This window comes from Melanerpes formicivorus, unplaced genomic scaffold (genome assembly GCF_026170545.1).
Source record: "Melanerpes formicivorus ecotype bairdi unplaced genomic scaffold, bMelFor1.0.p_v2 SCAF_135, whole genome shotgun sequence".
NCBI lineage: Eukaryota > Metazoa > Chordata > Aves > Piciformes > Picidae > Melanerpes > Melanerpes formicivorus.
In genome coordinates, this window is record NW_027142487.1 from 656,691 (window position 1) to 709,512 (window position 52,822).

Sequence of the window (52,822 nt, forward strand, 5' to 3'; positions counted from 1 at the left end):
CATGAGCGAGTATAGCACAACGCGTGAGAAGCTCGGGGAGTGCGGGAAAAGGCATCCCCCCCCTGCCCCCCGCCCCGGCTGAGGGGCCCGGTCCGGGCTGGGACCCAGGCAGGGGCTGCCCGTGGGTGCCGGGGCAGGCGGGTGTGGGGGTGCCCTGTTCTCCCAGGGGTATCCCACCGGTGCTTTCCCCCTCCACCCCCCCAAATTCTCCACCCCCTCCCCATCGGGGCGTTGCCGGGGGGTGTGGAGCGGGAGGGGGCGGTGCGGACGGGACCGGGTGGGCTCGGGGAGGGGTCGGGGCGGCGGAAGGGAGCGGAGAGGAGTCGGGGGCTGGGTTGAGGGTGGGTTTTTTGGGTGGGTGGGGGGTGGGTGGTGTTGCAGGGATGCTGTGCCCGGCGGGGCCGGGAGCGGCCCCCGATGGGATGTAGCGGGCGGCTGGTGGGACCCGTCGGGGGCCGCCGCGCCTCGTTGCTCCTCACCATGATCTTCTTCTTCACCTACTTCTTCTACTGCCTGCCGGGACCTTGCGAGCCGCTGCCCCCCACCCTGCTGCTGCCGCCTCCCACCGCTCTCCCCGACGGCTCCGAAATGGGGCTGGGTGTCCCCGGGGGGGACCCGGGGGTGTCAGGAGGAAGCAGAAGATTCCCCCAAGCTATCATCGTAGGGGTGAAGAAAGGTGGGACCCGAGCGCTGCTGGAGTTCCTGCGGGCGCACCCCGGGGTGCGGGCGGTGGGTGCTGAGCCCCACTTTTTCGATAGGTGCTATGAGAAGGGACTGCGATGGTACAGGTAAGGATGGGATGGTCTGGGGGGTGGCTCCGGTCGTTCAGCCCCAAGTTGTGTCAATTGCCTCCCGCGGTCGTGATCAGGTTGTTCTGCAACGCGCAGGTCCCTGGAGGGGATAAATGGGGGTTTAGTGGGGGGGCTAAGGGGATGGAGGAGGATGAGTGAGGGGCAGGGGTTCGATGGGAGCAGAGCTGGAGGTGCAGAGAGCTCGGGCGGGAGCAGCTCCGGGCCCGTGCCCGCTCAGGGTCTGGTGGCCGGTTTGGAGAGGCAGCTGCTGAAGTTGGGAGAGGTAGGAGCTGGTCCCTGCATCGCTCTGGTCCTGTGTGTCGTCCCCCGCCCCTGTCTCTGTGTCCTCCCTGTCGCTGTGTCCCCCGGCCTCCTCCCTACCCCTTTGTGTCCCCCGTGTCCCCCTTCTTCTGCATGAACCCCATGTCCTCCCTCGTCCATCCTCTCCTCTGTGTCCCCTCTGCTCCTTGTGCTTCCATGTCCTTGTTCCTCCGTCCTGCTGTCCTCTCGTTGCTCGTGTCCCCTTGTCCTCCGGGTCTCCATACCCACCCGTGTCTCTGCATGTCCCGGTGTTCCCCTTTTCCCACCGCCTTCCCCTTTTCCCCTCCATCTCTCCTGTCCCCATGTCCCTCACGTCTCCCCTGTCCCCAGATCCCCATCTCCCTTTTCCCCCTTGTGTGTTCCCCTGTCCCCAGGTCCCAGCCCGCTGAGGACAGGTGGCCCGCAGCAGAATTTCCCCCTCCCTCCCCCCATTATTTGTAGTTTTAACCTTTAATGCTCTTTTCCCGCTGCTTCCCCTTCTGCCTGGGCTCCTCGAGGAATTATTTAATTTGAGAGACTTACAGAAATGAAAGGAGCTTGGCTGGTGGGGACGGCTCCTGACTCGCACCGGTGAGGGGAAGGGTGGGACGATAGCTCTGGGTCCCTCCGGTGGGTTTGTGGCAAAGGGCAGAGCTGTATTGATTGGGGGGGGGGGGGGGGGGGGGGGGAGTTGTTCAGTTCTGAGGGTTTCAGTGGGATTGAACTCTTCAGGCCATAAAGCATTCGGAAGAGCAGCTACCGTGCATGTGGTGTCTATTAAACCCCCATCTCCCGGCCAGCCCCGGCAGGGCTGGGCCAAACCGAGCCGGGAACGTCAGGAGCGCCGAGTCCCTCGGAGGCAAGGGAAGGAATCTGCTCGGGGAGTTTGAAGAGAATCCAAATGTGTGGATTTCTCAAAGCTCTGCGGTGTTCTTGGGGAAACATCTGAAAATAATAAAGGGAGCAGCTCTCCCTGTCCTTCCCTGCTCCCCGAGCCCCGCGGGAATACTGAGTTTCTGCCGCGCTCCTCCTGCTTCCTGACGGCCGGGGCGGCGGCGGCGGTAACGTTGAGATCGCGTCTGCCGCGGCCGAAAGGAGCACCGGGGAGCCCGGTGCCTTCCCTGGGAAGGGTCATTCTTAGCGGTAATCGAACCCCGGAGTTGCAGCTCGGAGAGCCTACATCTGGCCGCTCCACTTATTTTCTTAAGGCACCTTCCAAGGCAGTAAGTCACACTTCTGGCTGCACGCATCCCACCACGATTTATTGGCTCATCTCTCAGCTCCCTTTGTAGCCCTCTAGAACCACAGAATCGTTTCGATTGGAGCAGACCTCTTCAGGTCATCTCTCAGCTCCCTCTGTAGCTGCCCTGCTCTAAACCCAGGGACTCAGGGAACTGTTTCAGCCTCTAAGGTCACCGAGTCCAACCATCAACAATAACCGCGAGAGCTAATCTTTGTTTTTTCCTTGGGATGTGGATTCCAGGCTGGATCTCCCTTGGCCAAATGGGAGTTTAATGACTGTGAGCAGATAATTAAAGCCTGGAAAGATTGAAGGTTTTCATCTCGCTGGCCCGAGCCCGGCGAGACGCTGGCAGGCTCGGACCACAGCGAGAGCAGGGGAAATCAATCTCGGGGTTGGATTGCTGTGTTGGGAGTTTTCAGTGCTCTGTAAGAGCTCGTGGGGAGCCTGGCCTGGGACCAGGGAGATGTTCTAAGGTGGTTCTGCAGCTGGTTCTGGTGAATTTGGAGGCAAGGGGCGGGGAAGGGGTTCGGCAGAGCAGGCTGCAGCCTTCCCTGCGCTGAGAAGTTGCTTCCTCTTTGGGGGGGGGGGGTGTGGAAATCAGTAGATGCTTTGCCTCAGCTGTGTGTGAAGTGTGTTTCCAATCACACACACAACTCTCCTCCTTAGTTTCCTCTTCTCCTTGCCTCTTGTTTTGTCTTCTTACCAAGCCCTCACTACACCAAGGGATCTTTATCGCGGGAAAGCCAGACGGAGCTAAATGCTCGAAGCTGGGGGGTGCTGGAGTGGAGGAAAGGAAAGGAAAGGAAAAAGAAGCTGGACCAAACCCCAGCTTTTCCCAATGAATATCTCAGAGTGGTATAAACATTTTTAAGATAGTTGAACTTGCTGGGAAACCAAAATGACACCGAGTGGGTCTCACGCCAAGATATTCGGCCTGAAGGCACCTGTGGGTCGCAGCTTGTCTTGAGTAAACCTGGAGAAAGAAAACTCCAACTCCCTTGGCAATGTCATCAGAGAACTCTTTTGGTGCTCGTAGCTCAGTCCTGTTGTGACTCTGCTGCTGGAGGAGGAGTTGCTGCTGGTGTGGCTGATGCTGTGGAGTACCTGCTGGGTAGTTCACGCTGTAATGTGAGTCACTGACCAGGAGCATTTATTGCTGGCTGTTGTATTCAGGGCTTGGACTTGGGCTTCAAGACCTTTCCCAGCCCAAAGGATTCTTTGATTCTGTTTAAATCTGAAATGGCCTAAAGACTTCCTCCCCCCCTTCCTCCCCCCACCACCTTTTTGAGCAGTTCCTTTTGCGTGTGAAACAAAAAACCTTCTGCCAAAGCAGCAACAAACTCAGGTAGAATTCTTTGAGTCACTACAGGTTTAGCTAATTATAAGAAGATTAAACAGCTTTTGTAGGCTGCAGCATAAATTACCTGCTGGAGGATCCCAGCCCCAGGTGACATTTTTATCCCCAAGGAAAACACTGCTTTGGTTTTGTGTTTGCTTTTGGCACTTGCTGCTGCTTGAAAGCCACAATCTCAAGCGACAGCAGGGGGATGCTGGAGTGCCTGCTCTGCTCCTGCCATGCAGTGTCCTGTCTGTGGGTCTGTCTGTGGGTCACCAGAGAATGGCCTAAGTTTAAGGAAGGGACCTTAAAGCTCATCCAGCTGCAACACCCTGCCATAGGCAGGGACACCTCCCACCAGCCCAGGCTGCTCAAGGCCTCATCCAGCCTGGCCTTCAACACCTCCAGGGAGGAGGTGTCTGTCTGTCTGCTTTATGGGATGTAGGTGAAGGCACAGAGGAAGAAATTAATGGAATCTGAGATGTTTGCTGTTGATCTTTAGAGCTTCATCACCAAGGTGTGCAGAGATGCTCTCAGGATGGCAGCACAGGGCCAGCTCACAGAGCCACAGAGCCCTGCCCTCTGTGTGAGCTGAGAGAGACTGAGCCTGTGGGGTGCGAGGTGTAGCCCCACTGTGGCTGCAGAGCAGCACCTGCCTGCAGGCCAGGTGCAGAGCTGGGGGGCTCAAGAGGTTTGCATATGCCCAGGGAGGTGGTGGAGTCACCAGCCCTGGAGGTATTCAATGGTTGTGTGGTGTGACACTCGAGCACAGGGTTTAGTGGCCGTGGTGGTGGTGCTGTGATGGTTGGGCTGGATGATCCCAGAGGTCTGCTCCAACCAAACCAATGCCATAGTCCTCTGCCCTACAGTGCCTGTGCAGGTGGGGCTGATGCTGCTCTGTGGGTGATGCTTCAGGGCTGTAGCTGAGATCTGTGCAGGAGTTGCTCCCCTTTTGGTTGCCAGAGCTGGATTCCCACCCAGCCACCTGATGTTCCTCAGAGCTTCAAACCACTCCATCTGCCTGGTACTCTGATTCAGTGCAGACTCAGCAGTGCTGGTGAGAAAAGGGATGGAGACATTTGGAATAGTGGTGGCTTTGGAGCAGGAGGGTGGTGCAGGGAAGGGTCTCTGCCTTGCATGAGGGAGAGTTTGGGAGAGCAGAGCTCTACAAGTTTCCTTCTCCCCATCCCCTGACGGAGTGACACCAGCTCAGTGTGTCGCTTTCCCTCTCTCTTCTCTTTCCTCCTGTGATCCATGAGCTGAGTCCCTCTTTCCCATCTCCTCTTCCTGCTTCTCTGCAGCAGAGTTGCCCAGGAATGGGGCTGGGCCAAGGCTTCCAAGCACTCTCACATCCCTGAGCGGCTGTGAGAAGGCAGCTGCTGGGGTTGTGCTCTGTGAACCATGCCCTGGGTGATGGTGCACAGGGGAGTTTGGGGGAACTGTGCAGAATTCCTTCTTTCCTCACAGCCTGGGATAGAAAGAGTGAAAAAGACAATGGTTTGGGGTGGTTCCTTGGGCAAAGCTTCTGGGGGAGAGGCTGGGCTGGAGCCCTGCACAGCATCACCACCGAGCAGCCTCCAGCACTGCAGAGCTGAACCAGGGCTCCGAACTCTCCCAGAGGCTGAGTTTAGCTTTTGATTGTAGCTCCCCTTTTTTTGCCTGCGGGGGGAGGAACTTTTCCTGTGGCTCCTCATGCATTACACTGCTCTTGGGTGCATGAATGAAATGATACTGGGGTGGGAAGGGGGGTGGGGGTCCCAGCTTGGGAGCATCTGTGGGTGCCCAGGGAAGGGGGGGAATGGTTAGCAGTGAGTTGCTACATGCCATGTATTTGGAGTGCCTTCCCCCCCTCTTTCCCTCCCTCCAACCCATTCATGGGAGCTAATAATGTTCTTGAAAGGCATCCAGGATTTCTTGAGCCAGACTTTGTTATCTCCCAACCTCGCAGCCCCAAAGCCTTTGAGCGGCAGGGAAAGGACGCGGCTTTGGCGCTGCTCTTTTGACTTTTGCTGGGAGGGTTATTGGCAGCTGAAAAGTAGAGCTGAGTGATGCCTTGAGGGGCTTTGGGGTTTTTTTTGGTGGGTTTTTTTCGTGTGTGTTGTGATTGAACAGCCAGATCAAGACACTCTATAGCCCAAAGCCGCTGAATACAACCCGAGGCTTTCAGCTACCTCAGGCTGCATTTTGGCACCCAGCTCCTCTCCCTTTCCAGGGAGAGCTTTTCACAGCCTCCTCTAACCAAACACATAGGTGGGAAAAAAACACAAAAGGCTCTTTGCCAGGAGTCAGATGGCGATGCACCCGGACCTGCTCCGGGACGTTATCTTTATTCATTGACAGCAGCTAATCTCCCGCCGATGGCCTCGCGTTTCAGCTCCGCGCCTCAGAGCAGCCCTTGTTCGGCTTGGTGCCTCTGCAGGAACTCGGCTCCTGCAGCCTGCTTCTTGGGTTCGCTGCCTCACAATCTCCTCCTGTTTGACTTTCTTAACTTCCACTACAACAAAATAGAGCCTTCCTGTATCGCTTTTCCTGCTTTCACCCCCAACTTGTTTGGAAAAGAAATCCTAACATGCACAAGAGGAAAATAAAAGGGGGAAAGGGGGGGGCAGGCAACCTGATTCTGTAACTGGGAAGAAGGTATTTTGAGGCTTTAATGCTTACTGCTTTGGGCTTGCTGTCGAGACAGCAAAGATGTCTCCATGCCTAGAGGGGCTCCATCTTTACCACTGCCTGTTTATGCAAGGTTTTAGTCCCAGCCTCACACTTAGGACGGGGTCTAGGTGCGGTGTGTGTCCCCAGAGCAGCCAGCCAGGTCTCCCCACGAGGATGTGCCCCCACTGCCCTGCTCCCCACCCACAGCAGCACCCATCCCGAGCAAGCAGTCTGCAGGACGTGTGGAGTTTGGTCTGCTGCAAACTGCTTTCACGTGGGATTAAAAATAGCTTTTACTGCCACGCCGAGGAATTAACATTTGAAACCGTTTAAAGGGCTCCTGGGGAGATGTGACGGAGGGCAGAGAGAGAGCCTCTGCCTGCCTGATTTTTGGGGGGAAGTACTGAGTCTGCAGTGGGGCAAAGAGCACGACTTGGCCCTCCTGCCCCCAAATCCCTGCTGGTGCTTTCTCCTCCCTCCCATGTGGCAGCTCCGGAGTTTTGTTCTCCACCCGAAGCCCTCCTGAAAGGCTTCTTGCTGATCCAAGCAGGTTTGGGAGGGTAAACTTTAAGCCCAGCTCAGCTGCAAGGCAAAGCCGAGCCGGGTTTCTCTGTGTGGTGTTCTGTAGATAGCATCAGGCTGCTAAGTGATTAAAGCTGCCTGTTGGTGCTGGCTGTGAGGGCTTGGGATGCAGAGCTGTGATTTGTGGAGTGGAACGAGCCAAGGGCTTCCAGGCTGGGGAAGGATTTCTGTGCTGCTGCCTCTTCCATAAATGCTGGCTCTGTGCACAGGCTGTGCACCGGGGTGTGCAGGAGTAACCTGAGTCCCTGAAGGGTTTCCAGCAAGCCCACATCAGAATGGTTTGGGTTGGAAAGGACCTCAAAGATCACCCAGTTCCACGCCCTGTGCCAGGGACACCTCCCACTAGAGCAGAGTGCTCCCATGATGGAGCACCAGGTTGGGAGGGACCTCAAGGACCATCTGGTCCAATCTGTATAGGTAAGAAGATAAATCCATAAAGCTGGGCATGTAGAAATCATGGAGCTGGCTTAAAAGTGATCAATATGATGTGCATCAATACCTTTGGAAAACACTTTGGCCTTTCAGTTGTGCTCCTCAGAAATGAAACCCCAGGGAGAGGCTTCTGCCTCTTCCACAGAACTGAAACCATAACTCCATCGAATTGTTGGGGCTGGAAAAGGCCTCTGGGATCATCACCCCCACACCCCCATGGCCACCAAACCCTGGCCCCAGGGACCATGGCCACACCTTCCTTGAACACCTCCAGGGATGGGGACTCCACCACCCCCCTGGGCAGCCTCTGCCAGTCCCTGACCACTCTGGCAGCAAGGAAGTTGTTCTTAATCTCTATCCTGAACCTCCCCTGGCACAGTTTCAGTCCATTCCCTCTCCTTTTATCACCTGGGACTAAGGAGAAGAAACCAACCCCCCCCCTGGCTGCAGCCTCCTCTCAGGGAGCTGCAGAGAGCAGTGAGGTCTCCCTCAGCCTCCTCTGCTCCAGGCTGAACCCCCCCAGCTCCCTCAGCTGCTCCCCCCCAGCCCTGCTGGGGACCCTTCCCCAGCTCTGTTGCCCTTCTCTGGACCTGCTCCATCCCTCCAATGTCTCCTTGGAGCTCGGGGCCCAGAAATGATGTCAGATATCATGAGGAGGTTACAAATAGCAGCAAAAGCTGCAGGGTTCCTGTTAGCTGAATCCTTGAGGACCTGGGGGGGACAATCAATCCCAGACTAAAAGAGAGTTTGGGAGTTTGCTCTTGGTGGCTGGGATGCTTGGGTAGAGGTTTGGGTTGGGTTTTTTTTTTTCCCCCTTCCTCAGCTTATTTTTAGCTGCAGACAGTGAGAGAAGGTGGAAAAGGCTGGTGGATTTAGAGGGGGCTTTTATGCAGGGAGAGACTATTCCTGAAAGGAGTTCAAAGCTTGTTTATAAAACAGTAATTGCCCTCCCCTGAGCGGGAAGTGGGCAGCGCAGGTCGGGGCGGGGCGGGGGAGCCGGCAGTTAATTGGCAAATATGCTTAAAAGCTTCTTCCTGACCTTTGAAAGAAACTTTCTGCTGGAACAGGCCGGGGCAGAGATTGCAAAGCTGAGTAATGAAAGGCCAGGTTTAATACCAGGACTTAGCTCTAAATGGCTTTTCAAAGGGCTGTGGAAATCCTCCTGCTTAGGGAGCCGGCTGCTGTCGGAGGGCTGTGCCCATCCCCTGCAGGAGCCTGCTCTGCCCTGCAGCAAGAGCTGCGGGAGCTGGGGCAGCCCCAGCCCGCTGGCCCCTGCCACACATCCCAGGGTCTGGCATCGCCAAGGGGGCTTGGCCAGGCTGGCATCAGCTGCTCACCAGCTGGAGCACCTCAAGGTGGTTTGCTTCCCCCACAGCTGGATCCCTGCACAGACAGCAGGATCAGGGCTGGGACTCTCTCCTCGTCCTGAGCACTGCTGAGGCTGCACCTCGAATCCTGGGGTCAGTTTTGGGCCCTTTGCTCCAAGAAGGACATTCTGGGGCTGGAGCAGGGCCAGAGAAGGGCAATGAAGCTGGAGAAGGGTCTGGAGAGCAGGGCTGGGGAGGAGCAGCTGAGGGAGCTGGGGGTGTTCAGCCTGGAGAGGAGGCTGAGGGAGAGCTCCTTGCTCCCTGAAGGAAGGCTGGAGCCAGGTGGGAGTTGGTCTCTTCTCCCTGGTCTCAGGTGATAGAAGGAGAGGAACTGGCCTGGAATTGTGCCAGGGGAGGCTTAGGCTGGAGATAAGGAAGAATTTCTTTGCTGCAGGAGTGGTCAGGGCCTGGCACAGGCTGCCCAGGGAGGTGGTGGAGTCCCCATGCCTGGAGGTGTTCCAGAAGCTGTGGCCATGGCACCTGGGGCCAGGGTTTGGTGGCCATGGGGGGGTTGGGCTGGGGGTTGGACCTCTCTTAGAGGTCTTTTCCAACCAGGACAATTCTGTGGTTCTCTGACCTCAGCTTAGTTCCTGCCCTTGCTCTCAGGCTGTATTTCAGCCTTTCAGGGAGGACCAAGGGGGAGACCAGGATGCTCCAGACCCCCCGCCCCAGCACTAAGCAAATGAAGCAGGCCTGGCTGCCCCCACCTCTGAGCCCTGCCTGTGGCACAGAGCCATGCCAGGCTCTTCTGCTCTCCTTGGGCACCTCCTCTACCTGAGGATGGGTGTTGGAGCAGCCAGCAGAGCTCTTGGCTTCTCCCTCTGCACCTCCCACCACACCTCCCTGGTGGTGTGTTAGGAATGCAGCAGAGTGAGGGGCAGGGGGATGTGCTGGGGGCATTTCTCCAGGTCTTTGAAAAGCACTTGGTGGAAAGCCTGGGAGGTGTGGGGTGCAGGCTGGATGGCCAGGCCCTGGTTTGAGATGAGGCTGTAGGAGGCTTGATTTGGAGACACTGATGGGGGCCTGTGGGGCTCTGGGGGATGTGGTGCATTGCTCTCACAAGTCAGGGCTGGCAGGAGCCAGCTGGCATCTCCCCAGCAGGTTGTCTCACCCTGAGCTTGTCCATGCTAGTGCCCAGGCACGAGGTGGGGTGGGCAGCTCTGCTCTGTGCCAGGGAAATGGCTGATGCTCAGTGCTGGCTCACCAGAAGCACAACACAGCCTTCTGCAGCTGCCTTGAGAGGCCAGAGAAGTGCAGGTCTGGTCCTCACCACCCCAGTGAGGTGCTGAGGCTCTGCCATCGTCTGGCACTGCATGTCCTGGGCTGGGGGAGGGAAAACTCATCTGGGCTGGGCTGGAGCTCACCCCCTTAGCAGAGTCTGAGGTCCTCCTGTTGGTGCTCAGGGCATGAGGCTTTGCATGCTCCCCTCTGCTGGGGATGGTCCCAGGAGGGAAATCCACAGCAGCTCCTTTGCGTTCACCTTCTCCCCTCTGCCCTGAGACAGCTCCCAGCAGTCTTCAGAACTCTTCATGCAGCTCCTGAGAGAGCCACTGGGGCTGCAGAGGTGTTTGGAATGCAAATGGGGAGTACTGCAGTGGGGCAGGGCACTGGGGTGGCAACCAGGGCACTGGGGTGGCAACCAGGGCACAGAGGCAGCGTGCCTGGAGGACTGAGTGTGACCCAGCCAGTGATCCCCACAGCCAGGGCTGGAAAATGCCCAACCTTGGCATTTATGGATGGCTCTGCCTGCAGAGATCCCAGGCTTTGCCACAGCCAAGGTGCTCCAGAGCCAGGGACACAATGCACTGCTTGCCTTGGGGCTGCTGGGTGGCACTGGTGCCCTGGAGCATGCAAAGTGCTGGCACCAGCACCACCTCTGCTCCTGTGGCCGTGGCACCTGGGGACATGGTTCAGTGGCCAGGGTGGTGTTGGGCTGGGGGGTCTTGGGGGTCTTTCCCAACCCCAACAATTCCTTGAGGCTATGACTGCAGAAATCTGGGGTGATTATAACTATGGGGTTGAGAAGCAGGAGGTGAAATGCCTGGAATCAGCTTCTAGAGGCAGCTGCAGCAGCCCTGCCCTGCCTGAGCCACGGAAACCCCAGCACAGGAACGGTTGTGGTGCCCAAGGTGGGAGGAGCAGCACTTGGGCAATGTGCTGCTGGGCTCCTCCTGGGAGGCATTTGGTAGAAGCAGCCCTGCTCTGCTGAAGAAAGCCTCCAGCCCAGCAGGAACACAGCAGGAGAGGTCTCCTCCCTCCCTCCCTCCCTCCCTCCCAGCCCGGGCAGCAGCCCCACAGCACTGGGGTGAGGCAGGCGGCTCAGCTCGCTGTGCATTTTAACACAGAGCATTGATCAGGGGCAGGAGAGGATCCCATTAACAGAGTCACTTGTCACAGGCCTCCTTCAGCCATCTCCACTCATTAGTCTGGGCAGAATCAGGATGTGACCTCCGACTCCCTTGCCAGGGGGAAGGCTCACTGCCCGCAGGGTGTCTGCCTGGGCACCTCCAGAGTGCCTGTGGGCACAGGTGGCTGTGCAGGAGGTGCTCCTCAAGCTGGGATGAAGAATGGAGGAGCCTGAGCAGAGACCTTAAAGCTTTCTGTAACTCCCTGAGAGGAGGTTTGGAGTGAGGCTGGGGTTGGTCTCTCCCCCAAGGAACAAGTGACAGGATGAGAGGAAAGGGCCTCAGGTTGCACCAGGGCAGGGTTAGCTTGGCCACGAGGAACAATTCACTGCCAGAGTGGTCAGGGACTGGCACAGGCTGCCCAGGGAGGTGGTGGAGTCCCCATGCCTGGAGGTGTGCAAGAGCTGGGTGGCCATGGCCCAGTGGGACAAGGTTTGGTGGCCCTGGTGGTGCTGGGTTGGACCTGATGCTCTCAGAGGCTCTCTTCAGCTGGAACAATTCTGTGGTTCTTTGCCTGCCAGGTCTCATCCTCTGGGCTGCTGAGCTGGCTGCTGCCCTCCTGAGCTCTGCATTGTGGTTGGTGCCTGTGATTGATAGGAAGGGACAAGAAAAGTGACAGGTCCCATCCCTGGAGCCCACATCATGCTTCCTCCTGCCTGCTGCTGTGTGGTGCTGCTCAAAGGGGGCTGGAGCAGCTCCTCCTGCAACCCCCCCCAGCTCCCCCCAATCTCCCAGCTGCTCCAGAGCCCTCAGCATCCCAAATCAGACTCCTGGGGATGTGGGCAGGGCTGGCTGACTGCCCCATGCTGCTCCCCACCCCAGCACCCAGCCGAGGGCAGGATGGATCCTCCACAAGCAGTCTCTGCTTGCTGTGGGTGAAATCAAGCCCCCAGAGCAACCCCCAGCTGATACCAATCCCCTGAGCAAACCCTGGCACAGTGAGGGTGGGCTCTGGGAGCTGAGCCCTGGCTCTCTGCTGTCTCAAGAGCTCTCTGCTGTCTCAAGAGCTCTCTGCTGTCTCAAGAGCTCTCTGCCACCTCTGCAGCCCCAACTCAGATTATTTCAGTTTATTTTCCCCATTCTTGAGCTTGGCTGCTGGTGTCCCAGAGCTCCCCCCTGCCTCCACCTCCCTCACACCCTGTGCCTGCTCCTGTGCCACCCAGCACCCCCCAGAAATTCCGAGAGACAGCTCAGCCCCAGGGGTGCCCTGCCAGGGAGGAAAGGTCAACAAGAGTGGAAGGGAAAGAAATCCTCCAATTACCAGGAGCAGGGAGGGGGCTCCAGCAGTGCCATTGATCAGCAGCTTGTCACTGCAGGCCCTCATCAGTGCCACTTGTCAATAGGGGCAGGGGGCAGGACTGGGAACTGCCTGAAAGCAGCTCTGCAGGGAAGGAGCTGGGGGACAGCAGGTTGCCCATGAGCCAGCAAGGTGCCCTCCTGGCCAAGAAGGCCAAAGGTGTGCTGGGGGTATGGAGAGCAGCATGGGCAGCAGGCTGAGGGAGGCTCTCCTGCTCCTCTGCTCTGCCCCAGGGTGGTCACATCTGGAGTACTGCATCCAGTTCAAGTGAGGCAGGGAACTGCTGGAGAGAGTCCAGGGGAGGCTACAGAGATGCTGAGGGGCCTGGAGCAGCTCTAGGAGCAGCAAAGGCTGAGAGAGAGAGCCCTGGTGCTGAGAGCCTGCAGAAGAGCAGCCCCAGAGGGGAGCTGAGCAATGCTCAGCAAGAGCTAAAGGCTGGGGGGCAAGAGGCTGGGGCCAGGCTCTGCTCAGTGGTGCCCAGGGACAGCACAAGGGGCAGGGGGCACAAACTGGCACCCAGGAGGTTCCATCTGAGCAGGAGGAGAAACTTCTTTGTTGTGAGGCTGCTGGAGGCCTGGAGCAGGCTGCCCAGAGAGGTTGTGGAGTCTTCTCTGGAGAGCTTCCAACCCCCCCTGGGCACTGTGCCCCTGGGCAAGCTGCTGGGGGTGCCCTGCTGGAGCAGGGCTTGGACTGGGTGAGCTCCAAGGTGCTTGGCAACCAACACCATGCTGGATTGTGGGGATTCAGTGTGAGGGCACCGCTGGACCCCAGCTAGCACAGCCCTGGTGTGGTGGTCGCTCGCTGGGGCGCGCTGGGTGGGTGGTGGCTGGGCAGAACCTTCCCCAGTCACTCAGACCTGGCTGTCTGGGACCTGCCAGCTCCATTGCTGCGAGCAGCAGCCCGGCAGGACGCGGAGCCGGGGCGGGGGCAGGGATTATTCTCCCGCTAGAGCCATCGGGCGCTGCCTCCGCAGGGCTGCTTTTATGTCTCCTCAAATGATGCTCCTCAGCCGCGCAGCCATGAGAAGAATGTCAGGGGGCTGCTGCCAAGTACTTTGGGCTGAGCATTTCGGTTTTGTCGAGGGAAGAGATCGTTTGTCTCCGTGAAAAGCCGGGGCCGGGGGGAGGGAGGGAGCCCCTGCGGCGTCAGAGACCCAAGCGTGACAACCTGCATCCGCTCCGCTGCCCCCCGAGCGGTGCGCGGCTGTCACCGCCGGCCCCGCACAAAGGAGCTGTCGGGCAGGGGCCGGGCGCCGCCGGAAGGAGAGGAGAGCAAACTGTCCCCGGCCCCGCGGGGGGCTGAGCAGCTGCTGGAGCAGGGCACGGGCTGGAGGTGAGGGTCTCACCGCGGTGCTGGGGGTGCTGGTGGCAGCATCCTGCTGTCCTGCTCCAGGCAAGCAGCCAGGTGAGGGTGGGCAGCAGCCTGCCCTCCCCCAGCAGGATCTCCTGGGGTTCTGCCTCTGCAGCCATGCTTGGGAAGGGTCTGGAGCACAGGTCTGGGGAGGAGCAGCTGAGGGAAACTGGAGCAAAGGAGCCCGAGGGGAGACCTCCTTGCTCTCTACAGCTCCATGAGAGGAGGCTGGAGCCAGGTGGGGTTGGTCTCTTCTGCCTAGGAAGAAGCAAAGGGACAAGAAACAGCCTCAGGCTGCACCAGGGCAGGTTCAGGTTGGACATGAGGAACAATTTCTTCCCCAAAAAGGTTTTCCAGGCCTGGCCCAGGGCAGTGGTGCAGTCTCCATCCCTGGAGGGGTTTCAGAGCTGTGGAGATGTGGTGCTGAGGGCCACGGTGTGGTGGTGCCCTGGCAGTGCTGGGTAGGGTTGGACTCAGTGCCCATGAAAGTCTCTCCCAGGCAGAGCAGGCTGGGGGGGCTGTCACTTGTCACTTATGCTGAGCTGGTGAGGAGGAGGAGGTTTGCTGAAGGATGGCAGCGCTCTGCATCAGCCCTTGGACCTCCTCTCAGTCTCAAAACAAAGGCAAATTAAGGCTCAAATCCTGCCAGGGTTTAGTGACCTCCCAGCTCCAGCTGTGTGCAGCTGTGGGAGCCTCCTGTCAGCACCTGTATCAGGGCTCAGGGAGTTGCCTGGAGGTGTCACCTTGTCACCAGGGGGTTTCTGGCTGCATGACATCATGGGCCAGTGAGGCACACAGCTGATGTCCCCAGGCTCCATCCCTCTGCTGGGCTGGAGTTGGAGCCATGTGGAGAGGAAGGGTGAGCAGTGCCCTCTGGAAAGAAATCTGTCTGTGGAACCTCCCCAGGCTCAGCTGGGTGCCCTTGGAGAGAGACCTTGCCCCTCACTTGGCAGCTGAACACAAACCTGGGCAGGGAGCAGGGGTGGGAACTCTTCTGACCATGTTGTGAATCCCAAGAGACTTGAGGGGGGGTTGAGCCATGAGACAGGAAGAGTTTCAGGTCTAGCTTGGAGCAAGCAGCTCCTGAAGACAAGAGACCCCCAGCTTTGGGGCACGTGTGTGGGGAAAGCCCCCCAAAGTGAGCTGTGATCAGCTGCAGGTAGTTACACAAAACCTCTCCCTGGAGAGTGCTGACACCACCTGGAGCCTCTTCCCAAGCGCCTGCCGGCGGCACGGTGAGGGATGGTGACTCCAGCAGGGGCTGAAGGCCACAGGGGATCAGCTGGAAAGCAGTTAGTGGCAGTTCAGTTCGGGGTTGTGGTGTGGGGTCCTGAAGAGACCAAACTGCTGCAGAAACCTCCTTCCCTTCGGGGTCTGGAGGCAAACCTTTAAAGCAGAAGGTGGCAGGGTGCTGGGCAGGGTGCTGGGGCAGGGGCAGGGTGCTGGGCAGGGTGCTGGGGCAGGGGCAGGGTGCTGGGGTAGAGGCAGGGTGCTGGGGCAGGGTGCTGGGGTAGGGGTAGGGTGCTGGGGTAGGGGCAGGGTGCTGGGGCAGTGGTAGGGTGCTGGGCAGGGTGCCAGGGCAGGGGCAGGGTGCCAGGGCAGGGGCAGGGTGGCAGACTTTCCAAGGCCATCTCTCCAACCCCCTGTAGTGAGCAGGGACATCCCCAGCTAGATCAGGCTGCTCAGGGCCTCATCAGCTTTGAGCCTGAATGTCTCCAGGGATGGGGTCTCAGAATTCCAGCACAGTAGGGGCTGGAAGGGACCTCTGGAGATCAAGTCCAACCCCTGCCAGGGCAGGGGCACCCAGGGCAGGGCACCCAGGGACACATCCAGGTGGGTTTGGAATGCCTGCAGAGATGGAGACTCAGCACCTCTCTGCCCAGGGCTCTGCCACCCTTCAGTTACAGAGGTTCCTCCTCATCTTTGGATGGAACTCCTGATGCTGCACTTTGTGCTCCTTGCCCCTTGCCCTGTCACTGGGCACCACTGAGCAAAGCCTGGTCCCATCCTGCTGACACCCACCCTGTAAGTATTGATCAGCACTGATCAGATCCCCCTCAGGCTCTCTCCTCCAGCCTAAACAGCCCCAGGGCTCTCAGCCTTTCCTCGCCAGGGAGCTGCTGCAGTGCCCTCAGCATCCTTGCAGCCCTTTGCTGCAGCCTCTGCAGCAAGGCCCTGTCCTTGCACTGGCTGCTGGACACAGAACAAGTTCCACTGTGGCCACTTCCACAGCAGCCTGGGGACTGCTGCCAGGGCTGCAGCAGACTGATGCTCCTTTATTCTCCCCTTAATGAATTCCTTTGCCTCCAGTGAGTTTCCATCTTTTTTCTGCTGCAATCAAAGGGTTCACATTGGGAACAGACCCTCCCAGACCTTCTTTTCATCTCCTTGCCTCAGCTCCTTGCCTTGTCCTCATGCTGCCACGGTGCAGCTGAAGCACAGATGCCAGGAGCCGGCTGCTGGAAGGGGAGCTGGGACACACAAGGGCCCAGAGATTGCTCTCAGCAGGTTCTCCTCTGCTGGCAAGCAAGGAGGAAGAGTCCAGAGCAGCTTGCTGAGATACACAAATGGGCAATTATGTGGTCACCTGAGAAGTGCCTGATGATTTATGGCATGATTAAAAGGTTGATGGTAAGAGCAGGAAAGATTTGGAACATCTGCCTCCAGAGCCCTGTCTCTGACCCTCACACCACAGATAGCAACAGAGGAAATATCCAGGCAGGCACTGGGGCTTTGACACAGATCCCACCACATCTGGGAGCATTTGGGCTGAAACTTAAGAGCCTGGACAATGAGTAATTAAACATAATTCACTCCTTGCTCTGCTGTAATCTCCAAGAGGCTGTTCCTGCTTGAAGGGTGGACTTTGGAGGAGCCTCGTGGAAGAGGAACACTCAGCCAAGGTCAGTGTGCCCCACAGAACCTTAGAATGGCTTCAGTTGGAAGGGAGCTCAAAGCTCCTCCAGCTCCAGCCCCCTGCCATGGGCAGGGACACCTCCCACCAGCCCAGGCTGCCCAAGAGCTCATCCAGCCTGGAGGGGAGAAGGCTCCAGGCAGAGCTCACAGCAGCCTGCCAGGACCTGAAGGGCTGCAGGAAGGCTGCAGAGGGACTGCTCCCAAAGGGCTGCAGGGCCAGGAGCAGAGGCAATGGTTTGAAATGAGAGCAGAGCAGATTGGGATTGGAGGTGAGGAACAAGTTGTGCCCCAGGAGGCTGCTGGAGCACTGCAGCAGGTTGCCCAGGGAGGTGGTTGAGGCTCCCTGCCTGGAGCTGTTCAAGGTGAGGCTGGAGAGGGCTCTGAGCAGCCTGCTCTGGGCTGGTGTGCTGCTTCCAGAGCTGCTGTGGAACACCCAGAGCCCAGCACCACATTTCCTTCTGGGTGTTCTTTATTGAAACCCAACCAGCCCCAAGTGCCTGCCTGGTGCCTTGGGCTGGCACAGGCATGGCAGGAGCACAGGCTGCAGGTAGGCTGAGCTGGAAGTGCTAAGGTGACCCCAGAGCAGGGCAAGGGGCAGGCCTTAGAAGCTGCCTTGGTTGGTTGTTTGCTTTCATTGCACAGTGGAAAGGAGGTGGAACAAAAGGGTTTGGAGGGGAATGGATTGGCAACAAGAAACCCAAAGTGGGTTAATTCTCTTCTCTTTCCTAGCACAGCTCCATTCAGCCCTGGGAGAGTGGAGGGATGTGGGGCCTGGGGGTGGTGTCAGTGTGTGCTGGTAGCAAGGACAAACTCTGTCAGCTTTTAAGGCTCCAGGAGCTGTTTCTGGTCAGGATCTTTCCTTTTGACAACTCTTTTTCTTTTCCCCTTCTTCTTTTCAGGAGGGTTAAAAAGGTGGTGGTGGGGAAAGGGCTTTCTGTAACACAGTCAGGCTGGAGCTGGAGCTGGAGGTGGTGGAAATCTGCTAGAAATATGCAAGGACCTGAAAGAAACTCTTGAGTGAATCATTAAGTTTAACTGACCTTAAACCATCCAATTGCCAGCAGGGACCTGGGAGCAAAGCTTCCCAGGGGTTTCTGCTGAGCTCTCAGGGCTGGGAGGAGCTGAATGTTTTACCCAACAGGGTTTCTCATCTAAACTTTTCCCAATAAGGAGGGAAAATAACTTCATTTGGGAGGGCAGGGGAGGCACTGGTGTGCCCCTGGCAGCCCTGCCCTCCCCCTGCACCCCCAGCACAGCACCCCCCGCGGCTGGGCATGTGCCAGCCCCTGCTGCCTGGGGGAGCTGCCCCAGGCTGTGCTGCTTCTCAGCTGCTCCAACCCCAGCAGCAGGGCTGGGGGCTGCACAAAGCACAGGAGGGAGAGGCTGCTCCTGGGAACCTGAGCTTGGCTTTGCTGCAGCTGAGGGCTGTGGGTGGGACTGTGCCTGTCCCTCTTGCCCTGTCACTGGGGGAGCTCTGGAGGACTTCCAGACTGGTCTGGGTTGGAAAGGACCTTTCAAGCTCATCCAGTCCACCTCCTGCAGCCAGCAGGGACAGCCCCAACCAGAGCAGGTTGCTCAGAGTTCCATCCAGCCTGACCCTGGGTGTTGTACACACAAGGAGTTCTCTTTCCTTGGCCACCCAAAGACCCTGGTGCTGAGCAGGACCTGGAGAGCTTGAAGCCCACCAGAGCAATCTCCTTGGGGCTTGGATGCATGGAGCTGGGGTGGAGAGTGCTGCTGGGGTCTGGGCTGTGCTGGGGTTGCCTTGCCCTGAGCTGAGGACAGTGGTTTGGGTCCCAGCCACTGCCTGGCCACAGCTTTTCACTGGAATGTGAAAACTTCCTACCTCTGATCCTTGTCCTCCACTGAATCTGCCTAGAAAGGGCTGTGGGCTGAGAGGGGCTGGGGGGAGGTGGGCAGACAGCTGGGGGGGCAGGCAGACAGACAGACAGACAGACAGTGTGATTGCTTAAGCCACATTTCCTTAGGAAGCCAGGATAGCAATAGCCCCAAGCAGCCCTGTCCCACCAGCAGCTCTCCTGCCTCACAGCCTGGCTCCTGCAGGGCAGAGCTGCTCTGGCAGGGGATCCCCAGCTGCTCCTGCTGCAGGGAGGGAGGGGAGGATGGAGCAGTGGTCTTGGCATCATCAACCTGAACCTGCCAGGCTTGTGGAGGGAGCCTGGGGCTCACCCAGTGCTGATGGGGAGCTGGAAGCTGCCAAGGGCTCAGCCTGGGCACGAGCCCAGAACCATGGAGCAGTTTGGCTTGGAAGAGACCTTGAAGGTCATCCAGTCCAAGCCTCAGCCCAGCACTGCCAGGGCACCACTAAACCATGGCCCTCAGCACCACATCCCCACAGCTTTGAAACCCCTCCAGGGGAGTGGTGACCTCCTCCAAGCCCTCCCAGGGCTCTGTGGCCTCTTCAGAGCTGCAGAAGCAGCAATGTTTGTAGCCCTCCCACAGCCTCCCCCTGCCAGGGGACCAGCTGAACCCCAGCATGAGGGGAGGGGAGGACCCCACTGGATGCCCAGCAGCAGCTCCCAGCATCCCAAAACCTTGTCCAGGTCGCTTGAAGGCTTCTCCCTCACCTGCAGAGGAGGCTGAGGAGAGACCTTGGGGCTCCCTACAGCCAAAAGAGGTTGGAGTGAGGCTGGGGTTGGTCTCTTCTCCCAGGGAACAAGGGGCAGGGCAAGAGGAAAAGGTCCCAGGTTGCACCAGGGGAGGGTTAGGTTGGCCACAAGGAGGAAGTTCTTTGCTGCCAGAGTGGTCAGGGGCTGGCACAGGCTGCCCAGGGAGTCCCCAGCCCTGGGGACAGGGTTTGGTGGCAGGGTGGTGTGGGGCTGCTGTGGGGCTTGAGCTCAGAGAGCTTTTCCAACCTGAGTGATTCTGTGCTTGGCTCTGCTGGGGTGGGCTGCAGGCTGGGGAGTCCTGCAGAGTGTGGAGGTGGCTGAGCAGCTTGGGAGGGACAGCCCCAGGGCTGAGCTCTGCCTGGGGGCTCCTCTCTCACCCCTGGCTCTGGCTGGTGTTTGGGCACATGCCACAGGCTGGGATGGCACAGAGCAGCGTGGGCAGTGCCAGCAGAGGAGGCTCCCATGCTTGCTGTGCTCTGGGGCACAGCCTGGCTCTGCCTTTTCCCCAGGAAATGAGGAAAAAAGCTGAATTTGTTTCCCATCTTCCCCCAGGCTGTTCCAAATCTGAGCCAGATGGGGAATCCTGCCTGCTGCTGCAGCAAGCTGGATGCATTTGCCAGGGCAGCATGAGAGGGCTCAACCCTGCCCAACCCTGCCCTGGCCCTGCTGGAGGTGGGCAGGGCAGAGCTGCTCCAGCTGGGGGCTGCCACACCTAGCAGGGACCCTGCAGAGCCAGGAGCTGCTCTGGGGGGGACCCCAGCCAGGAGCAGAGGAGGTGACCACCACAGCAGGAGCACCCTGGCAGAGCCTGGGGAGACACAGGATGTGGGCTGGTGAGGGCTGTGCTGAGCTCTGGGGAGGGGGAGGCAGGGGGCAGGGTCTGCCTCTGCCTGGAAGCTGTTGGGCAGCCTCTGGGCCTTGCTGTCCAGCTGCAGGGGGAAGCCTCTCTCATTTCAGCTCCAGCTTTGGCTTCCTTCCCTCCTGCCAGCAGCATTCTGCCCAAAGGCACTGTGGATGTCCCATCCCCGAGTGCTCCAGGCCAGGCTGGATGAGGCTTTGAGCAACCTGAGCTGGTGGGGGGAGCCCCTGCCCCTGGCAGGGATTTGGAGCTGGATCTTTAATGTCCCTTCCAGCCCAAACCATCCCAGGATTCTCCAGGGCCAGCTCTCCCCTCTGCCTGCTCCCCCTCACTGAGAGGGGAGAGCCAGCCCCTGCTGCTGAGGTAACCTCTGCTGGGTTTGTCTTGGCTCATGATGGCCAAATCATGGCTCAGAGCATCTGCCCCTGGATGATGCCAGCAGCACCTGGTGGCCTTTGCCATCTCCTGATCCCAGCTCCTGTGCAGCAGCCACAAAGTGCAAAGCTTTCTCCCTTCATTTGTTTCCTGTTTAGAAGAGGAGGAAAAGTTACAAAGGGCTTGGAGATGAGGCTGGAAGGATCTCTTCTCTTCCCTGCAAGCTGCTGGGGGGTTGGGGTGTCCCTTCTTCAGCCCCCCACCCTGGTGGGCTAGCTGTGCAGGAAGGAGTGGATGGGGCAGGGTGCAGGCTGCAGCCAGGGCTCTGCTGTCCCTGCAGCACAAGAAGGAGAGGAGCAACCAACCCTGGCAGCAGTGGTGGCCTCCAGGTGACCATCTGGAGAGCCCAGCAGCTCCTTCCCCCTGCTCTGCCAGGGGCTGGGCTGGGCCTGGGCGAGGTGGAGGAGCCAGCCCCATACTGAGATCAAATAAGCACAGCTCCACTGAAATGATTCCTGCCCCTGGGGAGTTGTCTCCCTCCCCCCCCAGCATCTGCTGAGCAAATCAAAGCAGCTGCTGGCCAGCAGGAGGGCCTGGCTCTGGCAGGCATGTGTGGAGTGCTCCTTTCCTCCTCCTTTCCTCCTCCTTTCCTCCTCCTTTCCTCCTCCTTTCCTCCTCCTTTCCTCCTCCTTTCCTCCTCCTTTCCTCCTCCTTTCCTCCTCCTTTCCTCCTCCTTTCTCCCTCCTCCATGTGGGCTCCTGCTGCTCCTGCACCTGTGGCAGGGCTGGCACCAGGGTGTCCCCTGCAGGGCTCCTGCCCAGGCAGCCTCCCTGGGGCAGGGATGGGATGGGATGGGATGGGCAGAGCTGCTGGGGATGCTCATCACCTGCACCCCACCAGCCAGCCAAGCACAGGAAGCCATCAGGATGGAGGGAAGTGTGGGTCCTGACTAATTAGTCTGAGCTAATGAGCTGAGAGCTTGTGGCTCAGGCTGGCACTGCTGTGGGCTGGGACTCCAGGGCATGGGGCAGGGCATGGTGTGGGGAGCAAGGGGATGGAGGCACTTACAGTACTGGGGGATTTTGCCTCAAAGTGAGCCTCAGAGCTTCTCAGCATGGCTGGGGCTGCAGTGCAGCCACCCAGGGCCCTGCAGGCACCTGCAAAGTTGCAGAGAACTCTGTTTCCTCCCAGAAGCAGCAGATGCTGCAGCCCCTGTGGGGAGCTCAGCTCTGTGGAGCAGGATCTGGGAGTGCTGGTGGACAGCAAGCTCCCCACAAGCCACCCAGGTGTCCCCATGTGGAAGAGGCCAAGGGTCTCCTAGGTGCATTCAGAGGACTGTGACCAGCAGGTTGAGAGAGATTCTCCTCCCCCTCTACTCTGCCCTGGTGAGGCCACAGCTGGAGTCCTGGGGCCAGTTCTGGGCTCCCCGGTTCAGGAGAGACAGAGAACTGCTGGAGAGAGCCCAGGGGAGGCTGTGGAGGTGCTGAGGGGCCTGGAGCCCCCCTGGGAGGAGCAAAGGCTGAGAGCTCTGGGGCTGAGAACCTGGAGGAGAGCAGCCCCAGAGGGGATCAGTGAAAGACAGCAGAGCTCCAGGCTTGGGGCAGAGGGGCTGGGTGGCTGCTGGCAGAAAAAGACCTGGGGCTGGTGGTGGACAGCTCTCTGAAGACAACCCCAGCAGTGAGCTTAGGTGGCCAGGAAGGCCACCAGCATCCTGGCCTGGATCAGCACTAGTCTGGCCAGCAGGAGCAGGGGAGAGATCCTGCCCCTGGACCAGGCACTGGTGAGGCTGCACCTTGGATCCTGGGTTCAGCCTTGGGCCACTGGCTCCAGGAAGGGCTTTGGGGGCTGGAGAGGGTCCAGAGAAGGGCAACAGAGCTGGGGAAGGGTCTGGAGCACAGGGCTGGGGAGGAGCAGCTGAGGGGGCTGGGGGTGTGCAGCCTGGAGGAAAGGAAATTGAGAGGAGACCTCATAGCTCCCTGCACCTCCCTGGAGGAAGGCTGGAGTGAGGCTGGGGCTCATCCCAAGCTGCACCAGGGGAGGGTTAGGTTGGGTATGAGGAACAATTTCTTTGCTGCCAGAGAGGTCAGGGACTGGCAGAGGCTGCCCAGGGGGGTGGTGGAGTCCTCAGCCCTGGAGGTTTCAAGCAAGGGGTGGCCATGGCCCCTGGGGCCAGGGGGTGGACTGAGGGTTGGACTGGATGCTCTTGGATGCTCTGTGAGGCAAGGGGAGGCCCCAGCCCTGAGCATCCCCCACTGTGTCTCCATCCCTCCGCCCTGGGCAGAGCATGGAGCCGGAGCAGCTGCCCAGGCCACTCCTGCACCGAGTTTGCAGGTCCCCTGCACAGGCTACCGTGGGCTGGAGGGACTGCCCTGGGGCTTGGCAGGGGGGCCTGGGGGGGTCGGTTTGGCTGAATTGCATTGCCCTGGGAGGGAGGAGGCCCACGGTGAGCCAGGGCCACCAGCCCCTTTAATTGTGTGCAATGAAGGCTGACAGTGCCGAGGCGCTGCCCGGGGGAGCTGAACCCTTCCATTCCTGCATAAATCATCTCCAGTCTGCTGCTCCTTCATCTGCAAGCTGCTGCAGCCTGGCTACATCCTCGCTGCTGGGGAGGGTCCTTTGGAGATCACAGCCCTCCACTGACCTGGGGCGCAGGCAAGACACCTGCCACGGGCTGCCCCACGGCCCCGGGCCGGCCGGGCAGGGGGAGGGAGCTGGGGGGGAGCTGCGGGGGGGAGGGAGCTGGGGGGGGGAGGGAGCTGCCGGGGGAGGGTTTCTGATTGCTGCTGGGCAGACAGACTTCATTCCAGCGGGCAGGGGAGGCACTGGTGTGCCCCTGGCAGCCCTGCCCTCCCCCTACACCCCCAGCACAGCACCCCCCGCGGCTGGGCATGTGCCAGCCCCTGCTGCCTGGGGGAGCTGCCCCAGGCTGTGCTGCTTCTCAGCTGCTCCAACCCCAGCAGCAGGGCTGGGGGCTGCACAAAGCACAGGAGGGAGAGGCTGCTCCTGGGAACCTGAGCTTGGTTTGGATTTGGGTCCTCCTCCTGCAGCTGAGGGCTGTGGGTGGGACTGTGCCTGTCCCTGTCCCTCTTGCCCTGTCACTGGGGGAGCTCTGGGGGTACCAAGTGTCACAGACTCCCAGACTGGTCAGGGTGGGAAGAGACCTTTCAAGCTCTGCCAGTCTGCCCCCCCTGCAGCCAGCAGGGCCAGCCCCAGCCAGAGCAGGCTGCTCACAGCCCCAACCAGCCTGGCCTGGGATGGCGCCAGGGATGGGGCAGCTCCCAGGCCACGTCCTGGGATGCTCACTGCTGCAGCCATGGGTGGTGAGCAGAGCTCCTGGGGTGGTGATGGCTTTGTGCCTTGGCTAAGGGACACCACCTCCAGCCAGAGCATGGGGGGGACCTGATGGTGGCTGTGCTGTGCCCATGGCAGGCATCAACAGGGAGTTCAGCTTTGGTTTTGGGGGGACCCATGCAGCACAGCTCTAGAGTGGAGCAGAGTGAGGAGGGAGCAGCTCTGAACCCCATGGATGGTGGCAGAGCCCAGGCAGCCTCCTCTGAGGAGCTGAGTCCTTATTAGCTCTGCTCTCTGCCCCTCTTAATCAGATGCTGCTCTGTGCATTCAGCAGGAGCCCTTTGGCCCTCACGACCCCTCTGGAATAACCATGCATAGAAAAAGCCTTCAGGGCCTCCAGCAGCTCTATAATTGCAACCCCCAGCCATAAACATGAGCAGGATGGGGATGCAAATGCTGCTGGGGGAGGAAGCAGGAGCAGAGGGCTGTAGCTGCCCCGTGGTGCTGGGGAGGGGGAACATCCTCTCACCTTGCTGGCCAGGAGCTGGGGCTGCCCAGAGGCTTGGGCAGCTGGCAGAGCAGGCCTGCTCTCCCCAGTGGTGCCAGCTGCTGGCAGGGTTAGTGGCTGGGTGTGAGAGCAGCCACCCCATCAGGACTGCCAGTGCTGGCTCCAGCTTCTCCCCTGCCCCTAGCTCCACCTCTCCCACGTCCCACACAAACCTTCCCAGCCATTCCCAGAGCCCCCCAGCAGCCCCCACTGCTGCTGGCCTCCTGCCTTCCAGCCAGGGAGCAGCCAGGCTCTGCAGCTGGTGAGGGAACCCCTCAGGAAGGGTCTGTGGGCACCCCCTGGGAAGCAGCCCTGGCTGGTGGTACCCCCAAGCCCATCTGCTCTGCAGCCTGACCTGGATGAATCCCAGCCCAGGGACCCCACTCTGCACAGCAGGAGAGCTCTGGGCTCCTTTTGCTTAGCTGGAGACCTCCCAGGGGTGGTCCTGAGCTCTTGCCCTTGGTGAGAGGATGCTCCTGGGCAGGAGGAGATGCTTGAGGCTGCCCAGGGTGCTCCAGCTGGGGTCAAGGCTGCAGCAGTCATTGTCCTGGGCCCCGGCAAAGGGCTGCTTGGGGGCAGGAGGAGGTGTCTGGGGCTGCCCACAGATGCTCTGGCTTGGGAGCTGCAGCAGGACCCCTTTGCTTTGGCTCCAGCTGTGGTCCTAGGCTGCAGCCCTGGTGAGAGGCTGCTGGGGGGCAGGAGGGAATGCTCAGGGATGCTGCAGCTGGGGCTGGAGCTGCGTCAGGAGCCGTCAAACCTCGGGGACGTTTGATGTATCAAGCTGTAATTAGGAGCAAAGGCCAAGGGGGTGCAAAGGAGCATTAATAAATTATCTTCCTTGCTGTTAATTGACGTGTCTCGGAGCCAGCGATCGCTGAGCCCCTTCCAGGCGCATCCCGGGCTCGTTACCGCCGGCATTAGCATATTCAGGTCCCTGCTTAAAGCCAATTAGCTCCTGGGCAGCCCTGATTGGGAAGCCCTGGCCTCATTTCCACATCGTTTTGAATCGCTGGGAGAACCAAACAATGATGGAGGCAGGGCTGGGATGGAAAATGCCCCGGGGGCTCTGCCCGCTCGGGGAGGCGCTGGCAGGACCCACTGCCGGCTCTGAAGGGGCGGCGAGGGTGAGGAGGGGGGCGGCGAGGGTGAGGAGGGGGGCGGCACGGTAATGAGGAGTCAAAAGGAACATTGACTAATTTGCTCCCGGGCGGCTCGCTGGGGACCGCAGCCTGCTGAGGTCAGCCCCGGCCCTTGCTCAGAGGTTCAACAGATGCCCTGCTGCCTCCCCTGGGAAGAGGAGGAGATGGAGGGGACAGGGCTGGGGGGTGAGCACGGCTGCCCAGCATGCCCCCCGCCCCGCTTTGGGGACCCTGCAGCAGCCAGGATCTGCTCGGGAGAGCTGGGAGCAGGGGGGCGAGGCTGGACCTGTCCCTGCTGACATCCTCCCGCTGGTGCTGCTCCTTTCCCGGTGCCCAGCGAAGGTGCTGCTCTTTTGGCCGCCTGCGAGGGGCCGGTACCTTCCACTCTACCATCCCTGGCTCCAGTTTAACAACTTCATAGCTGCTGTGCGGCCACAAAGGCAGCCTTGTCCGGCCGGCTGAGATAAGCCCCCGGGTGATTCATATGCAGATCCGGGTGGTACCGGGTGTCTGCGGGGAGAGGATAAATCTGTCCCGAGCCCTGTCCCCTTCTCCTGGTTCCAAACTGCTTTACATGCACACAAAAAAGGTTCTGTCCCCTATTGAGCCCCGTCCCGGGCTGCCTGTCACCCTGCTTTGAGCGGGGAGGTCCCCTGGGGGCGCAGCCGGATGGCGCTGGGTGCCCCTGGGCAGACGGAGCTGGACTGGGGCGGGTGAGAGGAGCCCTCAGCACCACTAAGCTGGGCTGGCCTGGCTGGTTTTGTCCCCTTGCCCATCTGAGCTCCTTGAGAGAGTCTCTCTGTGGCCCTGCAGAGAGCTCTCCCCCCTAGCAGCACCCCCTTTGTTGGGGCTTTTTGTCTCTCTTCTTGGGGTTCTGGTAGCAATGGAGAAGAGGTTCCCCACCCCCACCCCCAGCCCCCTGTTCCCCTTTTGGGGATGACACAGGACCTGCAAGCCCTGCTCCTGATGGCGCCCAGCACCCACTGCTGTGCATAACAGAACCATAGAAGGGGTTGGGCTGGAGGGACCTTGCAGATCCCTGAGTCCAGCATCAGCCCAGCACCTCTGTGGCCACTGAACCCTGGCCCCAAGAGCCATGGCCAGACTTCCTTGAACACCTCCAGGGATGGGGACTCCACCACCTCCCTGGGCAGCCTGTTTCAGTCCATGACCACTCTGGCAGCAAAGAAATTGTTCCTCGTGGCCAAAGCAGACTTCCCCTGGCACAACTTGAGGCCATTTCCTCTTCTGATACCAGGGAGAGGAAGAGCCCAACCCCACCTGGCTGCAGCCTCCTCTCAGGAGCTGCAGAGAGCAGTGAGGTCTCCCTCAGCCTCTTCTCCAGGCTGAGCACCCCCAGCTCCCTCAGCTCCCCAGCCCTGCTCTCCAGACCCTTCCCCAGCTCTGGTGCCCTTCCCTGGACACAGAGCAGTGTGCTGCTGCTTCATCAGGTTGGTGTAGCTGTGCCTGAAGCCCTGAGCCTGTCCCTTTGCACCCCCAGGAGCCTGATGCCACGGACCCTGGAGGGGCAGATCACCATGGAGAAGACCCCCAGCTACTTTGTGACCAAGGAGGCTCCGCGGCGCATCTACGAGATGTCTCGGGACACGAAGCTGATCGTGGTGGTGAGGAACCCTGTCACCAGGGCCATCTCAGACTACACACAGACCCTCTCCAAGAACCCCTCCATCCCCAGCTTCCAGGCCCTGGCCTTCAAGAACCTCAGCACGGGGCTGGTGGACACGGGCTGGAGCGCGGTGCGCATCGGCATCTACGCCAAGCACCTGGACAACTGGCTGCAGTACTTCCCCCTCTCCAAGTTCCTCTTCGTCAGCGGGGAGAGGCTGGTCAGCGACCCCGCGGCGGAGGTGGCTCGTGTCCAGGACTTCCTGGGCCTCCAGAGGGTGGTGACGGACAAACACTTCTACTTCAACGAGACCAAGGGCTTTCCCTGCCTGAAGAAGCCAGAGGGCAGCAGCAAGCCTCGCTGCCTGGGCAAGTCCAAGGGCAGACCCCACCCCAGGATCGACCTGCAGGTGGTGCAGCGCCTGCGGGAGTTCTACAGACCCTTCAACATGAAGTTCTATCAGATGACAGGGCAGGACTTCGGGTGGGACTGAGCCCTCCAAGGGCTTGGCACTGTGCTGGCACCTGGGCTGCCTGGCAGCCTCCAGAGCCGGGACCGTGGCCCGGGGCTGCCTGTGGCCGCTGTGCTCCGGGAGGCTCAAGGTTCCTGTGGTCCAGGGATGCTCCTGGATGCTATGCTCCAGGGCTGCCTGGGGCTGCTGTGGTCCAGAGGCCTCATGGCTCCTGTGCTCCAGGAGTCTCATGGCCACTCTGCTCCAGGGCTGCCTGGGGCTGCTGTGGTCCAGAGGCCTCATGGCTCCTGTGCTCCAGGGTTCTTGTGGCTGCTGTGGTCCAGGGATGCTCATGGCTCTCGTGGCTCAGGGGTCTCATGGCTGCCTTGGCCCAGGGATGCTCATGGCTCTCATGGTCCAGGGATGGCTGTGGCCACCCCACCACAACCTCCTCCCTTTGTTCTAATTTATATCAGACCTGTTCTGGTGAGAAATGGACCCTGCTGGAGTAGAGAGAGATATTTAAGAGAGAAACCCACAGATGACCTCTCCCCCTCCCTGACCAGATTAAATATTCTTCCATATAAATCTTGCTGATCTCTCTTGCCTGGGGCCCTGCTGGGTGGCAGCCTGGGGCCCTGCTGGGTGGCAGCCTGGGGCCCTGCTGGGTGGCAGCCTGGGGCCCTGGGCACGTTGGCTCTGCCATCCACAATAAAAGCTTTGGAAACCACTTGGTCTGTGGGCATGTGGCCAGGAGGTTCTTGCTAGATCAACCCTGGGTTCTGAGGGCTGGCAGCACGGTGGGGGGTGGGAGGCTGAGCAAGCAGCAGACCCCAAGGGTGGGATGTGCTCTGAAGACAGAAGATGGTCTGCAGGAGTCTCCAGCCCTGGTGGCAGCTCTCTGCAGCTCCACCCCCCACCTCCCTCTGGGCCTGGCCTGAGCAAGCTCTTTGCCCATCCCAGCCATGAGCAGAACGAATGCCAGCGAATGCCAGCTCTGGGTGAGGGAGCTGCTCTCCCAGATCTTCAGATGATGAAGCAGGAGGTTCCTCACCCTGGGCATGGGAATCCCTCCTCCCCCTGCCCAAATCCACCCCAGCAGAGCAGACAAAAGCTCCAAACTTCGACCTCCCAGCTCAAGCACCTCAATAGGTTTTCAGACCTGAAGCTGTGGAGCACCAGGAGGGGAGGCTGCAGGAATGGCTTTAATCTGAATAACTCATTTTCCCCTTAATTAAAGACAGGGGAAACACTCAATTAACCTCTAATATCTTATTAGTGACATGATTTTGTCTCTTTAATGAGCTAATTAGGTGTCTGCAAGGGCCCCCGGGCCCTGCATTGTTTGCAAATAGGCTTTGGCTGCAGTGGTTTCTCCCCTGGAGCAGCATCCCCAAGCTGCCCATCCTGCCTGGCATCTCCTGCCAGCTGTGCCATCCTCTCCCCTCCTCACTGCTGCTCCCCAGGGGGGTTGGAGACAGCAGGTACCAGCTCTGGGATGCATCCCTGTCCCAGTTCCTCCTAGTTTCACACCAGCACATCATGCTTTACCCCACAGAGCTCTCCCTACTCCCACCTCCCATCTGCTGCCACCTCCCTGTGCCCCTGGTGGGTGGCAGCTATTTCTGTCCCAGTGCTGGAGGCTGCAGCTGAGGGTCAGCTCCTGTGCCCAGCTCCACTTCTGGGCTCCTCTGGTCGCTACTGGGAGCAGGGAGCTGGGTGGGGATGGTTTGATGTGGTGCCAGAGGTCACTGCAAACAGATGGCTGCTGCTGCCTGGGCTCCGTGGATCCATCGGTGTGCTGGGGATGGCATGGAGATGCCAGCAGTGTGGTGTGAGCCTGGGGCTTGTGGATGGTGTCAGGAACCTGGGATGGTGTACAAAGGAGAGGAGGCTGAGGGTGGAAATTGTGAAGAATTGGGGAAACTGGGGGGGGGGAATCCTGAAACAAGATAAAGAGAGGAAATGGAGCCTGGAACACAACAAGGACTGGGAAAACCTCCTGGAAAACTGAAGAGAGGAAACTGAGACTGCTCTGCCGCTGGCTGAACTCCCAGAGCACCCTCTGCCTGCTGCCCTGCTGGGGGTGCATGCTGGAGCTGCTGGGGGTTGGATGCTGGAACTGATGGGGACTGGATGTCAGAGTTTCTGGGGTCTCGATGTCAGAGCCGCTGGGGGCTGGATGTGGAAGGTGCTGGGGGCTCAATGTCAGAGCTGCTGGGGGCTCAATATCAGAGCTGCTGGGGGCTCAATGTCAGAGCCGCTGGGGGCTCAGTGTCAGAGCCGCTGGGGGCTGGATGTGGAAGGTGCTGGGGGCTCAATGTCAGAGCTGCTGGGGGCTCATTGTCAGAGCCGCTGGGGGCTGGATGTGGAAGCTGCTGGGGGCTCAATGTCAGAGCTGCTGGGGGCTCAATGCTGCTGGGGGCTGGATGTGGAAGCTGCTGGGGGCTCAGTGTCAGAGCCGCTGGGGGCTGGATGCTGGAGCTGCTGGGGGCTGGATGTCGGAGCTGCTGGAGCCTGTTGTCAGCCTCACTGGCAGCTCAGCGTGATGGACTGCGCTCTGCTTGTTGAGTTTTTGTTTCCAGCCATGACATTCGACCAAATTATTCTCCAGCCAAGGCTTTAAAGTTTCCCAAGTGCCTGTGAAAGCCTGGAAACGCTGATAGTGATCCTATTTCCCAGCTGAGTGACCGCATTCAGCCCCAGCCACATTGATATGCAAAACGCTGAGGGTCCCCAGCTCTAAAGATGGTTTCTGTCTGCCCGCTGAAAGGCACCCACACTTTTTTAAGGCCCCGGGCTTTCTAAAGCCCCACAATGCCATATAGACTGCGCCATTTAGAGCATCTGAAGCGACCCAAAATGCATTGAAAGCTTTGCTTTGCGGACTCATTAAGACTACTCAATAGGTCCTGGCAAATACCCTGCCAGGGGTGACCGCCCGGATTAAGACTTTTTGAAGTGTTACACAAACCCCTTGCTTAAACTAATTGCTGCCCCCACAGCTCAGGAGGTCAAGTATTTGTATTCATTGCCTCCAAGAGGAGCCACTTATGGCTCTGTCCAGGTGAAGGCTGCACTTCATTAGATCAAGACAATAAAAAGCGGCTTTGGGTTGGAAGGGGGAAGGTGCCCAGGGTGGAGGCTCCGGGGCAGGCTTTGGGTCGTTTCTGAGGCATGCGGCAGGACAGGGGCCGATGGTTTGAGACTGCAGAACGGCAGGTTGGGAATGGAGCCCTAGAAGCGTTTCAGCTGGAAAAGACCTCCAAGACCACCGAGTCCAACCAGCAGGCTGGCGGTGCCGTGGCCACCCCGGGAAGAAGCTCTTTGCTAGGAGCGTGGTGGAACACTGGAACAGGTTGCACAAGGAGGTGGTGAAGGCTTCATGCCTGGAACGAGTCCAGTGAAGGCTGGTGGGGCTCTGAGCAAGCTGTTCCATTGGGGATGTCCCTGCTGGATGCAGGGGGGTTGGACTGGATGGGCTTCAAAGGTCCCTTCCCACCCAGTGCATTCCATGGTTCTGTGATGTGCCTGCAGCTGAAGCTGCTTGGTGGCTCTGCCAGGGGCACAGAGGGGTAGGAGCCGAGCTGGATGAGCTCCAGAGGTCCCTTCTGCCCCCTACCCTTCTGAGACAAGATGCCCCCCACGCTGCCAGAGCTGCAGGATGGCCTTGGGGGCACAGAGTTAAACGGGGGAAGTGCCAGAGCAGGAGGCTGATGGAGCTGCAGCTTGGGGAAGCTTTTGTCCCCATCTCAGTGTCCATTTCTGACCCTGGTTGGGTTTGGAAGCCCAGGCTGGCCAGAGGGCTGTGGCTCCAGTGCCCTGGGCCTCTTGCTCCATCCCAGCTACCCCATGAGCCAGGGAGAGCAGCACTGCAGGAGCTTTCCAGCAGCTTTATTTACTCATTTTTCATTCCTACCAAACTGAGGAGGACAGAAGGCAAAGCACAAAAATAGGAAAAGGCAAAAAACCAAAAACCTTCCAAAAGGAAGAAATTAAAGAGGCCTTTGTGTAGCTCAGGAGATGGAGGGGAGCAGCAGGGCTGGTTTGCAGTCCCATATTTCATCCTGACATGCTCTGGGAACATTTTAGAGCCTGGAAGGGGGCAGAGCCAGGCTTCCCCCTGAAAATGCCCCAGCTCCCCCCACTCCCTGCCTGCTCTCTGTGCTCACACCTGCCCCATGTCATGGCTCTCAGGTGGGGCATGGGGGCACCTGCAGACTATAAATGGGGAGGTGAGGAGGGGCTGGAAGCTGTCTGGAGAAGCTGCTCCTGGGGAGGAGGCTGCAGGGAGTTGTGCCAGCTCAAGGAGCAGGCACTGGCTGGTAAGTGGAGTCTGCTGCTGGGCAGAGGGAGCATTGTCTGTGCTGCATGGGGGGCTGCACCTTGAATGCTGGGTTCAGGCTTGGGGGCCTCATCACAAGGAGGACATTGAGGTGCTGGAGCAGGTCCAGAGAAGGACAACAAAGGTAGGGAAGGGTCTGCAGTGTTGGTCTGGTGAGCAGCTGAGGGAGCTGGGGGTGTTCAGCCTGGAGAAGAGGAGGCTGAGGGAGACCTCTTGGCTCTTCCTGAAGGAGGTTGGAGCCAGGTGGAGTTGGTCTCTCTTTCCAAGGAGCAAGTGTCAGGACAAGAGGAAAATGGCCTGAGGCTGCCTCAGGGGAGATTCAGGTTGGACATGAGGAACAATTTCTTCCCTAAGAGGGCTGTCAAGCCCTGGCCCAGACTGCCCAGGGCAGTGGTGTAGTCCCCATCCTTGGAGAGGTTTCAAAGCCCTGGAGCTGTGGTGCTGAGGGCCATGGGTTGGTGGTGCTCTGGCAGTGCTGGGGTAAGGGTTGGACTGGATCTGAAGGGTCTCTTCCAACCAAAACCATTCTGTGATGGCCTGGGGCTGGAGCAGCAGGGCCAGGGGCAGCAGTGCTCAGCAAGGGGCTGAGGCTGCTGCTGCCTCTCAGGGTTTCTGCTCCCTGACCCCACAGACAGCCCTTGAAGAGCACCTGGAGCTGCCACCCCTGCTGGCTTCTGCTCTGGATTTGGTCTTGATGTGGCCTCAAGACAGGGAATAAGCTTCTGCCATGGTCCCCAGCAGATGGGAAATGCCCACCCCGAGGGAGGGACCACTGCAATTGCAACCAGGAGCTTGGGGGGGGCTTCCAAGCCATGCAGAGGGTGGGCTGGGTGCCACATGCAGGCACAGCTCACCACCATCAGGTGCAGGCAGCTCCAGAGTGTGGGGGCATAAGGAGAAGGTGGCCCTAGTGCAGGGGTGGTGTCTCTGTGCCGTGGTGCTGGGGGCTGGCCTGTGGTGGCACCAAGAGGTGGTGCAGCTCAGTGAGAGTCAGTGTCAGAGCTGAGCACTGGTGCTGGATGCTCTGATTCAGGCCCATGTGAAGGAGATGTTCTTGACACTGAGGATGGTGAGAGCCTGGTGGTGGGAGCTGCCCCATCCCTGGCACCATCCCAGGCTGTTTGGGGCTGTGAGCAGCCTGCTCTGGCTGGGGCTGTCCCTGCTGGCTGCAGAGGTTGGAGTGGATGAGCTTGAGAGGTCTGTACCCACCCAGAGCAGTCTGTCTGATAGCTGGTGAGGGGTGGAGCAGAGCACAGCCAGATGATGCCCCCAGCACCTTGGCAGGAGCAGGTTGGCACGGCCATGCCAGCCTTGCCCCAGCACCAACATCCACACTGGCAGCTGAAAAGTCAACAGGGAGAGGATTTTTCACTTCCCCCTCTCCCTCTTTGCTGTGAGTACAAATTTCCCTCTGACAGCAGGGGCTGGCTGCCACAGAGACATCCCCCAGCAGCCCCAGCATGCTGCTGGCAGATGCCAGCAGGGAAAGAAAGTGTGAGGGATGGAGGGCAGCAGGGGGAGAGGCCAGGAACTGGGGGAGGAGGCTTCTGGTGGGGGTGGGGAAGGGGCTTGTGCAACAGCCAGCCTTTAATTAAGGGTCTTGAAAGCGTTCCCCCAGCTGGTTAGCATTGCCTGCCCATATTGGAGTGGTTTAGAAGCAATTCTCTTTGGGAACGATTCCCTTCCTGTCGGCCCTGCGTGAGGGTGAGGGTCCCCACCCCGCTGCTCCCAGCCTTCTGACAGCCGGGGCCGTGCCTGGCTGGAGTGCTGGGCAGCTCCCTGCACCCGCAGAGCAGAGAGGCAGGGGAGGAGCTCATCCTCCTGCCCTGCTGCAGCTCCCGGGGCAGTCGGTGTGGAAGGGGCTGGGAGGGCACAGCGTGGTCGTGGCACAAGTGCTGGACTGGGAGGTCTGGGGACAGCTGCAGGAGGTCAAAGCCACACCTGAAGTGCCCAGCAAGGAGGCACAGGGGAGGGAGGAGACCGAAGAGGCAAAGCCTGCTGCCTGTGCTGGACCTGTGGCTTCTCTGCTGCTGCTTGCAGAGCCTCTGCAGAAAGCCAAGCCCAGAACCATCTGGAGCAGCTCCCTGTGCGTGCAGCTGAGCTGCTGAGGAGCTGCTTCACACCCAGCTGAGGCTGGGACCAGCCCCCAGAGATGTTTGCTCCTCCTGGGGTTGTTTTTTGTGTGCCTGGCTGCTTTTGGCCTGATGCTGTGGAGCTGTGATTGCTGTGGGACACATCTGCTCCCTCTGCTCGTGGTGCTGAGGTTGGCTTTGCTTGTCCCTGCCCCTCACATCTTGGTGCTGGGTGGATCTGCAGTGCCTTGGGGTCTCTCTTCACAGCAGGTTTTGCCTGGGGTCACACTACCCAGAGCTGAAGTCTACCCTGAAAGGTCTCTGCTGTGATCTTGCTTGAGGTGCCCTGAGAAGGTGCCCTGAAAAGGTGCCCCGGGGTGCCCCTGCCAGGTGGGCACAGAGCCTCTGTGCCTCTAGGCCTGGTGGAGTCCCCATCCTTGGAGGTGTTCAAGAAAGCTGTGGCCATGGCCCTTGGGGACAGGGTTTGGTGGCCATGGCTGGGTTGTTTGTTGGACTCAATGATCCAACCCACACAACTCTGAGGTTGAAGGTTTTGCTAGCAGGGGGTGGGGGCTGCTGGGGGACTTTGGGGCATGGGCACTGTGTTGTTCCTCCTCACCAAGGGCAGATGATGCATTTGTAGGTGGAGGCAATCCCCTGCCCCCCTCCTGGGCTGGGCTTTCCCAGGGCTTCCAGGCTCAGTGGCAGTCTGTGGGTGCCAAACCCTGCTGTGGAGCAGGCTGTGTGCAAAGCTGTCAGTGTTTCCAAGCCAGTTCTGTGTTTCCCCAACCCTAACCCTCTCTAGAGAGGAGTCTCAGCTGACAGTTGTCCTCTGTCTGGGGTTTTGCTCTCCTGCTGCTGAGGCTCTGGCCAGAAGCTGCCTCTGCAGAGGAGGAGGTGACGCAAACCCGGTTGTGAGGGGGCTGGGGGTGCTGTGCTCCAAGGGAAAAATCCTTCCTGCTCCAGCAGGACATCTCCTGATGCTGGAGCAGCCTGCCCTCCTGGTCCCTCCATCAAAGCTGGGGCTGAGTGGTGAGACAGCTGAGCACCATCCTCCTCCTCCCTGCCTCTGCCTTCCAGCCTCACTGCAGTGCTCCCTGCTGAGCCTCCCCGCGCCGGCACCTCCCGTGGGTGGTTGCTGCTGGGGGCCTCTGCTTTTGCAGCTCTTCTGTCCTTGGGGACAAATGGCAATGAAAGGCAGAGGCTACACTAACAGAGCTGCTGCAGAACAGAAAGGGCTGGAGGAGAGGTGCAGGAAGAAAGATTCCTGCCTGGAGTTCCCATCTCAGTGAACCAAGAGCAAGGTCCCTGCCTGGGGCTGGGCCATGGCACAGCCAAGGCTGCCAGGTGTGGGGCAGGGGCTGCCACATGCAGCTGGTGGGGGGGAAAAATCCACCAAACCCAATGTGTTCTGGGCTTGGCTGCCCACACTCACAGAGCAGTTCCAGCTGGAAGAGGCCTTTAGGAGCACTGGGTCCAACCTTCCCAACCAGCCCCACCGTGGCCACCAGGCCATGCCCCAGCGTGCCACGGCCACAGGTCTCTTGCTGTGTGGCTGTGGTGTGCTCGGGCAGGAGAGCACAGGCTCACCAAGGCTGGCAGAGCAGAGACTTCTGCTGCCTTTAGCACAGGTCTGGGGGTTACTTAGACCAGTCCTCCTCTAGGACAGCCATGTACCTAGGGGGTGGTTGAGGCTCCCTGCCTGGAGCTGTTCGAGGTGAGGCTGGAGAGGGCTCTGAGCAGCCTGCTCCAGGGGAGGATGTCCCTGCTGCCTGCAGGGCTTGGCCTGGGTGAGCTCTGGAGCTCCCTTCCAGCCCAACCTGTGATCCTGGGGCAGACTGGTGCCTGCTGGGGAGCAGGGTGCTGCAGAAGCAGGCAGCTAAATGCAGGCAGAGGCTGAAGGGCTGCCCAGAGAGCAGCAGGAAGGGCTCCAAGTCCAGAGAGGCTCTGCAATAATTTCCACATTCTGTAATATCTCTCAAGAGGGGAAGAGAGGCAAGCCTGAAATAATTACCCACACAGGCAGTCATGGAAATGTTCTTACTGAGAGCACTGATCACTTACTGTATTTAACAAGACAGCTTTGGCTCTCAGCACAGAGAGCCAGCAATGATTAAAGCTCTTGTTTGCAGGATCCCTGAGCCAAAGCACAAAAGTCTGCTGCTAGATCCAAGCCTGAACTTGGCAGCCAGCTCTGACCCGGGGACTGGGCCAAGGTGAAGTGGTTCCACTCCAGATCTGTGAGGCTTGGGGCACTGGGGAGTGCAGTGGGTGCTGGCTCCCCCACCCTGTTGATGCTGGGTGCTTTGGGGGTGTCTCTAGCAGCAGGAACTTGTGCCTTGGGCCCTGGAAGTGAGCTGGGGCACTTTGCAGGACATGGAAGATGTTGCAGCTCCTCAAGGCTGTGAAAGGTTCCTTGGTGGTGGAAAGGTCCTGAGCTTAAGGGCAACCTGGGCTAGTGGGAGGTGTCCCTGCCTAAGGGCTGGAGCTAGATGGTCTCTAAGGTCCCTTCCAACCCAACCCATTCTCTGAGCCTAGGAGCTGGGGCCAGCAGGTGTCTGCTGCTGTCTCCCTCTGTGCCTGAGCACAAAATCCGCTCCTGAGCTGCAGGGCTGCTCCCCTGCAGGCTGCTGTGCTGCCTGCTCAGGGACCTGCTCCAGGGCTGGCCTCGTGGCTGAGCCACCAGCCTGGGGCAAGTTATCTTCCCTGGGAAGGGATTTAGTTGTCTGAATGTCCTTTCAGCAAAGCCAGGAGCTGCCTGGGGGCACAGTGCCACATGCACGATGTGGTGCTGAGGGTCTCCTCGGGTGCATGGTGCCTGTGCTGGTGGGCAGCCATGTGAGACCCAGAGCAGTGCCTGCTGCAGCACCTCCCCTTCTCAGGGTCCTTATCCACCCTCAGACACTTCAGGCTGCCCACAAGCAGGATGGTGATGCCAGTGGCTCAGTGCCTTGGTGTGAGTGTCCTGAGCTCCTGGGGGGGTCACATCGTGGCTCTGCACTGGGACAGCATTCATGGGAGGAGCTCTGCTGGAGCTGTCTGTCCGTGCTGAGCAGTGCTGGTGGTAGCAGGAGCTGGGCATGAGTTGGAGCCTGAGGCTGGCTCCTGACTGCCATGAATCAACCTCCTCTGGTTCAGCTGCATGCCTGGGACTGGGTCAGGACCTGCTTGAGCTCTGCTTGTTAAGCTCCTGTCCTCCAGGCTGATGTGAGGGTCACCTTTGAGCTAGGAGAAATGAGTCCCAGTGTAGCTATCCAGACTTGTGCTTGGCCTTCCCAAGTCTCTCCTCTTGCTGCAGGTCAGGGAAGGCTTCCAGGGAAATCCTTTGGACAGCTGAGAGAGAAAGCTCTGTGTGGCCAGCGTGAGGCAGTCCCCTGGAGAAGGGCAAGCAGTCAGAGCCTGCAGGAATCCCCTGCTCATGAACTGCTCATGCTCAGGGCTGCACTGCCTCCCTCTTTCCCCCAGGCATGGTCAAAGCAACCCCTAAAAAGGACCTTTGCAGAGAGCTTTGGATTCCTAGCAGTGGCCTCCTGCTTGTCCTGGGGGGTGTGGTGCTGAGGGCATCCAGCTCCTGGTGTGGCTGCTTGTACCTTAGGTGCCTCCACTCCAGTTCAGGTCAGAGCATCTCCTGGCTGGAGATGGCCAACCACAGCCTCACCTCTGCCTGTGCACTGCTGTCAGACCACATCCCTCAGCACCTCACCAAACACCTTTTAAAGCCCTCCAGGGATGGGAACTCCACCCTGGGCCAGTGCCCAATGCCCCTTCCAGTGAAGACCTTTCTCTGCTGTCCAACCTGAGCCTCGCCTGGGGCAGCCTGGGGCTGTCACAAGATGCAGGCAGCTGCTTTTTGTCACTGCCCTTCTGGTGCTCACTGGCAGCATCCCATGGTGAGCACAGGGCTGCAGCCCCTGTCCTCAGGGATGCCCCCACAGCAGTGGCCATCCTGGCTGGGATCCTGGTGCCAGCCCTGGGCACAACTGCCCCTGGGACCCACCTGGGAGCCAAACTCTCTCTTGGTGTAGTTTTGGATGAGAGAGAGCTGCTCCTGAAATGCTCTGTCAGCCCTGGAGGGGATGTGTGCTAGGCACTGGCAGATGGGCAGCCTCTGGCTGTATCCTCTGCTTCCTGGGATGAGTTGTGCTTGCTGGAGTGAGTTATTGCCCTGATCAATAAGTACCTTGGGCAGCAGGCTGCACTTCCTAAGCACAAGGCTCCCCACGTGCCTGCTGCTGTGTCTCAAGAGCATAAATAACTCTGGGGCACCAGCAGAGATTGAACCCAAACAGAGAGCTTGGAATGATTTACACCCAGAGGCTTTCCAGCCCTGTGGGGAGGGAAGGAATGGAACAGCCTCAGATGATGCTTCTGGGCTGTGCCCCTGACCTGACTGAGCCTTTCCTGGGCTGCTAGGTCAGTTACTGATGGTTCTGGCCTTGCTCCTGCCCCAGCTGAGGTGATGTGGAGTCACAGCACAGAATCATGGACTTGCTTCCCTCTAAGCTCACCCAGTCCAACATCAACCCAACCCCACCATGGCCATCAAACCCTGGCCCCAGGAGCCATGGCCAGAGGGTTCTGGAACACCTCCAGGGCTGGGGACTCCACCACCTCCCTGGGCAGCCTCTGCCAGGCCCTGACCACTCTGGCAGCAAAGAAATTGTTCCTAAGCTCCAACCTAACCCTCCCCTGGCACAATTTCAGGCCATTTCTTCCCATTCCATCCCCTGGCAGTAGAGAGAAGAGACCAAGCCCTACCTGGCTCCAGCCTCCTCTCAGGGAGCAATGAGGTCTCTCTCAGCCTCCTCTCCTCCAGGCTGAACACCTCCAGCTCCCTCAGCTGCTCCTCCCCAGCCCTTGCTGCTGGCTTTCCCACCAGCATGGCCAAGCCACCTGCTTTCCCCATGTCCCCTGGCACGTGGGGCACAGTCCCAGGCCAGCTCTGCCATGCACAGCTCAGGAGGCACCCTTGGCACCCCCAGGTGCCATCAGCCTGTGCTGGGCAGGGCTGGCTGGGATTGCTCTGCTGTGGGCACAGAGCCCTGCAGCTGCTGGCTTCCTGGGGTCTCCTTCCCAAGTGCAAGCTGCACCTGATGGCAGCAGAGCAAGGCAAGAAGCAGAGGTTGCTCAGGGCGGCCCCGAGGGCCTGACCCTGCTGGCAGCACTGAAGCCTTGCCCTGCAGCCCTGGTGCAGGCTCTGCTCACAGCTCAGCAGAGGTAGGAGCACATTTGCTGCCTCCCCTTTGAAGAGGACTCAGATCTCCCCACAGAGGCTTCTTGCTGGGTGATCCTCCGGGGCTGGTTCTCATTTCCTTGCAGGAGGAGGGTCTGGAGCCCATTCTGTGTGTTTCCAGGGGGGAGGGAGGCAGATGCCTTTGCTTTGTTGACCCAACAAGAAGGAAAGGCAAGCAGCCTTGCCCCCAGCAGCACTGAGCACCAGCAGCATCCCCCCAACACCAGCACTCCCCAGGAGGATGCACAAATTGATCTGGCAGCAACCACCTGCAGCAGGGCTGAGGCTGGGGGGGCTGCAAGCCCCCAGGCATGGAACCTGGGCTCAGGCTTAGTCTTGGTTTGGGTCTGATCCTGTCCAGGTGCTTGGCAGGCCTGACCCTGGCTGGGTCAAGCCCACATTACTTCAGGTGCTGCTGTGGCTTTTGTCCCTTTGGTGTGCCCCTGGCTCTGCCCTCTGCCCAGCTCCTGTGCTGAGGGGGGTGGCTCTGAGGGCTGTGCTGGGGAGCAGCTGCTGGTGAGGGGTGTGAGGTGGCCACGCTCCCATCAGCTGCTGCCAGTCCTTGCTGGCAGCTTTGTCTTCTGAGCACTCTGCTCAGCCTTCAGAGACCCTTGCAAGCCACCAGCCCCCTCGTGGATCTGTGCCAGTTACATGTGTGGGCCTTGGAAGAGGGGATGGTGACAGCACAGGATGCATGTGGGACCCTGGCTGGGCAGCTGCTGCTCTCTGCTGTGCAGTCCATGTGGTGCCTGGGGGCTTGGGCAGGGTCCCCACGGTGCCTGGGGGGGTTCTTGTGGCTGGTGCAGCTGGCAGGGGGGCCAAGCCTCTGCTGTGGGGAGAGGTTTCTCTCTCTGGTCACTGCTGCCAGCTCTGGGGAAGATCCAACCCTTGGCTGCAGCAATGGCCGGGGGGAGGAATGGTGGCAGGGGGGAGGGCAGCCCCCATGGCTGGTGGGGACTGCACCTTCCTGTGTGCATTTTAATGGGGCACAACACATTAAATAGTGAAAACCAACCACGTGCCAAGGTGAGGGATGGGGACCCCAGCCTGCTTCTGGGGGGTACCACGCAGGAGGTCACTGGGGAGGGAGGTTTCCTGTGCAGCTCTGCCCAGTCTGACTGCTTGGAGCAAGGGTGGTGCTGCACAGCTTGTGTGGTGGCAGAGGACATCCATCCCTGTGCCACTCTTAACTCTTCTCTGCATGTGCACTCACCAGGAAGGGCTCTCAGAGAGGTCTCTGCACAAGCTTAAGCTTCACCTTGTGGCCACATTGTCTGAAGAGAAGCCTCTCAGAAGAGGATTCCCAGCCAGCTCCTTGTGGCAGGGGCAGCACAGGCTGCTCTCTCAGGGGCTGGGCAGTGAGGATGGGCAACCTTTGGCTGTGCTCTGGGGGACAGCATCACCTGGAGTGCTTGGGTGCTGCCCCAGGAGAGCACTGCTGGCCCTATCCTTCTGTCCCCAGGGAGGAGAAGGTGGGGAGCTGTCTCTGCTGGGATCCAGCCCCCTGTGCAGCCTGGAGGGGCCTTTGGTGCCTGTGCTGCTCCTGCTGGGAATGGGGAGGCTGGACTCTTGACAAAGCAGGGAGTGAGGGCGAGGGGAATGGCTTCAAACTGATTTAGATTGGACATTGGGATGAAATTCTTCCCCACGAGGGTGGTGAGGCACTGGAACAGGCTGCCAGGGAAGCTGTGGAGGCTGCAGCTCTGAAAGTGTCAAAATCCAGGCTGGATGGAGCCCTGAGCAGCCTGCTCCAGCAGGAGATGTCCCTGCCCATGGCAGGGGAGCTGAAACTCGGTGATCTTTCAGGTCCCTTCCAACCCAACCCACTCTGTGTTCTGATCCACAGGCAGCGCTGCCACGGTCGTGCAGGCAACCACTGCAGAAAGAAACCCCCTGGAAGAAGTCAAAGGAATTTCTCTGGCAGGTTCTGTAGAGGTAATTGTAACAGGAAGGTTGGGCTGGAGCATTTCTGCCTTGCTAGGCCATTTCCAGCGAGGAGCTGGCAGCAGGAGAGCTGCTGAGTGAGGAGCAGGCAGTGCCATATGGAGCTCTGCTCTGGCTGCTCGCTAAAGGGGGGGAAAAAACAACCTCCAGGGCCAGGGCTTGGCAGCCCTGCTCTGCAGAGACCACTTGTGTGAACAAATGCTGCTCCTTGGTGTTACTCAGTGCTGCAGGATCTGGCCCCCATTCAAAAGAAGTGCATTTGGGCCTGGGCTCAGCAAAGCACTCACAGATGTGCTCAGGGCAGGCACACCGCTGCTCCCAGCCGCTCCCCGAGGGAGCTTTGTGCTGGAAGCCTTTGCTGGGTCTGCACTTTTATCTGACTTGGCTTCTTGGACCTCCTTTGGCTTTCCTGGTGGAGGCAGCTTCCATGGTGGTGAAGCCTGAGCCCCTTCCATGCCTCCATCGAGGCTGGCTGAGGTGGGAGCCTGCAAAAGGGCTTTTTGTGGGGGCTGCTGTGCAGAAGGCTGCAGTGGGGAGGCTGAAGCAGGCTGGCAGGGCCAGGTCTTGTTTCTAGGAAGAGCTGGGAAGAAAGAGAAAGAAATCCACCTGAAACTAGAAGGCTGAGCACTTAGGAACCACAGAACGAGAGGGCTTGGAAGTGACCTCTGGAGATCATTGAGCCCAACCCTGCCCCCAGAGCAGATTCACCTGGAGCAGGATGCAGAGCACAGCATTACCACCATGGCCACCAAACCCTGGCCCCAGGGGCCATGGCCACACTTCTGGAACAGCTCCAGGGCTGGGGACTCCACCACCTCCCTGAGCAGCCTCTGCCAGTGCCTGGCCACTCTGGCAGCAAAGAAATTCTTTCTCATGTCCAAAGTAAACTTCCCCTGGCACAATTTCAGGCCATTTCCTCTCCTGATACTAGGGAGCAGAGCCCAATCTCCACCTGGCTGCAGCCTCCTCTCAGGGAGCTGCAGAGAGCAATGAGGTCTCCCTCAGCTTCTCCAGGCTGAACCCCCCCAGCTCCCTCAGCTGCTCCTCCCCAGCCCTGCTGGGGACCCTTCCCCAGCTCTGTTGCCCTTCTCTGGCCCTGCTCCAGCTCCTCAATCTCCTTCTTGGCCTGAGGGGCCCAAAACTGAAGGCAGTGTCTGGGGGGCAGCCTCAGCAGTGCTGAGCTCAGGGTCAATCTCTCTCCCTCCAGTGAGATGAAGAAATTGTGCAGTGCAGGTAAGGAGGTCACTGCTGCTGTCATTAGCTGGGAAGCACTTGGGCAGGGAGTGGGGCTTGAAGGCAAAGCCCATGGCTCACATCCCAGCTCAGTGCTCCACAGGCTCCCTGCTGCCTCTTTGAAGCCCTGGGACACCAAGCCCTGCCTTGGTTGGGCTTTCAGCTGTGGCTGCTCCCCATGGCTGCTCCACTCAGGGGTAAGCCAGCACAACTGGGCTGCAGTGGAACTGCACCAGGGGCAGCTTTGGCCTCCAGCATTTACAGCCCCAAGTGCCAGGGTCCCTGGTGGGCTCACAAATGAGTAGCTCAGTACCTTAGGGAGCCAGGTGAGTCAGGACAGCGAGCTCCAGAGGAGAGAGGCAAGGAGGGCTGCAAAGGAGCAGAAGGATCCAAAGTGCCTTGCCCAGCCAGGGAGTCTGGATGGAGTTAGAGAGGTGCTGAGCCCAGGGAGGAAGGCTGTGATGGCTTATTCCAGGCATATCTATCTCTGGAACAAGCTGTTAGATGGACCTCTAGTGTTCATCTTTCTGAGGGAAAACCTCCTGATGAACTCCTGTCTGCTGGGAACCAAAGGATCAGGCTGGCTTGGGCTGAAAGGGATCTTGCAAGGTCAGCTGCCCCAGCCCCCTGCAGCCAGCAGGGACATCCCCAGCTAGAGCCCTGCAACGGTTCCTGGGAGGGGGTTTCTCCCACCTCTCTGGGCACCCTGGGCCAGGGTCTCATCACCCTCATCATACAATGTTCCTTCCCTGTCTCTAGTCTAAATTTCCCTCTTCCAGTTCAGGCCATCTCCCCTTGCCCTGGCACCCCAGGCCCTGCTCTAAGGTCTGTCCCCAGCTTTCTTAGTCCCTTTAAGGCCACCAGAAGGTCTCCCTGGAGCCTTCTCTTCTCCAGGTTGCACAACCTCAGCTCTCTCAGCCTGGTCTCCCAGCAGAGGACCTCTCCAGGAGCAGGGAGTGCTGTTCCCTCGGGGCATGACCAGCCCTGGTCCCTCTGCACCCCGAAGAGGCTTCGGGAGGAGCTTTTCCTTTGCCAAAGGCTCAAAGCTGGGAAGGCCAGAGCCGGTCTGCAGGAGTCTGCTAACGAGCTGGCTGCCAGGCAGCCGCCTGCACCATGGAAACCCTGACACAGGAGTGCCTGGGGTAGGGCTGGACGCGGTCCTGGCTGCGGGCGGTGCGGCGGGGCCGGGCGGTGCGGCGGGGCAGGGCGCTCGGCAGGCACGTCGGAGCTGTGCTGCTGTCGGATCGCGCTGCTGCTCTGCTCCCTGCCTGCTGTGCTGGGGCAAACACGGTGCTGACTCTCAGACCCCAGCTCTCTGTTCCAGCCACCCCCACGTCCCTCTGGGAGCTGCATCCCACAGTGTCCTCCTTGGGCAGGCTGCTCCCGCAGGGGCTGGGTTTTAGCCTTGCTTGGAAAGCGGAGGAACTGCAGGGTGGAAGAGTTTGCCCCAGCTCTGCTGCTGGCAAATGCTCATCCCACATGTCCTGGTTGGTGCTCTCTATCATCTGCCTCAAGCCCAAATCCAGATAGAACTTCTTTGGGTTGGGTTTCGTTGACTTGAATAGCTGAAAATATTTGGCAGCCAACTGCTGCTGAACAGCTTCCTCTCCGATTCCAAAGCATTCTTCCCCAGTCTCAGGGAGCTGTCACTACAACTATTTTTACTTCTTGCCTTTCCCCCCCCTCTCTTTAAACCCATGATTCATCACTTGTTTGCTCAGGGAGGGAGGAGGCAATTCTGGTCTCGGGGAAAGTGATGAAAATCCAAGCAGTTGCACTGGCCTCGCTTCAGTTCTTCTGCAGTCATGGGCAGGAGAAGCTGTTCTCTACAACCTGAATGCTCTCAGCTCCTGGGGGCTCTAAAAGGAAGCCATTCCCACTTCCAGCTGCTCTAGGGAGGTTCTCCTCCCCCTCTACTCTACCCTGCTGAGACCACCCCTGGAATAACTGTGTCCAGTTTTGGGCTCCCCAGTTGAAGGGAGACAGAGACCTGCTGAGAGAGTCCAAGGGAGAGCTGTGAGGGGGACTGGAACATCTCTGCTGTGAAGAGAGACTGAGAGCCCTGGGGCTGTTTGGTCTGGAGAGGAGAAGGCTGAGAGGGCTCTGATCAATGTCTGCCAATAGCTGAGGGCTGGGGGCCAGGGTGAAGGTGCCAGGCTCTGCCTGGAGGTGCCCAGTGAGAGGACAAGGAGCAGCAGGTACAAGCTGGAACCCAGGAGGCTCCACCTCACCACAAGGAGACTTTTCTGTGTGGTGAGGCTGACAGAGCCCTGGAGCAGGCTGCACAGAGAGGTTGTGGAGTCTCCTCCTTGGAGACCTTCCAACCCCACCTGGATGTGTTCCTGGGTGCCCCTGCTCTGGCAGGGGGGGTGGACTGGGTGGTCTCTGGAGGTGCCTCCCAACCCCTTCCATTCTGTGATTCCATCGTTTCAGGCAATGGGAACAGCAGGCTTGGGGCTTTACAAGGCTGGGTGATCCAACCTGCTGCTCAGGAAAGCAGTGCAGTGTCAGTGTGCAGACCAGGCTGGATCAGAGACCCCTGGGGCAGCTGTGAAGTGCTACCTGGACATCTCGCTCTGAGCTGTGGCTGTGAAAGACAGAGAAGGATTAGCTGTGTTTATTTGCTGGGGATACACAACCATTCAGTGAGTGCCCAGAGGGGCTGAGATTTCAGCTTGCTGCTTAGTTCTGGCCACAGTTCTGTGAGGCTCAGCTGGTGTGGGCTGAGTGCAGCCCCTGGGCTGCTGCCCCTCTGCTGCTTGCCTCTGGGGACTGTGCTGCTTGTGCCTTGCGTGACGCTGCCGCTCCACCCTCGGGTGAGTGGGATTCATTAGTGCTGAGACAGCCAAGAGCTGAGCTCGCTGATGAAGGGGCATTGAAGCCCGGCCTTGGGCAGCGAGGACAGAGCCCTGCCCCAGCAGGGACTGCTGCAGAGACGCTGTGCTTGCTGGGGGACCCTGCTGATGCCACCCGCTCCCTGCCCCGGGGAGGGCTGGGTCTGCTTTGGAGCAGTTTCCTGGGAGCTCAGCAGAGAGAACAGGAAGACTTTGTTGTCTTGAGAGCAGCTGCTGGCTCAGAGCACAGCCCTTCCAGGGCAGCTGGAAGGAGCAGCACTTCCATGTCCTGCATAGCTTTGCACATGGAAGAAAACACTTTGTCCTCCCTTGCCAGCAGCAGGGCTCCTGGTGGGGAAGAGAGCTGCTGATGTCCCCAGCCAAGCTCTCAGCCCATGGTCCTGTGCCTGAGCTGCCAGGCAGACACTGCTCATGCTGCTGCACCAGCCTCGGGGCTGAGTGTCTGCCCTGGACCGAGGATGCCAGAATCAACACAGCTTAGGTGGGACCCAGCCATGGCTCATGTTCATTTTCACAGAGTCCCAGCGTGGGGGGGCTGGAAGGGACCTCTGGGGATCCCCCACTCCAACCCCCTGCCAAAGCAGGGCACCCACAGCAGCTTGCCCAGGGGCACAGTGCCCAGGGGGGGTTGGAAGCTCTCCAGAGGAGACTCCACAACCTCTCTGGGCAGCCTGCTCCAGGCTTCCAGCAGCCTCACACCTGCAGAAGTTTCTCCTCCTGCTCAGATGGAACCTCCTGGACTCCACTTTGTGCCCCCTGCCCCTTGTGCTGTCCCTGGGCACCACTGAGCAGAGTCTGGCCCCAGCCTCTTGCCCCCCAGCCTTTAGCTCTTGCTGAGCGTTGCTCAGCTGCCCTCTGGGGCTGCTCTGCTGCAGGCTCTCAGCCCCAGGGCTCTCAGCCTCTGCTCCTCACAGAGCTGCTCCAGGCCCCTCAACAGCTTTGCAGCCTCCCCGGCCTCTCTCCAGCAGTTCTCTGTCTCTCTTGACCTGGGGAGCCCAGCTTTCTTTTACTTGAAGCTAAAACTCTGGGCTGCTCTGGTTTTCGGTGTTGCAGGAGCTTGTGGTGCTGCTGGGAAGAGAGGCAGTCCTGGTGAAACAGAGCCAGGGTGACTCCAGTGCTGGGGACCAGGATGGGGGAGAAACAGTGTGAAGAAAGATGAACAATGAACCTGCTGCAGTGCTGAGAAGAGCTTTAAATGAGCTCTCCCTGAGCACACTGAGCACCTGTTGGCTGCACCAGCACCTGCACTGCTGCTGCTGGAGTTGTCCAGCAGTACTCCATCAGCACTTGGGCTCCGTGGCCAGTTCAGGTATCAGCCAAAGCCGCTGAGCAGTGAATACCTTCAGCAATTTGCTGCTCTTAATGCATTCACTCAGGCCAATTACACACAATTACAGGTCTGCCCTTGTCACTGTACAGCTTCTTGTCCTGAGCATGCATAAGTATTCCATGAGCCCCCACTCAGCACAGGCTGTGGGCAGAGGGGGATCTGGAGAGCCAACATTTGTGTCCTCGTTTCGCTTTGGAGAGCTTTTCCAAGGTGGTTTTTGGATCCTCCCTGCAAAGTGTTGGGTGAGGACTGGCTGCCCCTGCAAGCTGTGCTCAACAGATTGCTAACTGAGTTAGCCAGTGGCTCTTGCAGGCCCTGGCCGTGCCAGTGGGTGTCATTTAAATGGATCCACTCATGAAGGCTCAATTAGCAGGGATGGTGCAGTTCACAGCCCTGCTCCTCAGCCCCTGCTAATCAGATCAGGTCTGGCTGAGTGCTGCAGAGGTAAAACCACTGAGGCCTTGTAGGATCAAGCTGGAGATCAGAAAACCTGAATTAATATTGCTGTCCTCCCCCAGGGGCTGGTGGTAGGGCTGGAGGGGGGAGCAGGTCCCAGTGGGCCTCAGGGGACTGCTGCTGGGCTTCTCCTTGCCTCTCCTTTTCCAGCTGCCAAGAGAAAATGATTATGCAGAAGCAGATAATGGTGAAAGTGATCAGAGAGGCAGGAGCTGGAGCACCTCTGCCAGGGGAAGAGAAGGCTCCAGGCAGAGCTCACAGCAGCCTGCCAGGACCTGAAGGGCTGCAGGAAGGCTGCAGAGGGACTGCTCCCAAAGGGCTGCAGGGCCAGGAGCAGAGGCAATGGTTTGAAATGAGAGCAGAGCAGATTGGGATTGGAGGTGAGGAACAAGTTGTGCCCCAGGAGGCTGCTGGAGCACTGCAGCAGGCTGCCCAGGGAGGTGGTTGAGGCTCCCTGCCTGGAGCTACTCGGGGTCAGGCTGGACAATGCCCTGAGCAGCCAGGACCCTGCTGACTGCAGGGGGGCTGACTTTTGGAGGTGCCTTCCAGCCTGACCCATCCTGTGACTCTATGATGCTGATTTCTTCTAGAGACTTCTTTGAGGCCAGCTGAGGAGGAAACTTGAGTAAAGCTGTGGCCATGCTGAGGAACTTCTGGTTTTGCAGGCTCTGTGGTGTTTGTATCAAAACTCCCTCCCTTGGGGATCAGCTGAGGCCACAGATCAGTGGGAAGCATTCAGGTCAGGCAGTTGTTTGTCACAAACACCAACAAAGATGTCCTTTGCTTACAGCAACCTCCAGGAGTCCAACTCACTGCCTGGCCCCTGTGGTGCCATGTGCTGTGAGTGACAGGAGCCACAGCATCCCCCTGAGACAGGTAGGTCAATCAGATTAGTTCTGTCTCACTGTCTGCACGGCAGAAATCCAGCATCTGATCACATCTTCACGGGCAAGAACTCTTCTCCCAGGCCTGCCTCTGGCCAGAGCATCGCTGCACCCCTTCCTGCTGGCCCTGATAACATCTTCCTAGCAGGAGCTGCCATGGGAAAGTAAAGAGCAGCTTCTCTCTTCAGCAGGTAGGCAGCTTGGGAATGGGAGTGGAAATAGACCACAAAGCAAGCCCACCCCATCCTCAGATGTCTCCCAAAGCTTGGGGGACACACAACAGGGTCCTTGTTCTGGTGGCTTTGAAAGCAAACAAAGCCTGCAGCCCAGGGCTGGGGGACACTGGCAGTGTTGGGTTTCACCTCTCCTTTGTGCCTGTGGGAGGCAAAGAGCTCAGCCTGGACACAGCCTGGGGGAAGTGGTGAGCAGGCTGGGCAGCAGCACAGATCTCTGCTCTGTTCTGCAAAGCTCCATTTCAGTGCAGGTGCTTATGTTGCACCCAGCCCTTGCAGAGCTATCAGCCAAGCTCAACACCTGCAAGCTCATGGGCTGTGATCCAGCTCTTATCACACTCTGCAGTGCTGGGGACCCTGCAGATCTCCTTTCTCCTTTGGTTCTTTTTTACCCTGATAGGTATCTTGCAGTCATGATAAGAATGAGGCCTGTACCATTTCCAGGCAGTGTAGTACAAGTTCTCCTTCCTGTTGGATTAGGATCCCATCACCATGTTATCTTCTGCTTGCTCAAAACAAGAGAGCTAACAACCCCCCAAAACCTCTCTTCACTGGAGGCTCCAAGCTTACAGAACAAAGGCAGATCACACTGCATACAAGGGCCACCTCAGAAAGCCAACCCAGGCGGGCTCTCAGCTCCCTGGCATCCTGTTTGTCATCAGCACAGTGCAGTTATCATGGACTCCAGTGGGACAATGAGCAGGAGAGCACAGGTGGTGTCCCTTTTCAGCTGTTTACCTGGAGGAAGGAAAGATCTTGTAACAGAGTCAACACAGAGTTTGTCAGGCTACACCAAACTCTCCAGCAGACATGACCTCGAGGTCATAAAATCAGCCAGCAGGAGTAAAATCAGTCCCAATATCAGAGAAACAAAGAGTGTGTGTGCCACAGGAATGGGCGAAAGGGCTGAGCCCAGCCTCCTGCAGAGCCTGGGAGCCCAGGAGGGCTGTGTTCAAATCAACTCAGCATAGCCTCAGCCATCAGTTTCAGCTCATGAAACCCAGGCTGCAGAGGCTTGTCCCCAGGAACAGAGAGGAGAACAACAACAACGACAGACCTGTGGAATGGTTCCCCCGAAGCTTTTGGAGCTTGCCTTCTCTCACTGGTGTGCTGTTCATCTGTAACTGGAGCAGAGTAAGCCTGGCTCTGGAGTTCTGGGCTGCCAGGACCTGAGACTTACTACTGATCCTTCTGACTGCATTTGGTTAGGGGAAAACCAAACCAATCCTGTACAGCTCAGTGCTGAGCAGCACTGCACAAAACCACCAGAGGCAGGTGGATGGTTCGAAGGAGCATGGAGCTGGGGAGCCCTTGTGGGCGCTGGGCTGGAGCTGCTGCCCCACAGGCAGGGATGGGGGGCTGGGTAAAACCCTGCAGAGCACAGTACTGACAAAACAAAGCTAAGGATGAGCTCTGAACCCTCAGCTCGGGGCTGGCACAGAGCTCACTGACTGGAGCTGATGGTGCTGTGCTCTGGGCTGCTCCCCTTGGGCTCCCTGGAAGGAGGTTGGAGCCAGGTGGGGGTTGGCCTCTCCCCCAGCAAGTGATGGGAGGAGAGGATGCAGCCTCAGGGTGCAGCAGGAGAGGGCCAGCTTGGACATGGGGAACAACTTCTTCCCCAGGAGGGTTGCCAAGCTCTGGCACAGGCTGCCCGGGGAGGCGATGCAGTCCCTGTGGCTGCAGGGCTTAAAGCCATGGTGTGGCCGTGGCAGCTGGGGGGTGGCTGCCGGGCAGCCTGGGCTTGAGGCTTGGCCTGGATGATCCCAGAGGTGGTCTCCAACCGTGTGAAACCCCCAGGACTGAACCTGCAGCGTCTGCTGGGCTGTGCTGTGGCAGCCATCCTCTGCCCCCAGGCCTGCAGCTGCCCTCAGCCCTGGGCTGGCCCTGAGGGAGGTCGCCCAGGCCAGGTGCTGCAGAGCCCTTTCCCGCCCAGGCGCTCGGCGCCATTTCCTGCCTGCCCTCGGCCCCTGCCCTCAGAGCCTGCCCTCGGCGCCTGCCCCCAGCCCCTGCCCCCGGCCCCTGCCCTCAGCCCCTGCCCTCAGCGCCTGCCCCCAGCGCCTGCCCTCAGCCCCTGCCGCCCTCCTGCCGCCCTCCTGCCGCCCCTGCTCTCTCTCTGCCCCGGGGCTCCTCGGGGGCTGTGGTAAGGGCTCCTGCTGCCTCTGCAGGGTGACCACTGCCTGCTGCCCGGGCAGGGAAGGAGGGTGGCACAGGAGGCACCTGGGCAGGGCAGGGGAGAGGGGCAGAAGGTGCTGGGGGGAGGGAAGGAGAGGGGCAGGAGGTGCTGGGGGGAGGGAAGGAGAGGGGCAGGAGGTGCTGGGGGGAGGGAAGGAGAGGGGCAGGAGGTGCAGGGGGAGGGAAGGAGAGGGGCAGAAGGTGCTGGGGGGAGGGAAGGAGAGGGGCAGGAGGTGCAGGGGGAGGGAAGGAGAGGGGCAGAAGGTGCTGGGGGAGGGAAGGAGGCACGAAGGGCTGGGGGCAGGCAGGCAGCCGAGCACCATGGGCAGGAAAAGGCCTTTGCTGCTGCTGTGTGATCGCAGCAGGGGCAGGGGCTGGCCGTGGCCCCGGGGCTCAGGGCATGGCTGCCAGGCAGAAGCCTCCTCACAGCTCCGGGGCCGTGGGTGGGGAGGCTGAAGCCGGTCTGGTGCCAGGCAGCGCTCGGGGATGGGGTGGTGGTGCCAAAGGCTTCCTGCTGCTGTTTGTTGCCATTTCCTTCTCGTCCTTTCTCTCAGGGCTGGTCCTGGGTGAGAGAATTGCCCCCAGCCACCCGTGGGAGCCTGGCCCCTGCCTCTGAGGGGTGAGTGAGGAGACCACTGCCTGCCGCAGCCTCTCCAGGCTCGGCAGCATTTCAAAGCCCACAGGGTTTCTCCCTTCCCAGCGCTGCTGTCTCTAACCTGCCTCAGCTGCGGTGTGAGGGACCTCAGCTATCGATGTTTAACCTCTTCTGAGGCGAGGATGTTCACCTGCCTTGGAGGGGCAGCTGAGGTGACTTTGCTGTGCCAGTGGATGCGAATTCTCCCCCAGGATGGGCTGGGGGCAGGCTGGGGGGCTCATTGCCCTGTGACTTTTGTGAGGTGCATTTGGGATGCCTCTCTGTGGGCTGTGTTTGAAATGCCCCTTCAGAGAGGTCACTTTGTTCTCAGGGAGCTGCTTGGCTTTGTTTGGTCTGTGTTTAAGAGAGTATATGTTGTCCCTTCTTTCCTGGTGTGTTCAGCAGGTCATTACACTAATGCCCAGAGAAAGGGTTGGACAATTCCCACACGAGGTGCCAGGTGTAGGGGCTGCAAGAAAAAAGCCATTCAGGACTTGTGTTGTGAAGCCTGAACAGGCACCCTCTGGAAAATGTCAGCAGTTCTCTCATGTTAAAGGTTATCAAGACTGGGACAGCTCTGTGGTTCCCTTTACAAACCAGACAATAGCAAATGGAACCTGGCAATTATTTGCTAAATATCAATAATGCCTCTGAGGATGGCCATGAAATAATGAGGGGCATTCAGCTGGGCTAACAAAACATCTATGGCCTGCTCGTAGCATCAGTGGGGAGGGCCTGAGTGCTCAGGAGCTCCCAGGAATGGGAAGTTGGCAGCCTGGAAATAAATGGTTTGGAAAATACTTTCACAAGCTCAAAGCTTTTCCTCCTCTGAGGAAGGAATGAGCTGGCATTGCAAGGTAGGTTAATATTAAGTCCAAAACCTCAGTTAAGGTGGTTTGCAACCCAACACTTTCCTTTCCTCTCACGTTAAATGACCTCTCCTGTATGAACTGCCTCATTAAATTCAGTTGGACTTCCTCCACAGGAGAAGGAGGGCAAATGTTTTCCTGAGGGCTGTGCTGATGGAGCCACTTGTGCTGCATAAATAAACAAACAAATGTCTGTCTGTGTGTGTGCTGCAGACCTCAGCTGGGGAAGCACAGGTAGGGCAGCGCTGGGCTGTGCAACTCTCGTGGCCCAAACACAAACGGCGAAGAGCTGCCTGCCTCTGATGGCCTGAAATGCTTTCCATTGGAAACAGATGCTACTTAGGGCAAGAGTTGGTGTTAAAAAGTAACTTGCTGTTTCTCACTGTGAATAGCTTGAAATGATTTGTTTAGGTTCAACCAAACAATCTAAACTAGTCTTCTCAAGTTGCAGAGCAAGAATGGCCTACGCCAGCCCAGCCCGGGACTTGGTTGCTCTGGCAGACCTGCATCCAAACCTGGCCCGTCCTGTAAGTCTCATGGACATAGTTCCTTTTGTTCTCAGATGAAATGGTATATGGCTGGATTGTATGACTGCAAAATTATGTAATTGATGTGGATTTAGGGAGTAACAGCATTAGTGTAATTGTCAGATGGAAAGCACCTTCCCTTCTTTGTGCATAAAGCAGCAGAAGGAAAACTGATGCTGCTGTCGTGGCTTCCCTGTGCTGTGGGCAGCTACAGATATTGGCTTGGGCAATTCAGTGCCTGAGAGTATCAGAGGCTTCTTTGTGGGGTTTAAATGGATACTGAATTAGCAAAGGCAGCTACAGAATCAGCTTTATGCAGTCACAATACATCTGGAACCCACAATGCTCTCTCACTGTGAGCCGTGGAGGCGTAAGGCCCAATCCTGCAAGCTTCAGCGGCGTGCTCAGCCCCTCTGGGCTGCATAAGCTAGGCCTGGACCGTTCA

At 59.1% G+C, this 52,822-nt stretch overlaps 2 protein-coding genes across 2 annotated transcripts in view; both read left to right on the plus strand.

Moving 5' to 3' along the window:
• Positions 1–417: 417 nt before the first annotated feature.
• On the plus strand, positions 418–28,227 carry LOC137456726 (heparan sulfate glucosamine 3-O-sulfotransferase 6-like). Its single transcript, XM_068168316.1, has 2 exons — positions 418–788; positions 27,014–28,227. Exons 1-2 carry the CDS (start codon positions 418–420, stop codon positions 27,630–27,632), a joined length of 990 nt encoding a protein of 329 aa, XP_068024417.1. The 3' UTR covers positions 27,633–28,227.
• A 24,068-nt stretch (positions 28,228–52,295) lies between these two features.
• The window catches only part of LOC137456735 (meiosis-specific with OB domain-containing protein-like), a 12,356-nt gene continuing 11,829 nt past the window's right edge, over positions 52,296–52,822 (plus strand). Inside the window, exon 1 of the mRNA XM_068168323.1 lies at positions 52,296–52,377. Coding sequence (XP_068024424.1) covers positions 52,309–52,377 — 69 coding nt within the window. The 5' untranslated portion in view covers positions 52,296–52,308. The remainder of the gene's footprint in view (positions 52,378–52,822) is intronic.

Coding starts and splice junctions, on each gene's coding strand:
- LOC137456726 (XM_068168316.1), top strand. CDS start 418: ATGGGATGTAGCGGGCGGCTGGTGGGACCCGTCGGGGGCCGCCGCGCC. Junction 789..27,013: donor AAGGGACTGCGATGGTACAG/GTAAGGATGGGA, acceptor TTGCACCCCCAG/GAGCCTGATGCCACGGACCC.